General features: G+C 45.6%; 1 protein-coding gene across 1 annotated transcript; it reads left to right on the forward strand.

Moving 5' to 3' along the window:
• Positions 1-34,606: 34,606 nt before the first annotated feature.
• On the forward strand, positions 34,607-40,052 carry LOC121153752 (cytochrome b-c1 complex subunit Rieske, mitochondrial). Its single transcript, XM_040976499.1, has 2 exons — positions 34,607-34,863; positions 39,185-40,052. The coding sequence occupies exons 1-2, from the start codon at positions 34,650-34,652 to the stop codon at positions 39,793-39,795; spliced, it is 825 nt and encodes a 274-aa protein (XP_040832433.1). The 5' UTR covers positions 34,607-34,649; the 3' UTR covers positions 39,796-40,052.
• Positions 40,053-71,922: the final 31,870 nt, after the last annotated feature.

Raw genomic sequence — 71,922 nt, forward strand, 5'->3', positions numbered from 1 at the left:
CTCTGTCTGTGTGTCTCTGCGTCACTCAAATAAATGAATATTTTAAAATATTGTTTAAAAACATTAGGATTCACAAGTTGGGCCTTTTGGACCTGACCTCTGCCATGAAGCCGTCGGGTTCCTCCCTATAGCTGTTCTCTTTCTTGCCTCCCTCCCTTTCTCCTGCCTGTAAAACCAGATTTTAATGGAGAATTTCTGCGGTAGTGGAAAGTAGAACTCAACACTGAGCTGTCTTCATCTCAATGCAGCCTGGACAAGTGGAGGATTACTACCAAGTAGCAGGGCTGGGGTCAGCAGTGGAACATCACCAAGAGGAAATGTATGGACAGAGGGATTCTGATAAAACGAACCGAATGGGATTTCTGCTGGAAGCAGACCAAGGTAATCAGATGCCTAGGGCAGGGTGGGGAGCTCAGTGGGATCTCCAGGGTGATGATACCTTCAGAGGGGACAGGCAGGGTTAAGGGAGATTCTCTCTGAGTCTTGGCAAAATTCTTGCTATCATTGGGCAGAGTAGCCCAGGAGTGGAGAGGGCTCAGGCTGAGGCTTGCAGAGCTTACAGGAGCCTGGCTAAGGTTTAAGTAAGAGGAGAGTCTTCACCAATAGCCTGGGGAAGCCAGTTAAATTGTGGCATCATTTTGAGACCAATCAGAGTTTAAATAAAAAGGAATTAAGTGTAGCTGTTATGAGCTCTTTAAAACCCGAAGATGATTACAAAGTTTTTACAAACCAGAAATGCAAAGGCTACTAAAGCAGCGTATGTGCTCCTTTTTTATTAACTCTGCTTCACCTGCCTATAGTGGGTATCTGTCCCGGTGATTCAGGAGCTGGTCTGGAGTTCACCAGACCTCATGCCAGCTTTTCAAGAGCAGGCCTTGCTGCCAGGCAGAACTGGAAAGGGCCTGGATGGCTCGGGGGAGTCATACTCCCTGGCTGGCAGCTGTTTCTCGCTAATTTGCCTTTTTCATCCCTGACCAAGGCCACTGGACCCTGAGCTTCTGCAGAGAGGAACTGATTGAGAAGCTAATGAAGCTTTGAGTCTTCTTCTATTGGTGGCTCTGGGGCCTGGGCAGGGTCCTCGGTGGGAAGAGGGCCCAGGTGCTGTCAGAAAACGTGTCTGCAGAAGCATGTCCGGCAAAGGTCCCCAAGGAATCTGAAAAGGGACCTAAATTCTTCTGCTGTATTTGTTGTGATTTCTGTTCCCCAAGCAGACACTCATTTCATGTCAAATTTTGCTTTTCTAGTAGGATAACCTTTTACCTAGAGTGGAACCACAAACGTGCTTCACAAATCTGGTTCCTGGTGCCCCAAATCCATTAGATCATCCCAGGAACGGCAGAGCCCACCCCTCCTCCTGTCTCCAACAGCTTCCATCAGAACCTGCCCTTGAGTCCTGCTCTTGGCATCATTTTGCATGAGGGTTGGGGGGCACCATGTGCTCTGTTAAGTGAAATACATCTAACATGACCTTCTTCTTACACTGGGGAAAGAATCGAGGGTATATAGAACTTGCCTACCCTGAGATGCTGAGCCTCTGATACAGCAGTGACATGGAAGGCTGTCTGTGGGGGACACTTTCTTCAGAGCGGGGTGCAGAAGGTGTGGAGCGGTCAGGGAAGCCTGCCTGGAAGAGGCTGACTTGGAGCTGAGGCTCAAAGGGAGAAGGTAAAAGGCATTCAGGTGGAGTGGGAAAGGCCCTGGTTCAGGGGATCTCCATGTGGTGGGTACGTCCAGGACTAGTACCAGGTGGAGGTGTTAGCTGGGCTTCCCCAACCTTCTTTTTTGGCTTAACACTGATTTTAAATCCATACACACGTGCTGATAAATTCATACACACACACACACACACACACACACAAGCATGGACAGCAAAATGTGAATTCCTTCCTTCTCTATCTCCAGTCCCCAGCTCCCCGCCAGAGTCAACTGCTTGTCCACACCTCTCCTCCACATGTATGCACTCTCTGGACCTGTTCTAGTCAGCACCCATGCCTGAACTCCTGACTTTGTGACTGGCTTGACCCCTGGTCTGCAGGAGAGTGAGCTATCAGGTGGCTGCCGTGACTCCCTTCTTCATATCCCTGGGGCTGCCTGGATATGATATTCAGGGGCAAGCTTCCCTTTGGAATCTACAGAGCTGGACTCCAGTTGTCTCCACAAGGCGCTGTGGGATCTGAGCAGATGGCTTGGCCTCAGAGCCCCAGTTTCCTCATCTGTGAAAATGAGAGACCAGCAGCCTTTCCCTCTTCAGTGACTGCAGTGGGCATAGGCTGAGAGGACACACCTGAGCCTGGGATTCGCAGCCAGCTGGACACAGAGACCATGCCCCATGCGTGACAGGGTCGGGGGCTGTAGCTCTGCCCTGAGAATACCTATGCAAATCTTGCCGTGGCCCTGTATCCCTGGAGTGGGGGAAGTAGTGCCCTTGCAGAGGCTTCCAGGCCAAAGAGCTGCTTCCCTGTGCATCCAGACTCACAGACTGGCCTGTGTTCAAGTGAGAGGCCAGTTGGGGAGCTGGCAAAGCACTTGGGGCTCTACCCAAGCAGGTTCCCCTCCCAGCATTTAGCTGGCTGCTTGGCCAGTGGCTCTGTGCTCGGTGTGCGTGCAGAGATAAAAATTACGGGATAAACATACAGGTTTAATAGTCTTCTGTCACTTTGACAATCTCTGTTGCTTGCCTGTGATATTTTAATCCACTTTGCAAGCTTTCAACATTAAGAACTTCTGACAAAGTTTCACGGGGAAGATAATATCTTCCTGTGATGGCCTTGTGCTATGTCTGTGATTCTAAACACAAATTTATTTGCTTTTATCACTTTGGACTAAAGAGAAAGAAAATGAACCATTAGGAAGAAGCCTTCTATTATCCCTGTTCCCCCCACCCACCCCCTCTAATTCTGCTGTGGAAGCAGCGGCCGCTTTCCCTTTCATCTTTGCACACTGCACTTGCAGGCACGGCTCCATTATCTGTGCCGGTGCTGCCTTTGAGGTTAATGTTTCAATTCCGTTCTTCCACTAGCCATGGAGATGAATTAAATTAGTGCCAGCAGGAGGAGTGAATTAAATAAACTGTAAAAGAATGCCAACTTTCCCTGTTTCCCTGTGCCATACTTGCACCCCAGTTAAAATTTTAAATGAAGCCCATAGGGATTCACAAATAGTTGCCTTTAACTCTGATAAACACAAGTTCACACTGCTCATATTGTTTTCAAACCATGTTCATGCTTTCATTCATTTGGTATCTGCTATTTGGCAGGCATAGTTCTAGGCAGTAGGGGCGGATTGTGGCAGTCCCTGGCTGTGAGGGAGTGGGGCACACACTCCCAGCCCATGCCATGGGGATGGAGACCACCGGAGAGGAAGTAACAGCACTACTGGCAGCCTTCTAGAAATCAGAAGTACTAGCTGGAATACCTGATGAGTAGAGGACACTACCTAACCTATAGCTGGAAGAAGGTGGATCCCCAGGGGTCCACAGGGCAATGAGCTCAGAAGCCAGGCAGCAGGGTCACTGTGCCACTGGGATCCTGGCACACAAGAGCTGGCCAGAGCACCAGGAATAGCCTCCTGCCTCCTGTCTCTGAGCTATGGTGCCCATGTTGTTAAGTCACACTAGAGTGCTTACCACGTGACAGGTACTCTGCTATTTTCTTACTAGTATTAGTAAGTTCTGCTGTTGTGCTTGCCTCCCCAGAGATCCCATAATGAAGGGGCAGGCTGGCATGAACTCAGAAGCCTGCAGCCCTGAAGGCTTTGGTGCTTGGGACAGGAGTCCAGGCCAACCTCAGAGGGTCAGTGAAAACAGGTGACAGTGCTGGCTTGAGTCGGGGGATCTGATGTCAGCTCTGAAACATAGAATCATTTGCTAAAATCTCTTCCCGACAGTGATCACTCATGGGATTTATGGATTCTTTTGTGGGAGAGGTTTCTGGAACAGTAACTGAATTGAGAAGTAAAAAGCATGGCAGGAGGAGGGAATCACATCATTAAATAGTAATATATTTTCTTTGTTTTAATTAGGTTCTTTTCCCTATAGGCAGGTGGAAGGACAGAGCCTTCAGAAGCCTCTTTGTTGTATTAAAAGAAGGAAAAAAACACTCATGCAATCAGTACAATAATTAAGAAGCACTATTTTTTTCCTAGCAAAGGGAACTAATTATCCCAGGCTTGTGTTGATTGATTCATTTTTATGAGCAGTTTGAACATCTTAAAATTACAGGCAAAGTCAGGGTGAACCTGTGCTTACCAGTTGCAGCAGTGCCAGCCATGGCCACGGGATGCCAGATTTGCAGGGCTGTTCTCCAGATGGGGACTCCAGAGTCAGTGCCAGCTCCACCTTTCACCCAGCAGCCAAGGGGAGCTCCCGGGAAGCACACGGAGGAGGTTCAGGGAATTTAATAGCCTTCAGGCGCACGCCTGGCTCTGCCACTCCTTGGAGGTATGCGTGAAACGTTCACACTGGGGACCTTGGTCAGCATCTCATTTCTACCATGACTCATTGGAGACAAAATGACTCAGGAAAGAAGGAGAGGTTTTGAAGAGTGCAATTTCAAATTGCATGGTACAGGCCTTGGCCTGTGACAATCAGTGGGGCCGGTCATGTTGGAGACCCAGGAAGCAGACACGGGAAGTGGGTCTGAATTCAGGCTTTGACAACCTTCTCACCTAAACTGCGGGCTGAAGGCATGCCCCCCACCCCTATGATCTTGGGCCCTCTTCTAGACCCCAAGCTAGCATCCACACAAGTCCACTGGGGAAGGGAGCCTCCCCACCCCGGCTCCAACACACATCCACTGTAGAATCTATCAGCCCTTCATCTACTAACTGGGTGACACCTCTGCCAGAAGTGTTGTTCCATGATGCCCCCATGGCAGGCTGCTTCTAGCCTGAGAGCTCTTTGAGCCTCATGAGCCTGCTCACTCTCCACTGCTTGTCGGTCTATTGACTGCACATCTCCCTTGTTAGCTGGCCTGAACAAAGCTTGTGTTCCACAGGGGAACTGGCCCAGGCCAACTCCTCCCTGGTGCTTGGTGAGCGTCATATTAGAAGAAAGGTTGGGCAAAGCATGGGAGAAAGGGAAGGAGGAAGAAGGAATGCAATTCAGTACCATTGAATATTTTATAAATAAGAATTCATCAAGAGAGCTATCCAGTTCAGGTGATTCCTCCTTTCCAGGAACTGTGGGTTGAAGCAGGGTGGAACTGTTGCATGTTGTATAGGGAGATGACGGGCCAGTTCACACAAGACAAAAGAGCTCCAAATTTCCCACCCCAAGAAACGGGAGTGAAGTGGTACATAGTGAGCAGGACATGAGAGACTCCTTAGTGGAAAGCAGAAAGGCAGGGCCACTAAACTGCCAGTCTAAGAGGAATTTGAAAGTGAGTTTACCGACTTTAAAACATAATGGTTTATGGAAGTGTTTCTGTTGTGGGTAAGATGAATCCTCGCTCCTTTATTGCCATGACACTTTCAGTGGGCTGCCCCTAGCCTGTTGGCAGGTGCAAGGCTCGGAAGGTCCTAGAATGGTGGTGTTAGACATTGAGGCCGACTCAGAAAAGACATTCAACTTTGTGTTCAATCTTGCCTCAGCTTCCTGCAAACACTCTGGCAATTGAATTGCCTCACTTAAGCTGTGGTTCTCTTGAGCCCTGGTTGTGTAGTTTGGGGACATATTTCTCAAACTTCTCAGCTCCAGATTTGCATCTGTAAAGCTAGGCAAAAACCAATTGCATGGATTAGAGGGTGATAGGAGGCTCATATATACTAATATGTAAATTGTAGACAATGTACATGGACTAAAACAAGATACTAGATATTATTGGTCTCTCAGTTCCCCTCTCCTCTAACCAGAGGGCATTGGAAATACGTGTGGAAAGCTTGCATCCTATAAGGGATGCCATATAAAATAGAATTCCCGTTCAACTTTGAATTTCAGCAACCAACAAGCAATTTGAAATTAAAATTTAGATGAATATCTTGTATTTATAGCTACGAAAACTGGCATTTGCACACCCTACCCTTTGACCCTAGATTTCATTCCTGGATCTATTCTAATTATGTAACATTCCATGCAAAAAAAAAAGTGTTATGCTTGTCTGTGTTATGACTTAAGTAAAAGAAGGAGGAGGCTGGTGCCAAGTCCCCTGGAATCTCACGCTGATGTACACTGGTGCCAAAAGCTTTCCATCATAAGAGTTGGACACTGGTTAGGGCCCCTGCTTGCTCAGGGAGTCTTCTGTTTGTCTTGCCTCATTATTTTGCCTCTTCTCTCCTTTCTTTCACCCCTTTACTCCTTTTCCTATCCTTTCTCTTTATCCTTTATTCTTTCCACTCTGCAGCCTGACTTAGTAGTTTATTAATCTTTAAAATTATTCAATGGAGACAGAGAGAGAAACACTTCCATTTATTAGTTTATTCCCCAATGTTAAGGTTTGGCATAGGTCCAACACCCTGGGAGCTGAAATTCAATCCAGATTTCCCTCGTGGATGGCAGGAAGCCAGTGATTGGCACCATCACCATTGCCTTTTGGGGTCTGTAGGAGCAAGAAGCTGGATTCAGGAACTAGAGCTGGGGATCATAGCCAGGTTCTCAGATGTGAAATGTAGATATCTTAACAATTAGCCAAAGTCTCACTCCCTAACTACAGTTCTTAACTCATTTTCTCACTATGCAGAAATCAAACAATTACAAATTTCCAAACAACCCATGGGACAAAAATGAGACATATGGAGGACAGGACTTTGTAAAGGATCTCTATTTCCCTTAGTTCTCACTCTGGGCCCTTCTCTTGTGTGCTGGTTTTGTCCCCCTGCGAACTCTTTTGCAGCCACGTGTGGTTCCAGCTTTCCTGCTTGTACTTCACGCCATTCAGATGATTCCCTCAACACAGCAGAAGACTTCTAGGGCTGATGCTGATTGGATAAGCCTAGTTCACCAGCAACCTCTGAACCAAGGATCAGGACTGGGGAGTGGAAAGCTTGGATCTATGTAGGCCATCCAAGTCCCGATCTGGAGTTGTGGATGGAACCATGAACGGAAGCAGATACCTGAAGACAGGACTTGGTAATTGTTGGGAAGTGAACAGAACAAGGATCTAAACTGGTGTCCACCAAATGCTTACTGCATCCACTAGCAGGCATTTGGGGATGCCAGCTGATCTCGCTGTACTGTACAAGGGAGAGAACAGGTGTCCTTCCTCTCCAGTGGTAGCTCTGCTTACCTGCCCAGAACAGATGCCAAGGCCTAGGGTAAGAATGGGTACTGGTTAGGCCACTTCAGGATTTGGATCAAACTGGAACCGATGTATGTCATTTCTCTGGAAAGGCAGAGCCTGTCATTGTGTGACTGGCTTGGTCTGGTTCTAGCTTGAAGGACCAACTGGAATAGAAGCACAACACTGAATACTTCACTGTCCCTCCTCAGGTAATAGCTGTTCTGCTCAATTCTTAAAGCTATTCACTTGGGCCAATGCAGCAACCTAGTGGCTAAATCCTCACCTTGCACTCACCAGGATCCCATATCCCAGCTGCTCCACTTCCCATCCAACTCCTTGCTTGTTGCCTGGGAAAGCAGTAGAGGATGGCCCAAAGCCTTGGGACCCTATACCCATGTGGGAAGTCTGAAAGAAGCTCCTGGATCCTGGCTTTGGATCAGCTCAGCTCTGGCTGTTGCAGCCACTTGGGGAGTGAACCAGCAGACAGAAGATCTTCCTCTCTGTTTCTCCTCTCTGCACATCTACCTTTCCAATAAAAAAATTAAATAACTCTTTAAAAGCTATATATACAATCACTCTCATGTGTTTCTAGTTTGGAAAGTTTCCTTTAAATCTATGTTTCCTTGCTCAGATTTTATGCTCCTCTCTTCTTTCAGAAGAATGAAAGTGAATGTTTATTAAATTAATTTTCACTTTAATGTATTCCCCATTATTTCATGCTGTGGAAACAACAGTTTCTGCAAATGACTTTTTCCAAGATGCCTGATTTATTTTTGATTGCTTCTGGCCCTTGCTTTGGTTCCTAGATGTACTTGGTGCTTCTGTTTTTTAGTAGTTACAGCTGGAGATACCCCAGGTAAAGGCATCTTCCCATTGTGTAGCCAGGGTGTGGCCCAGGCAGGTGGGATGACTTCACTTCCATCCGGAAGAACATGTACACAGCACAGGCTATTTTCCTGTGGCTTTCAGAAGTGAAATACAGACAATATTTTCTCCTGTTTGCAATGCACGCTATGGAACAAAGAACCTATCTGTGAGCACTTGCACTTTCCCAAACAATCTGTGTTTGTGTGAGATATACTTAAACCACTATGAGCTCATTAAATTAGGGGCTATTTCTCTGTTACAGCTAGCAGATGTTTCACAGCTGGCACTGACCCCTGTAGAATACACATTTCTGTCCATTCTACTACTGCATGTACATAAAAATGCTAAATGTCCAACCCTTAATACATGTTTCAGATATTGATCATTTAAATTTATTTATAGGGCCTGGTGGCATGGCCTAGCGGCTAAAAGTCCTTGCCTTGAAGGCGCCAGGATCCCATATGAGCGCCAGTTCTAATCCTGGCAGCTCCACTTCCCATCCAGCTCCCTGCTTGTGGCCTAGGAAAGCAGTTGAGGACGGCTTTGGGACACCGCACCAGTGTGGGATGCCCGGAAGAAGTTCCTGGATCCTGGCTTCGGATCGGCATAGCATCGGCCGTTGCACTCACTTGGGGAGTGAATCATAGGACGGAAGATCTTCCTGTCTGTCTCTCCTCCTCTCTGTATATCTGACTTTCCAATAAATAAATAAATCTTAAAAAAGAAAGAAAGAAAAAAAAATAAAAAAATAAATTTATTTATATATGCATGTATATAGGTTTTTATGACTTAGATTTGTACAGAAGTGATATATAATTCTTGTGAGAAAAGGAAAGCACACTGTGTGTGATCATATTCTCTATTAGAGTTCCCACCTGGAGGTGACCACTGTGTGCAAGCACAGCGGCTCAAGCTGTGTTGTCCTGCCCTGCCAGGGTTTCATCTGCCCATCAGAACCTTTCGCCCTTCTCCTTGCCTCCTGCTCCACCATCTTTAAACTCAGTAGATTCATGAAGTGCTATCATTGACTGTCCAACATTCATTCCCTCTTTTCAACCTCCGTCTTCCTTTGGAAACTCACAACTCCATGAAACTCTGCTCCAAGTGGCATGATTGAATCCTGTGGTTGAGTTGGGTGGTCTTGTGATCTTGCCTTAGCCAATCAGAGACAACGATACTGACAAGACCCTTGGTCAGTCTTGGGCAGTAGGAGCTCTTTTTCTGCCAGACAGAAACCTGGAGGTGCCTGCCTTGCCCCTGGAGGGAAGCGGGGCTAGGGGCTGACAGACACATCAATTCTTCACGTATGTTGCAGTTTTCTGCTATGTGAGCTCATCTGGTTTCTGCTGACTACAGCCTGGAGTTGTGCTTTCTGCCGTTAGCTCAAAGTGGGCCTTGAGTGACCAAAACTGACTTTTGAGAGTGCCCAGGTTCAGTGCTTCCTGGAAAGCTGCAGAGGCCAAAGAAGTTTCTCTATATCCCAGATGGTGATTTCTGCTGCTGACAGAATTCCGCCAGAACTTCTAACTGACTTGTTCTGTGGTCAAAGAACATAGTTTATACCATTACAATCTTTTGAAATGTGCGGAAATCTGTTTTATGACACAGTTGATGCTCTATTGGTGAACATCCATTTATATTTGAAAGAAAGCTAATCTGCAGTTTTGGGGTGTAATGTTACATAAATGTCAAATAGGTTAAGATGGTTGATAATGTTGTGTAGATACTCTTTATTTTTACTGGTGTCTTATATTATAGTTCTGTTAATCCCCGAGGCATGTGTATTGAAGTTCCAACTAGGGGTGTGGCTTTGTTTCTCTCACTTTGTCAATTTTTTATTCATATTATGTTAAGATATATTATCATTTACAAATGCCATGTCTTCCTGATTGTATTGATCTTTTTATAGTCGATGCAATTTTTTGCCTTTAGTAATACTCTGTGTGGAAGTCTATTTTGGCTGACATTATAATTACAGTAGCATTTTTGTACTTGTATTTTTTCATGTTTGTGTCTATTTTCCCATTTTTTTAAAAGATTAAGTATTTTTTTTCTTAATTTGAAAAAGCAGAGTTAGGTGTTTGTGTGCGTTCACACAGAAATCTCCCATCTGCTTGTTCACTTCCCAAGAGGACCAACAGCCGGGGCTGGATCAGACTGAAGCCAGAAGCTAGAAGCTTCGTCCAGCTTTCCTACGTGGGTGCAGAGGCCCAAGGACATGGGCCATCTTTGGCTGCTTTCCCAGGTGTGTATTAGGAAGCTGGATCCAAGAGGCGCAACCTGGACACAAATCAGTGCCTATAAGGGATATCAGCACTGCAGGAAGTGGCTTACCACATTATACCACAACATCAATGCCTATTTTTTATTTTCAATTAATTTTTGTGGTTGTCATTAAAGTGGTATTGTAGATAGCATATGTTGGGTTCTTTAGTCTAAAATCTCTTATCTTTTGATTGGAAAGCATAATCTTTTTATATCGAATATATTTTTGTAGATTTATTTTTTTGTTTTATTGGAACAGCAGATATACAGAAAGAAGGAGTTACAGAGATAAAGATCTCCCCAAGGGGCTGCAACAACTGGAGCTGAGCCCATCCAAAGCCAGGAGCCAGGAGCTTCTTCTGAGTCTCCCACATTGGTGCAGGGTGGAACCCTGCTTTGGGCCATCCTCTATTGCTTTTCCAGGCCACAATCAGGGAGCTGGATGGGAAACAGAATAGCTGGGACACTAACTGGTGTCAATATGGGCTCACCACTCCTTCCCAAGGTTTGTGTTAATAGGAAGCTAGAGTCTGGAACCAGAGCAGGGTTGAATGGGAAACTCTGATAATGGGCCATGGGTGTCTCTCAATTAGCATCTCCACCAATAAGCAATGATCATTGCCATATTTTAAAAATTTCTTGAAAGGCAGAGTTAGAGACAGGGGGAAAGGAGGGAGGGAGGGAGGGAGGAAGGGAGGGGGAGACAGAGAGAAGGAGAAAGAGAAAAAGTGAGTCTTTCATCTGCTGAATCTTAAATGGTGGCAGCAGCCAGGGCAGGGATGGTCTGAAGCCAGGAGCCCAGAGCTTCCTTCAGGTGTCCCATGTGGGTGCAGGAGTGCAAGCACTTGACCATCCTCTGGTGCTTTCCTAAGGTACATTAGCAGGGAGCTGAATCACTTCTGAGTGGAGCATCCAGGACTCTAATTGGCACCCATATAGGCAAGCGATAGCTTTACCTGCTATGCTATAGTATTGGCCCTGCCATGTATATACATTTTGAAATTACCTATGCATCTAGTGTTTTCAGCACTCTTTTTTCCTTTGGCCTGAAGAACTTTTATTTTACAATTTCTACAATACAGATCTACTGCCAGCAGCAAATGATCACAGTTTCTGTTTGCCAAAAGTGTCTTTATTTCCCTTCCTTCTTGAAGGCTGTTTTCTTTGAGTAGGATATTCTTGGTTGACAGTTCTTTTCAGGCCTGAAGCACATTAGTTATATTATAGAAGTGACGGTCCTTTTGGTGTCCATAGCATGTAAGAAACCAGGCATTGTCTACTGCACCCCCTGGATGTTGCCTGCCATTTATCCTGACTCCTCTCAGGGATAATTCTGAGTGTGCCACATCTACAACGATTTTCTCGTTTTATTGGACTTGGGGTCCATCGAGTTCTCAGGGCTGTAAAATTGTAATTTTTGGTGCTAGTGTTTCTCTAAGTACTTTCTCTTTTCCTTTCATTTACTGTTCTCATTCTGGGATCCTAAATGCATGGTGGAAGACACACTGTTGCTTAATACATCTTTTTGCTTCATTTATCTTCTTTAATACCTTTTTCTTAATATTTTTCTTCATATACCTAAATTAGATTTATTGATCAAGTTTATTGGTTTTTCTTTCACTTAAACTATGCCAGTGAGTCTACCCAGTGAGTTTTTGGTTATGGGTATTGCTTTTTTAGCTCTGTTCCCCGTTTTAATTGTTTCAATTTCTCTGTTAGGATTCATTCATTTAGGGCACCGAAGCAGCATCAGAGGCCTGGGGACTCACGTTGGGGGCCAATGGAGCAGGCCTGTGAACTCACATGCTTGGATCCCAGGCAGGCAGGAGTGCAGGGAAGGGGGAGGTGGATAAGGCCCCAGGCTGGCATGCTGGTATGGCATGCTAGTGGACCCTGGGGACTCATTAACATGCCTGAGTCCCAAAAGGTCAAAGGAGTAGGGTCCCAGGCTGGCATACATACCAGAGGACTGGATCTGGGGTATTGAGTGGGTTCTGGGTGAGCAGGCAGGGTTTCAGGTCAGCATGCCACCTTCCTGGAAGTCTGGATTACGGAGCCCATGTGCTCAGACATGGGGCATGTGGATTGCTTAGGGAAGAGGATATAAGAAGTGTGGGAGGGGGCACCACTAAGGGAATATGCTGCAGATGAGGAATGACTTTTAGGAGACTTCCATTGACCAGACCAACGTATTTACAGGTAAACAAGGGTGTTGACACCAAGAGGTTTCAAGGAGGGAAACTGGAGGACCTTTTCCGTGTTAGACCAATGCACCCACCCATTGGGAGACATGAGCTGTGCTAGTATTGACTACTGGTTACCCCACCCACTAGTGCACACTAAAGCGAGGGCTGGGAGCCTACCAGGCAGAACTGGATCACAGTACCTGCCAATGGGCATTATAATGGGGGATGGGTCATGCTAGCTTGTGCCATGACACTAACCAGCATGTGAGAGAACTAGGTCTGAGGGCAGATACTGTAAGGGATATGTGGGCTCATTCCTGTAGGATTTCAATATCTACTGATTTGCTCAAGAGCTGAGGGTGGTGACAGGCCAACCTAGGCATCACCATGGAACTCACCAACACATGGGTACCACCAGGGTTGGGACTAAGCTGGGCTGATCCCAGCTGTAGCACCTGTAGGTGCTCCCAAGAATTGGGTCCATAAGAAACACAAAGGACCTAGTCAGGGATGGGTGTTGGTTAGGCTGGAAAAGGCTGTTCCACTTGTTAGCAAGTGTGTGGGTTGGCTCTGAGAGGTGTGGACAAGATAGGGCCAGGCCAAATTGTAGCACACTGGCATGTGCAGGAGCCAGGATGGGATTCAGGTCATGGCTGACTAGGTTCTCCCACCTACTGATTTGCATGAAAGCCAGGGATGGAGGCAGGTTAGACAGGGCTAGGCTGCAGGACCCACCCAAAAAGTTGGGATTGGGGGTGGACTGGGTTAGGACAGGCTGCAGCATCTAATTACAAAGGCCAAGCTAGGGAATGGGTTATGCCAAGGTGGGTCAGAGTAATCATCGGCTTGCACAAAATCTGTGGCTGGGTACAGGCCTGATTGGGTAGCTATGGGAATCACTGGTTGAACTGCAGCTTCCATTGGTGAATGTGAAAGCTGGAATGAAGTGGTAAACTGGGCTGGACATGGCTGAGTGTCCCTGGACATAGGTGTGGACTGGGTCTGGGATGTGCCAGACTGGGCTGGGCTCCAGCACCTACTGGTGCTGGCAGGAGCCAGGGTGGGTGTGGGAAGGGGTGGGCTAGTCTTAGCACCTGCTGAATGACATGAGAACCGAGTCTGGTGGTGAATCAGGGATGTCTGGGTTATAGCACTCAAATAGTAACAGCCTAAATGGGTGTGAGCCAGTTGGGCAAGGTAGCTGTTCCTGCCAGGAGATGAGGGGCCCCAAGTTAGATATACGTGAGATATGTCACTGGGAGGTAACCTGATAGAAGAGCTTGGGGGCAAGCCAGTTGGGGGTTATTGGGTGTCACCCCAACTGGGTTGTAGCTCTCATTGTGGTGCATGAGGGCCAAATGTGTTATGGTCAGGGTTAGGTTGGGCTACAGTATTTGTTGGTTTGTATAGGACTGCAATCACCAGTATGTATGTGTGTGTGTGTGTGTGTGTGTGTGTGTGTGTGTGTGTGTGCGTAGGCTGATGGATTGAGCTGGATGCTGCACTGGCTAGCAGACACAGAAGTCAGGTATGGGGTCACCTCTGGTAAGGTTTCTTTGCGGACCCTTTCAACTACTGTACATACTGGCAAGCATGGAAACTGGGGCAGGAGGCAGACCTGGTGGAGTTATTGCGGGTCACTCTAACTAGGCTTCAGCTCCCACTAGTTTGCATGGGGGGGGCGAGTGTCCAGTGGGAAGAATCAGGCTGGACTGTAACACTCATTAGTTTGCATAGGAGACAGGACTGGAGACAACTGACCCTGCAGTTGCAACTAACAGTTTACATGTAGGCTAATTTCATCAGTACACTGTACCAGACCCTGTATTGACATGCACACACAAGAATCAGATCTGGATCACCTCAGATGAAGCTTTTTTGGGAATCCTCCTAACTAAAACTGAACCATTGTACTCAGAACTCCAACCATGGAACGCATGTGTCCAGTAGCTTAGACGGAGCAGTGGACAGCATAGCCAAATGCACATGAAGGATATGACAGTACACTGGAGCCTGCAGAGAACATCTTGTACCATAACAGAGGACGGAAGACAGAACAAATCAATCAACTGCAAGTTGGACTATGTCAACCGTTGACCTTGGAAGGATTTCCTCAACCTTGGAGCGATAAGACCAACAGCACCTCAAAAACTATTGAAACCACTTAAGCAGTACCCTTGGAGCATGCTCCACACTGGGGACTCTGGGATGACATCAAGTAGCTATCCCCCATCCTTGGATACTGAGGTAGTTAGGCTCCTAGGAGCAGCCCTCTCCTCTTCTCTTTTCCCTACCCCAAGATATAGGAAGAAAAAAAGTTAGGAACAATTGTCTCATCTATTTTCCCCTGTTCCTTTACCCTCCCTACCCTAATCAGTGGTCCATATGGGCATATATCCTTTTCAACTATGTAAACATCATCAAAAAAATCAAATAAATATATATTTTAAAAAATGATTTAAAGATTCTATCATGTATATATCATAGTTTTCAATGTACTTTTCTCCTCTTTAAATAAATACTTCTGTATTGTTCTGAGAGTCAGAAAGGCAGGGAGAAACACAAATCTATTAGCCACAAAAACCAGGTCTGGGCCAGGCTGAAGCCAGAAGTCAGGAACCTCACCTAGATCTCTGTGGTATGGTTGACAGGCACTCATGTATTTGGGCTATCTTCTGCTACCTTCCCAGGCATGTTAGGAGGAAGCTAGGTCAGAAAAGGAGCAGCCAGGATTCAAAGGGATGCTCTGATAAGGATGCTGGCATTATAAATAAAGCAGGCAGGCACTTTATTCACTATGCCATAACACTGACTCCCCAAACTTCGTTGTTTGTATGTGTGTACAATAGCTGCTTTAATGTACTTGCTGAATCCGGCATTTAAGTCCACATGGAATCAATTTGTATTGACTGCCCCCCGCCCCCTTTTTAGTAGTATTATCTGATAATTTTGACTAGAAGACTGGCAATAAATTTGAGTAATCTGGATTCTGTTCTGTTTGTCAAGGACCTGATGAGTTGTTTTGCTTTTCCTAGGCTTAGGCTGCAAATTTGAACTCTCTGTAGCATGGAGCACCTGGTATTTCTACTTTGTTCACTTTGTCTCATTTGCTTCTTAATGCTGGCATTTTGTCTGGTACCCTGGAGGACTCCTTATGTCTGTGCAGGTTGGTGGCCAGCCAATGATGATTTTAGCAGAGGTGAGACTAGCTTTGTGATTTTAATCCTTCTAGGGATTTTCCTCCCTTGAATTTCCAAGACTGAGCCTTGGACTTTGACCTGTGACACAGCTGACCTGCAATGTCTTGTCATTTTTTCTGCTTCCTGCCTGAGCTGTCCATGGCTGGGGTGTGCACATGGTGGAAAGAAGTTGAATTCACTGTTTTTTCCCTGTTGGTTCTTCCATGAACACATCACTCTCTGATCTTTGCCTTCCTGTTTTGCTTTTTTGTTTTTTTGCTAGGATGCAGAATCTCCCCCATGTATATATAATTTAACTGTCAATCAGGATTTACTTCCAAGATTTCTCCTTTCTAAAGTTTCCAAGCTTGAGCTCTCATCTCTAGCACCTCTGGCATGCTTTCAGTTTTTCATTGTCATCTTGTAACAGCCATGGACGTGTATTTGGAGAACACCCTCAGATGCCAAACCACACAAACTCCCAGCACTTTTAGATGAAACTTAGTAAGATAGTCTTCACATTATGTCTTTTTTTGAATACTTTTGTATGTTTTAAAGTCATTGGCTTATTTAAATTATCCCTTTCCAGTTTGCATCATTTCTGGCTGTAGCACGGTTTGCATGACCACTATAATACTGCATCATGACTCACAGTAGTTCTTGGATTTCTTGCCAAACCTCTGTGATCACTCTAATGTAATCTCAGTCTGAGAACAACCAACAAATGTGCCTCTTTGCCTTGGTGAAAGAGTGACCTTATTCTCACTCCAGTCTTACTCCTAATACTGTATGTGTAATTAAACTAATGAACTGCAGAGTTTGGGACTCAGGAATGGGCTGAACATGAGTGTAGGAATTTTAAACCATGAGCCTTTGAGTAGAATATCATTGGTAATGGGCCTGGCATTGTGGTACAATGGGTTATGTGATACAGTGCTCGTGTTGCTGACCTCTCAATTGGGAGTATTGGTTTCACTCCTGGTTACTTCTCTCATGATCTAGCTTTTTGTTGATGCTGTTGGGAAGTCAGAAGAGAGCAGAACAAGAACTAGGGCCCCTGACATTCCTGGAGGAGACAGGATGGAGTTCAAAATTCCTGGCTTTGTCCTAACCCAGCCTTAACTGTTACAGTCATCTGGGGAGTGAACCAGCAGATGAAAATTATCTTTTATTCTCTCCCTCTCCTTCCTCCTGATTCTCTGGCTTCCAAATAAACAAATAGATCTTTATCAAAAAAATAATATTGGTGCCTGCTACTGTTTGGATATCTCTTCTATAAAATTCATACTGAAACTCAATCCTCAATGCAACAGTATTAGGAGGTGTAGCCTTTAAGAGCTGATTGGAGATGTCTGCGCACAAGGGTGAGCTAAAGAGCTCTGACTAAAGGGCTTCTTGTGGAAGCTCATCAGTTCCTTTCCTGCCAGTCCACTTTCTGCTATGTGAGGTCGTGGCACCTCTTGCCACACACCTCCTGCCCAAGGACACCACTGAGATGGACAGAGCGGCCCTCATAGAGCCAGTGAGCCTGTTAACACCTTGCTCTTGGACTCCTGGCCTCCAGAATTTGAGGATTCCTATTATTTACAAATTACCCAGACTCAGATGTTCTTGGGAAAAGGATTTGCAGAGTTTCTCGATTTTGAGAGATAGATGGCTTTGTCTGAACTCCAACGAGAATCTGAGCCCAGAACTTGAAGAACCCTTAGGCCTGAAGACACAGAGGACCTGGGGACACTGACCACCTTGTTCCCAATCAAATACAGTGGATTATTCTGGCCTTAGTGATAAGCCCTGGGAACTTGACCTCTGCTATCCTCGCAAACTGATGAACTGTTTTAGGCCCCATTGCTTTACTAGGCTGACCTTTAGGTGAAGTTGTGTGCCACTCTGGGAGCGTAAAGGTCTGTCCTCACTCAGAAAAGATGTTTGAGCAACGCCCTTGGGGTGGGGCTGGGAGTCACCCATTTCTCTCTTTATTCAGCTAACCCTTCTGCGTCAAGTTTTGCCCCACAACAGAACCTAGGCCAGTCCGAGGTGAGGAACGAATCACAGTTGTTGTCTTATAGGTGCTCAGAACTCAGGCAGTGGCAGACCAGAGAAACACTGCATGTTGTGATAATGTGGCTATTTTAATACAGAAACACATTCTTCTTTGGTTTGAAAGGCAGGTGTGTGGAGAATATAACAGAGAGGTTCTAGAATTGCAGTATCTGGGTTTGCCTTCTAGCCTAGACACCGTCTGTGATACTGGGAAAGTCGTTTATCCTCTCTCTGTCCTGTTTCCCGCAGAGTAATTATACCTCCCACTGCAAGGGCTGTGACGCAGGTTCAATGAGTTAAAATATCTGTCGCTCTTAGATCAGTGCTGTGCAAATAGCGAGTGCTACACCAAATGTCGGGTTTTTTCCCCCCTCTCTTGGTTGATCTAAGTGATTATACTGTGAAACTGTTCTCGCTTCTGGGAGGAAACTAAGTAAGCCACCCTCACCTGCTAGGCCAGGGGTGCTGCTTTTCTTGTGGCTAATAACTTGGGCTCCAATATAAGGAAACATCAAGGTTCACCAAGAGAGGAAAGAAAGGAGCAAAGGGTTGAAGAAAGGGTTAGATTAGCTCCCTGGAAAGCAGTTGGAAGAAAAATTCCAAGAGTAGAAGGGTACTAGATAATGAGAAAACAGGGAAGATAGGGTGTAGTATTCAGTCTTTTGGGAAAACTGTTGTAGAAAAGTACTTTCTGGAAAAGCCAGGATTTTGGACCTACCACAGGTGACACCACAGATGACTGTACAAGAAAAGCAAGAAAGTGAATTCCTGAATACCTAGCTCAGGAGCTCCCATGCCCTCTGCTCTGGGATCTCACAAGTTTTTGCTCTCTTGCCTTTGAAAGTCAGGTTTGTAGACAGCCAGGTGCTTCATCCAGTCAGCACTCAGGACCCAGCAGGGGTGACACACCTGTCCTAGGGTACTGCCCATTCCCAGACATGATCTCAAGTGGTACAGGACCCTCTCGCCCCACCAAAGATCCAGGACTTAATAAACCCCCCAAAAGGATGTTTTCTGCTCCCACAGTGTGAATATTTCATCTCTCAGACTCATACAGATATCCCAGAGGTACTTAGAGGGTTAAAATTTAATCCACTTATGGAGATTAGAGTTGTGCCCTTTGGGAATTGGTTAGATTGAATCAGATTTCAATATGGGACCCCATGATTGGCCTTGGTGACTTTATAAGGACACATAGCTATCCTTGTCCTTGCCATGGACTGCCCTATGCCAGCAAGAACACCATTACCAGAGGCTGAACCCCTAATGTCCACCCAAGCCACAACCATGAGCCTTCATCATTTGCCCTTATCATTTCACTGTAGTAATGAAAAGCTGGCAATGACACTTGCTTATCTCTAGCAAGGTGGCACTGAACCCTAGAGTCAACGTTTACTGACACTATGGAATGGCAAGTGCTGCTCCCAGTTACATCACAGAGTCCCAGTGATGTCATTCCTTCAAGAAGATTCTTTGAACTCCATAACAGCCTTGAGAGACACGTACTGTCCTCAAGATGGAGATGAACCCAGGAAGTCTAACTACATTTAGCTTGTACATTCAGCTGTGATGCTTTCTGCCTACATGGAAGGGCTCAGAACAGGTTTGCCAAGTTTGGTTCTGTGTGTGTGTGTGTGTGTGTGTGTGTGTGTGTGTGTGTGTGAGAGAGAGAGAGAGAGAAAGTGTGTATGCGTGAAAGTGTGTGTGTGTGAGAGAGAGAGAGAAAGACAGAAAGAAATTCATTGCAGCTGGTGCCAAGGTGGGATCATTCATATTTATTACAATTTACATGACTTTCTGGAAATGGCTATTTGGGTTGCCCAAGACCATAACTGGGCAGATTGGGCATTCATTGTGTGCTTCACAGAGCTGGAAGTGAGAATGGACAGGGAGAAGAAGCCAGCCTAGCAGGATTGTCCTGGAGGCCTCTGATAGCACCTAGGGATACTGTGGATGAGAGAAGTCGGTTCCCAAGGTGCAAAAGCTAACACAGGCCCCTGGGCTGCAGGCACTGTGGGCAGCAACTCCAAGGAATCAGTTTGGCTGCCTTGTACTTGAGAGCCTTTGTTGGTCTGGCTGTGGTGACCTTGATCCTGAACTCTTCCTTGTCCGACTCTGAAGGGATCACAACGCTTCAGCTTTTCCTCCTTTTCTTTCTCTTAGGTGGGCAGCTAAGAGACTCAGCAGAATAAATGAGTCCATAGACTAACACTTGAGCCACTGGCCAGGTCTTTCCAAAAGCACTTGATCTCAAAATGCTTTCTACATTGTAGCCCAGTAGGTGTGTAGTGTGCATTCAGAGATCTCAAATGGAGGATCACAAAGCAATCTGACCCTCACCCAGGAGATGCAACCTTTGCTATTCTGCTTGTTTGAATGCTGACTGAGATCCATTGAATTAATCTTACGGTCTAATAATCAGTACTTACTCCAAGTGCCACCTTTTCCTCTTCCCCATTTCTGCTTTCTTCCCTCTAGACTTGATCTTTGTCTCACTCCACTCCAGTGAGAGCATGAGTGAGTGAGAAATGACACAGCTAATTGGCAGGCAGCATCTGGGGGTTTTAGAAGATCAGCTGTTGGCATCTGACATGGAGCAGAGCTGAAACCCAGTCCTGGCACACAGCAAAGTTGGGCCCAGGACTCATGAGGGGCAGCAGCCGGCTATGAGAATGGAGGGCAGGGAGCCTGGGGGACTAGAGTTTAAAGAAGCAGCTTGGGCTTGCTGGAGTCACAGCCACTGTATCAGGCCATCTCTCCTTCAAATTCAGGCTACTCAGCCCTGGAGGGTGCTCACTGCTGTGGACCCAGAGTCCCGGATATAGCTTGGAATAAACAGTGGCTCAGGGATGTCCTTAAATATTTTAAGGATAGTTGCCCAGTTGTCTCTCCATATCTGATGATCCCACATCTGCTGATTCAAGCAACTTTTGAACACAGGGGAGAAAACTCTCACCTGTGTTGAACATGAATAGAGCCATTCTCTTTCTAAAATGTTTATTTTGAAAGGCAGAATTGCAGAGAAAAAGAGGGCAAAATACAGATCTTTCATATTCTGGTTCACACCCCACATGGCTACAATGGCCTGAGTTGCACCAGGCCAAAGTCAGGAATCTGGAGCTTCACTTGAGTCGCCCACATAGGTTCAGGAGCCCAAACACTTGGCTCATCTTCTGCTTCTTTCTCAGGCCATTATCTGGGTGCTGAATCATAAGTGGGACCTCTGGGACACAAACTGGTACTGAATGAAATGATGGCCTTGCAAGCAATGTTTATATCACTGCACCGTAACACCTACTCCCTGGATCCATTTCCTTCTCAACATCTCCTAACCAATGTACTGTAACAGTTATTTACCTAGCACTTATGTTGTGTTAGGCAATACAAGTGATTTAGGCATAATTTAGTATATATAGGAGAAAGCACATAGGTTACACAATAGCTACTTCAAAAAGCTCTTGGAAAATGGAATTCAGAGGTAAGTAGAGAGCAAGGAGAATGTGGTGGCAACAGCTATTATCACCCTAATCACAAGGGTTGACTCGGCTGTTCTGGCTGGCTGGTGGTGCTCCTTGCTCCTTGACTGTTCTGCGTGTACCCCTCCTGAAGTTGTGCGTTGGAAGAAGAGGGTGTCTTTCCTGACAATTGTGAATGGATTTAAAGGGAGAAATAGACTCCAATGCAATAATAGTGGGGGACCTTAAGACCCCTTTAACATCAATGAACAGATTGACGAGACTGAAAGCAATGAAACAACAGAACCCACCCAGACACTAGAGCAAATGGACTTAGCTGATATCTACTGAAACTTTCATCCTACAGAGAGTACAATTTTTTCATCAGTGCATGAAACTTTCTCCAGAATTGACTATGTTATGGGCCACAAAAGAAGCCTCAGCAGCTTTTAAAAAATCAAAATTATATCATGCATCTTCTTAGACCATCATGGAGTGAAACTAGAGACCAAGAAGTCAAAACACTCAGGAAGACCTGCAAATACCTGGAGACAGATATCAAATCCAGGCTTTCTGATGCAGATGAAGGTGTTATTGTCATAATTGTCACTGCTAAGCCAGATGCCTCCCCTGGGGCATTTTATAGAACAGTGTTGGGCATCATGGATTTTGTCACCTGCAGATCCTGAGGGAAGACCACGGCGCTAAGTCAGAATCTCCATTCGTGAAACCTTGACCCAGCAATCATTCATTCATTCATCTTCTAACTTCAGGCCGGGACCAGCATTGGGGTTTAGGAATCAGGGCAGGGGAAGACTGTCACTGTTCACGTCTGAGATATGTGGTGGCAGCAGACAAGTAAGTTCAGCATATGCAGTGCACAGACAGCTGTGGCATACCCAGAGCCTCCTGGAGAGGCCCTTCTCCCATATCTTATTCTCATACTCACTTGTCTGCTGATAAACATCTTTGAAGCACCTGCCAATGTCAGGGTGAGGGTATAGTAGAGACAGGATAAGGTGAGCCTTGTCCCTGGCAGAGCTCATTTCCCAGCTGATGGGCACATAAGGGCCTAGGAACTGTACAAAATGGGTGTGTGCCTGGCAGAATACCCCAAGCCCTGCTCATTGTGCTGCCTGCTCTCCATGTGCTCTCATCTCCCACATCATCTCTGGGTGGGGATCCAGGATAACATTTTGTCCAACTTCCTCATCTTTCCTTTTACGTGGTCTCCATTCCATTGTCAGTGGATGCCATTTGCCTCTGAGGCCCAGTCAATTCCCTCCACGCTAGGTGGAGTCTGTGCCGATTCTGGCTGCCCAGTCTAGGCTAGGAAGACAGTTGGAGGAATTAAAGTGCAGTATTGCCTGTAGCTCTCCCAATTCTAAAGACACAAATTTCCCATTTATATTAAACACAGAGCTATTCAATGCAGAAGGAAGGAGCTTCAACATAAATTACAACTGACACGGTTATTGATGCCATGGTTATTGCTTCTGACAGGCTGTGTCCCATCACCAGAGTTGCTGCCCATGGGCATGCAGAGCTAAGCTCATTCATGAAGGCATGAGTGGCAGCCAGAAAGCTGTGTAATATGGGTGGCTCTGTCTGCTTAGGATCATTCTTGTTCCTTCTTCAGGGGACTTGATGGGGGCCTTGACCAAAGCCCTGTTAGGAAGGAAGCACAGGGAAAAAGCATGCCTATATCAACTTTCATAGAAGTATTCCCCAGAGAGGAACAGAGAAATTGAGGATACTGATGGAGAGTCCCAAGCTTTGTAGTTTGGTCACAGGTGGAGTGAGAAAGTCATGATGTCAGAGAGAGGAAATGAAGGAGAAGGGGACCTGTGACAAGCCCAGAGATTCATCAGCTCTGTTGGCCAATAGGTGAGAAGGCAGGTAGGTGAACCTGGATAAAACAAGGCTGTGGACTTGGAGGTAGGATAATGGAGTTTCATCATACTGTTACTGCACTCTTTCTGCCCTGTTCTATGTCCTCTGAGTCCACATCTTACTCTAGCAACTGCTATAGAACACAGTTCTATGCCAGCTCTGACCAGCATTCCCTGGATGCCCTCCAACAGTGCCTCATGCCCAGTATGTCTCTACCCTGTGATGTTGGCCACCAGACCCTAGCATCTAAGAAGCTGATGACTACAGGGCCATTTTGGTCCTACAGGGGATGTGTACCACAAGTCAGCACTTTCTGCTCTGTCCTTCACAATACTGATTCTGTACTCCCAGAAGCACTGAGCACAATGGTGACCCCATTGCCCAGTACTCGCTGTGCTTCCCTTCTTAGGGTACTTCCCTCTCCCCAGTCTAACTCCATGGGGTCATATTCAAGGGTCACACACAGGCCTCTGTCTAGGCTGTACCCTAAGTCATTTAGGCATGACATGCCCTGCCTGATGAGAGCCTTGCTCACTTCATTCTCATCTTGCACCAGGCCAATTAAAGCTCACAGCTGTAGCCTTTTTGAAGTCTATTCCTATTGCAAGGGTCTCAGATCTGTCTCAAATATGGTCCCTAACTCTTCCTGTGCCATCTCATTCTGGTCATTGCCTCTATCAAAGAGAGGCCCTTGTTGGCCATCCAATAGGAGTAGCCCTCCCTCCTAACCCTGTGCACTCTATTTCCTACTTACTTATTGTGCTCAAAATTTCTCTTCTTTCCTATTATTTATCCTATGCATTGTTTATGAGCAGTGGGATAAAGTGCTGGAAACCCACCTTCCCCACACTTTCCAGAGCTGGGATTCACCCCCTGGACCCGTGGAAGTGCAGGTGTAGCCGTAGTTACACGGGCCAGACAGGTAACACAGATGCTCTAAATGGGTCAAATATCAGATGATGGAGGGCAGCCAACACTTTGCCTCAGGTTCTAGAGGGTAAGAGGAACTAAGAGGAACCAAAGGGAAGTTATGGAGCTCAGGCCCTATCTGAGGGCCCCTGAATAGCTCCTTGCTTCTACCTGGGAATGTGGCAGATATTGCTCCACTTTCTGGTTTCTTAGGATAAGCTAGAAATCTGGTTGTGTGTGTGTGTGTGTGTGTGTGTGTGTGTGTGAAATGTCCACATTTTAAAATGTTAGTTGGCAATTCCGTTTTCCAACAATCTATGGGTTAAATAAATGATGGCTTTGAGCCAGCTTTGGCCAAATCTGGCGTTCTGCTGGCAAACCTGCTCCAGATCTTGCAGGGTTTAGGCAGCTTCTGGCCTGCAGTGCTCACACATCCTTAAAGTAATGAAATTTAGGTGTTCCCAGTTGTAGTTGCTGCTATTCCAGGGTCAGAAAGAGACACCTGCTAACAAAGACTCTTGGTACTGAGAGAACCCTAGAGGAAAAGCTGGAATCAAATGATGGAGTCACCTCCCACTGTTTGTAAATGCATAAATTCAACATGCCAAGAAAGTGGGAAATGTGGCCTTCAGATAAGGCACCATAAACCTGTCTGGGATAATTAACCTTTTTAAGAAGCAAGCATGTTGAGTACTTAATATCTGAAAAGGTATAACTTAGCAAGAATGAGCTATAAATAATAGAGATGGAAAGCCCAGTTGCCTTTTTCCAATTCATTATGGTGGGCTGTAGCTAATTAATTCATAATGCCATGGAATTGATAGTGTGTTATTTGTGTGCATGCAAATTACTTCCTAACTCACTTTAAAAGACAAACATGTAGAGCAGATTGAACTTTCAAAAATGTTCAAAGAAGACAAAATAATAACAGTGATGGCTGGCTATTCATGCTGCTGTGGATACAATTATTTATGTCAGCATCCTGTTGGAAACTCTAATTTTCAATAATTTGTAACTCAGTCAAAAAAAAATTCTGCTGCACTGTTAGTATTATGGTGTTACCTGGCAATGGGTTCTTTCCCCCTTTCTTATTAAAAATAGCAAGATTTTTATGCATTGGATTTATGCATTTACAAACAGTGGGAGGTGACTCCATCATTTGATTCCAGCTTTTCCTCTAGGGTTCTCTCAGTACCAAGAGTCTTTGTCAGCAGATTAACAAGTTAAGATTTCCTCAGAGTTGACAAACCCTCCATGGCTGTTGCTGTTGCCATTACTGGGACAGTTGCTCCGGACTTGGCTGTAGCAGGCACCCACCTGGAGTTAGGATTTCTTCTCACTGTCACTCAGCTGCCACTGTTCTGACTTGCCCATTCTGCCGATGGGAGCTCTGTTCTTGCTTTGCTTTCCTTCTCCAAGATACGTAAGGATTTTATCCATTTATCTGTGCCCTTAGGAAATACTTCTTCATTGACCTTGGTCCAGGTGTGCCACCATGGAGGCAGTGATGAATAGAGAAGATACAGAAAAATAAGAGCTCAGATGGAATCCTCAGTATTCATTGTGCTGTTTTTACTTGAGATTTTGATACGATTCCAGGCAACTAGTCAGGAGTTTGCAAGCTACACCTCCCCTGCCTATGTAATTCTTTGTGCTCTGGGTTAAAATGATGTTCACCTATCACTACCTGAACCCTAGCAGGGAAGGGAATGGGGAGGGAGAAGTGTGGGAAGTGGTGTTCTGTTGTTGGGTAACCACACCCCTGCCAAGCCCCTTAGAGCCCCTATTGGGGCGGGTTCTGGCTCTGAAGCCTCATTGCATGCTTCATTGCACCGGCTCTTGGCCTCTTATGCACCTACTTGTTCTCTTGCTTCCTGTGATGGACTCCAAGGACAGAGGCAGGCATCTCTCTCCCTTACCCTTTTGCGTTCCGGTTCACTCTCCCTGAATATGGTCCACATATATCTGTATTCCTCACCCTCTAAATAAACTTGACACTTGCTTAAGCTGTGTCTGTGCTTAAAATGCTTTTAAGTAAGAGGTAAGAATCTGAGAAATAGACACTCGCTCTAAACCTAGACCACAGCTGTTCATGGCAAGTGAACTGTTAGGAGCTCATGTTTCTAATTTTTTAAAGATGAATTTATTTATTTGTATTGAAAAGTCAGATTTACAGAGAGAAGGAGAGACAGAAAGATCTTCCATCCGCTGGTTCACTCCCTAAGTGGCCACAATGGGCAGAGCTGAGCCGATCTGAAACTGGGAGACAGGAGTTTCCTCTGGGTCTCCCACACAGGTGCAGCGTCCCAAGACCTTGGGCCATCCTTGACTGCTTTCCCAGGCCACAAGCAAGGAGCTGGATGGGAAGCACGGCCACCAGGACACAAACCGACGCCCATATGGGATCCAGTCGCATGCAAGACAAGGACTTTAGCAGTGGGGCTAACGCACTAGGCCCAATGATGCTTGTTTAAGCTAAACTTTACTCTGTGCGGCTTTCTGGTTCTGAATATGAACTGGAGCCTTACAAGTTATATATATATATATATATATATATACATGTATATACATATACATATGTATATACATATATATATATACACACAAAAATATTCGACAATTTCATCATATGATCCTGATAAGCTTCTTTTATCATTGTTCACACTGTCATTTACCCTATCATTAAAGGTATATGATTCAACTGGAAGTGATGGCAACGCCAATTGATGGATATACTCTGATCCTGCCTGGTGGATGGTCAGTCTGGGGGTAATTTTCTACTACTATAAACAATGTTTCATTGAACATCTCTGCACACTTATTTACATGTGCTTGTCTCTACAACCTGGGTGGCTGGGGCAAGGGCTTTGGGTTGTGAATGCAAATTTCAGAACACTTTCCACACAGGCTTTGAGGGTCCCAGGGAAGACCCCTAGTGAGCAAGAGAGTGTCATTCCAGGCCAGATCTATAGGCTGCAGGCCCCAGTTTCCCATGACTGAAACCCAGGGTTCCTGTGGCCTTTGCTTTCTCTCTTTCTCTTTTAAAGATTTGTTTTTATTGGAAAGGCAGACTTACAGAGAGAAGGAAAACAGAAAAATCTTCTACCCACTGGTTTACGCTCTAAAAGGCTACAGCAGCTGGAGCTCAGCTGATCTACTCAGGATCCAGGAGCTTTCTCCAGGTCGCCCACATGCATCCTAGGACCCAAGGTTTTGGGCTGTCCTCTACTGCTTTCCCAGGCCACAAGTAGGGTGCTGGATGGGAAGTGGAGCAGCTGAGACGTGAACCAGCACCCATACTGGATCCTAGCATGTGCAAGGCTGGATTTAGCCACTGAGCCATCACGCTGGGCCTGGCCTCTGCTTTCTTGTGTCTTCAGCAAGTCAGACCATGTTCTCTTGGGATCTGAGTCGCCTTTCTGCAGAAGTAGCTGGAAGGGACAGATATCTGGTGGGGACATTCATCCTCAACAGGAGGCAATGCTACAGGGGAAGGAGGCTGGGGAGATGGAGCGCCATCTGGAGCCTAGCTGAGAAACGGGAGAAGACCTCAGCAATGTTCAAGTGCTGACATCCAATTTCCAAAGAGAGACCAGCTGTTGTTGGATGTAAGTCCAGTGACCAATGGGTGGCAGGACAGAGGTGTGCAAAGCCCTGGAGTAGGAATTAAAATAGTTAGGCCCTGTGTGCAGAGCCTTTAGATCTGCGGATCTAGCCTTTCATACTTCATCATCCCCAACCCTTCCAGCACTAACATTAATAGGATAAATCATTAGTTACTCAGACTCAAATTTGACAAATTAAATTGCAAAGAATTAAATAAGTTGTAGATCAATACTATCTGAATGATCAATTAATCTTTTCCTGTAATTAAAACTAGCAATTCCTAATACCTTTCAGTTTTGTTTTATTGCACCATCCCGAATTTAGAGCTTTTAGGCAATTGTATTGATTACAGATATACTTGCCATATTTGGTAATCCATTAATTTACTAATCAGCACACCTCATTAGACAATATCTACTTTAATTACCATCACCTCGACTCAGAAGGTGAATTTAATTCAGCTTCAACGAAGAAGACCCTGAGCATTTGTTGTTACATTCTATGCACAGATCTATATGCTGCAGAAAAGTTTCTTCTTTGAAAAATCAGCATAAGAAGAGGCAAGTGTGCTTATGAAGCAGGTGATGAACTCAAGTGGTTCCTCAAATTTATGCCTTCATTTTAGTCATTTTCATGGAGACTTTGCAACTTAATTCACTCAAAACAGAGCTCACAAGATTCTGGGATGGAAGAGTTCTGAGATGTTCAAATGAGAACTACCTTCATTCTTAGCTTGATATACAAGCTGAACACCAAATACACCACCCTCTGATTCCCTGCACCCATCCATTTTGAAATAAACATCAAAACAATTTTATCGGTAACCCATGAATTCACTGGACAGCACCAATGCTGGACAACTTTCTGTTGTGTTTTCTGAGGATCACTAATGATAGGAAAATCCTAATCAGTGTGCAAATCCTTCTCGGGTTCCATGTGGGCCTGCTCCTCCCCCAAGATTTCCAGAGAAGGCTGACGGCAGCCTGGTTTTCCCCATGGAGAAGGAGCCTCTGCTGGGTTAACCACCAAAGAGAAGAGTCTCTGGCTCCCAGCTTCTCTTGAGTGGTGGACACAGCTACCAGAGGGCTCAAGCTGAGTCCTCAGAACCAGATAATTGAATCCAGATAACTTAAAATGTGGAGCTGAGAAATCAGGGGGTCTTAAAGAGGAGGGAGACTCTCTTATATTAGTGCCATCTTTGTCCAAGGTTTTTCAAAGTCCAACATCTCTCAACCCCCACATACTTTCTTCCTTCCAATCTACCTTTCTATTACAACAGCTCCTGCTCCCTCGGGGTACCTCTGACTGCAGGCAGTAGGGAGGACAGTGCTTAGCCTAAGGAAGTGTTTTGGAGCACATGGCAAGTGCTCCCCACCGTGGGCTCACCTTCTGCCTCTCATCCCCACCAGTCACCATGGAGCTCAATGTGATCAAGTGGGCCTCAGAAGGGCATGCTCAGTGCTGTGCCACTGCCTCCCAGCATCCATGGCTGTCATTCCATGAGAAAGAGAGACCAAGGTTGGTAGTATCCTGTGTCCACTAAGAGCCCTCCAGGTCAGGACCTAAGGTCCCAGTCTCTAGCCAGGAGCTGGCACCCAGGAGGGTATCAATATTCCTTCAATGAATGGATCCATAAAGCATGCTTTTCCTTGGGTTCAAACTTCACTTGAAAAATGGGAACATACTTAAGTTAGTAGATTTCTGAATTCCCACTGAATGATATCCCACACTTACCAGCCGGATGTGCTCCTCTCCTGTAGTACAGTGGGTCAAGCTCCCACTTGTGATTTCAGCATCCCATATAGGAGTGTTAGATCCAGTCCTGGCCACAGCTTCCTTCTAATGTGCCTGAGAAAGCAGCAGAAGAGAGCCCAACTGTTTGTGGCCCTGACACCCCGAAGGGAGACCTGGCTCCTGGCTTTGGTCTTGCTTAGCCCCAGCTGTTGTACCTATTTGTAGAGTAAACCAGCAGACAAAAGAGCTGTGTATCTCCCCCCACTCCCCACCTCTCCTTATTTTCCAAAGACATATTTTAAAATAATATCAAAGACTTGTTTGCTATACATCTTTCTCTACTAAAAGGTAGGGTCTTCAAGACCAGACACACTTGTCTGCTGTGTTCACTGTAGTAACGCATGTAGTACTAGCTGTACACTAATTTTTCAGAGGTGGGTGCTGCTTTGGCAGTTAAGATATTTGTGTTCCCTTTGGAATCACTGGAGTCAAGTCCTGGCTCTGATTCTAACGTTAGCTTCCCATTCATGCTCAGAAAGCTAACAGTGACGGCTGAAGTCACTGAGTTGTGTTGTCCATGTGGGAGACCCGCATTAAGTCCTCAGTTTCCAGTTCTGGCCTGGCCCAGGCCTGGCTGGTTTGAGTATTTGGGGAAATGAAACAGCAAATAGGAGTTCTCTCCATCTCTGAACTTCCTAACTACATAAACAGAGAAAATCTTTTGAATGAGTGATACACCAGGGATTCACAGCTACCATGATAATGAACTTACTGAGCAATGTCAAAGCCTTGTTTCATCCTGACAGGTCTCTGATTTAGGTGCTGTGTCCCCTGTCCTCACATGAAGCCACCTGAGTGCCAAGAGCTTCAGGACTGTGTCCAAGTGACTCTGGCAAATGAGAGTTGAGCTCAAACGGAGCAAGCTGTCTCAGGATTCTAGGCTGTTAGCAAGTGTTCTCTGCAAATGACTTCAATTAACTTGACACGTTTTTTCAGGGGGCATTTACTACAATCCAGGTGTAAAAAGTAGGGGAGTCTTTGGTGCCATTGCAGCAGCTTGCTCAGCAAGAGAAGGATATGTGGCTGATAGGGAAGCTGATAGGGTTTTCAACAAAGGCTGCAAATTAATCATACTTAATGAATGTGACTAATGTGTTAAAGGAATGAGCGATTAAAATATTAGCACGTCTGAACTTCTCCTCCCTGGCTAATTTCTTCTCCTCCTGAGGACTGCCATCTTTCAAAGAGGTAGGGGCACAAAATTGCGGAAATGGATTTTATGGAACAGAAACGCATTTTAAATGGCTTAAATTGGGGACAGCCTGTGCAGCTCTCAAGTGACTGTCAGTCTTCACGTCTCGCTGCTCAAGCGAAGGACGTGGGCTGAGAGAGAGGCCGAAGCTGTCACAACGATGGCCACTGGCAGCAGCAAGCCAGGCTAATGGTGCAGAAACAGGAGCAGGCGTGGGCCCTGGCAACAGGTGAGAGGGGAGCGCTCGAGGGGGTCCCCAAGGTGGGACCACAGCTGACCCCCTGGCCTTGCTGGCTGTATGGGATCACAGAGTGAAGCTGTGAGGCAAATCACCGGAGGATATCAGCTGCATTCTTACAACATGCTTCTCTTCCCTACCCAATACATACAGCCACTGCTCAGGTAGATGCATCAAGGCTGTTGAGAACGGAGGCATTTCAGGAAACAGCTCACATACGTGGAGAAGAGAAGCAAGCAGAGAGGGGATCCTGGTTTGGCATCAGATCAAGCTTGTAGGTAGAACTGTGTGAACCTGAGGTCTCAGATGTCTCAGTGCACAGGCAGGTAATGTGAGTGAATGACGTAGGTCCCATGCTGAGGAGTGAGTGCTGACCTTGGCCAACAGCTTGTCACCGCTTCTCTTCATGCGGGAACACAGGTCTAAAATGGGCAGACCTTTCAGAAGAAAAGGTGTGTGTGTGTGTGTGTGTGTGTGTGTGTTACAGTTCTGGGGGCCAGAAGACTGGAGGTTTGAGGGCAGATGCTACTCCGTTTCCCTACTGCGCTGGAGCTAGCCCCTCCGTCCTCCCTGGCCCTTGGATTACCTAGGCCCACATGGACGAGTCAGGATAATCCCCAGCACAGGATCCTTTATTTTCTCCATAAAGCCCTCTGCCACATAAGGGAACACAATCTCGGGTCTCAGGGATTAAGACACAGATATCTTTGGGAGATGTGCTGAAGGGGGAGGGGCATATCAGTCTTTCTGTTGAAGCATGCTTGTGAGAATGCTCGTTACCGCTTGTAAATGTTCACGAACAGTTCTGAGCCTACAGCATTGTTTATGCCATGGGTCTCTACGTGAACCTGAGCTAGAGGAGACTGACTTGGGTGTCCTGTCTACGACTTGTCACCCCTGATTTAAAATACTCAGCTTTGTCGAGAGGAAGGCTTTGTGTCAGTCCTGCTGCACTTCGCTCTTCAGGCTTCTTGGGAATTGAGAGGCTTCCCACACATGGAGGTTCCCGGGGGCCTTTGCTAGTTCCCCATGATTATAAAAGAAACAAGCATATATGAAGCCCTTGCTGTGTACCAAGCACAGCACCGAGTATTTCACAGGCATTGTTTCTTTTCATCCACACGGCATTTGTGTTTTTCCTCTGTTTTGTACAGATGAGGAAGCTGAGAGCTGAAGTTGCTCCCAATCCCACAGCTAGGAAGGTGGCAGAGCCCATGTCCTGACCAGGCTGTCATTCTCCAGAGCCCTGGGCAGCACTCCAGAAAAGAACAAGCTGCTGCGGGAAAGCTGGCAGCCCTCCAGGTAAAGCCAGACTGCCAAGCGGAATCCATGTCATCCGGTCTGGGTTCCCATATGCCTGAGCTCCCAGGTGCTAGCTGCCTTCCGTGAAAGGATGGGTATTGAACCATGCAGTTACCTTTCTCCCGCGATAGCACTGGACTAGAGCCAGAACAAATGGGTTCTCACGTCCATCGATGATCATTTTGAGGAGGATATTTGTCTTCTCTGGGCCTTAGTGTCTTTTCTGAAAATGTTGCTACTGTCATTACTATGATAAACATTTAGGTAGCATCACTGTGTGCCAGGCACAGTTCTGTGCACCTCACAACATATCCCTCCATTTAATCCTTAAAATCTCTTCCGGTTAGATACTGTTATCCACATTTTATAGAAGAAAGAGGCAGACGGAGAGGTTATATAACTTGCATAGGACATAGCTAGGGGCGTGGCTGGACTGGACCTGAATTCCATGTGCGGGTAGCAGTTTCTATTCTGTGCAGCCCAGGTGTGAGGGCCCATGAAGGATCGCTCCCTCTTCTGCCTCACAGAGCCGCTATGAATACAGTGAGCCGTCTTACAGTGTGTGGGAGCTGTCTGAAGTGCTTGCTTTCGTCCTCAGTGCTGCTGCAGTGGGGGTGGGAATAAGCTCAGCGCCCACAGGACTCCTGGGAAGCAGCTTCCACTGCAGGGCCTTGAGGATGGTCAGGGGAAGTGCAGGACAAGAGGCCAGGGTGGACCTAGAGAGAGATCAGAAGTCAGCCAGCTAGGATGCAAGTTGTTCAAAGCAGGCAGCCTTTCAACTGAAAATACTACCAGGAAGCCCAGTGGACACATAGGTCAGCAGAAGGTGCCTCCAACACAGAGCCCGCGCCCAGCACAGTGCTCAGAAACCTGTATCCGCAGAGCTGTCAAGTGTGTGCATGGCTTCTGTTGATTCGGCTGGGCAGCAGCAGGACCCAGCCAAGCTCTTCCCAATCTCACACGTGTCCATCTACAGCCCCAAACCAGTCAGGATTATGGAGCCACTCACACCCTAACATATCATCTTGTTAGGGGTTTCCCTAGCCTGCATACAAGCTCAAGTAACCCACAGGGCACCTGCTCAGTGGTGATAGCAACACCACCCTAAGAGCTTATGTGCACAAGCCAATGCTGAACTGGCAGTGAAGTGAGGTGCTAGGTGCAAACAGAAGTGACCTGTGCAGAGGGGCACGCGCCCAACCCCGGAGGAGACTGTGTGCTCCCCTCAAGGGTCCTAGTGCTCTCTGTCCTGTTCCCCAAGGTAAGGCCTGGGTGGGTAACAACCCTTTCTTAATATGTTAACCCTTTTTAATTCAAATAAATGAAAAATCAACTTAGTCTCACTAAACCAATAGAAAACCAGGAGGGAGAGAAAACAGATACTGTGACAAAATATTACTGAATTCCCTCGAGATTTAGTTGTCAGTAAAAGCTCAGAACTGAGGCACTATTCCATGTAAAGGGCGGGTAGCAAGTGTAGACAGTATCAGTGCGAAACCGCGTGTCTCACCGGTGTTTGGGGATGCAGAAGTAAACAGATGACAGAAAGTGATTCAGAGACCAAGCCTTCACTCCCCCGAAATCTCATTGGGGAAACTGGCCTTGGTGAAGGGCAGACCAGGGAGGCCTCCCTGCTCAATTCCTAACTGGCCTTGAGCAAAGAATCCAAGGTCTCCTAATCGCAAAATGTCAACGACAACCTTTGTTGGTTCACAGGGTGATTACAAACCAAAGACCCCCCCATGAAGTAGACGCCCTAAACGATTGTCATCCTCACTATTGTTAAGCTTTGCTCACAGGTCCCTGGCCCTTTTAAGATTTTGCTTTTCGTTAGCTAACGACAAATCATCAGAGCAGAGACGGGGAGGGAACTATTACCCGTATTTCAGCTATTTATAACTGGTTGTTTTTCTGCAATTGTCCTATACGACACTTCGACCTTAAAGACCTCAAAATTGCCCCCAAGGGTCACTCTCCGAGGTCTCTACGGACCGCCTGGCCCCAAGTCTGGCGAACAATCAACCACTCCAGCACAAACCAGACAACACAGAAGGACAGAAAGGGCGGCAAGCTCCGCCCCCTCCCTCTGCCCCGCCCCCAGGACAGACTGACGTCAGAACGGACACAAAGGACGGCAAGCTCCGCCCCCTCCTCTGTGCCCCGCCCCCAGAAAGACCGACGTCAGAACGGACACAAAGGGCGGCAAGCTCCGCCCCTCCCCCAGCCCAGAACAGGACACAAAGACGGACAGAAAGGACAGGAAGCTCCGCCCCTCCCTCTGCCCCGCCCCCAGGATAGACCGACGTCTGGAAACGAACGGGCGGCAAGCTCCGCCCCCTCCCCTTTGCCCCGCCTCCGGAGCTACGCTCCTCTACGGGTTCCCCGCCCGGAAGGAATCCTGTCGGGCCGGCGCGCTGGCGTCACGGTCCCTACGCCTGGCTCGCGCCTGCGCGGCGGGCGGAAGGTCGTCTCTGTGACCGGCTTGGCGGTTGAAGCTACTGTCGCCATGTTGTCTGTCGCTGCCCGCTCCGGTCCCTTCGCGCCGGTCCTGTCGGCCACGTCCCGCGGGGTGGCGGGCGCGCTGCGGCCCCTGGTGCAGGCCGCGGTGCCCGCCACCCCGGAACCGCCCGTGCTGGACGTGAAGCGACCCTTCCTGTGCCGGGAGTCGCTGAGTGGCCAGGCCGCGGCCCGGCCTTTGGTCGTCTCCGTGGGTCTTAATGGTGAGCCGGGCGGAGGAACTCTCTTTAGTCCTGGGCCAGAACGCGGTCGAGCGGAGTGCGGGTGGTTGCGGGACCTCTCGGGAAGGATCGGGCGCTCTTGGGCCGGCCCCTGCGCCCTCGGCCAGCCCTCCCTCCTCTGTGCCAGGTCCGGTGCGCCCTCAGCCACCCCTCCTCTGTGCCAGGTCCGGTGCGCCCTCAGCCAGCCCTCTGTGCCTGGTGCCTCTGCGCCCTCGGCCAGCCCTCCCTCCTCTGTGCCAGGTCCGGTGCGCCCTCAGCCACCCCTCCTCTGTGCCAGGTCCGGTGCGCCCTCAGCCAGCCCTCTGTGCCGGGTGCCCCTGCGCCCTCGGCCAACCCTTCCCCCTCCCCCGTGCTCCTGCACCCTCGGCAGGCCCTCGCCTGTGCCGAGTGCCACTGAGTCCTCGGCCAGCTCTCCCTCCTCTGTGCCGGGTGCCAGTGTGGCGCTCAGCTCCAGGATGCTCCCGCCCTGGGGTCCCTGGCCCCTGGCCCCTGGCGGGCAGTCTGGGTTCTCCCTTTACAGGCCAGGTGTGTGCCTCGATGGTTGATTTGGGCTTCCTGAAATCCGATTGCCGCCCCAGGGGCTGGCAGCGATGTTGATTACAAGTCCTTTGACTCCCGGCAAGCTTTCTGTGAACTTTTTTTTCCTACCCTGAGAAGTGGATTGGTGGTTATATAAAATTCGTAGGTTTGCAGTGCGGCTTAGATGGCAATGTTCTGTGTAAAGCCGTTGGCATCCTCCAGGCACTAAATAAATCAAAGGCGTGGCCTGTCGTTTGTACTTGCAAAGTTGTCCACCTCAACTCTGTAGATTGCCCTTCCCATCACCTCCCTGTACTAAAGCAGTGACAGCCTCAAGCTCAGCAGCCCAACAGAGTGTTAGCAGTGTTTTCAGGCACCTGAGCAAGGGTTCGCAAAACCTAAACCTCAGGAAGGGGAAGGAGTTGGTGATGTTCCCATTTTACGGATCAGAGCAAACCGCAAGGGATGAAGTGACTGGCCAAGGGTATGCAGTGTGGGCATGATGGAACAGGATGCTTCAAGACCAGTTGTCTTGCTCCGGGCTCTTGCCAAGAGTGCATTTCACACCCTGTTGGCAGATTCCAGATTCTGTGCCTTGGCTTCCATTTCCCTCCGTATTGGAGACGGTGAACAGAGGGCCTGCATGCTCATGTGTAATTTTGAACAAACTGAGAGAAAGGTGTCTTCAGATGTGGCTGGCATTACTGGGCTCGTTTGCTGCGGGGGTAGAATTGGTCCTGGACTCTGTTTTGACTGTCCCTGTTGCTTAGAGTCCTCTCCGGACCCACGTGTCTCAGTGTTGCCATACCCGGCTCCTTGAGTTTGTGACCCCTTCCCAACGTGCCCACCGAATTTCCTTGCTCTTTGCCCCTGCTCTTATTTATTTACCCTATACTTTGCACACTCAGTGCTCTTCTGATTTTCACGTGTCCACAAGTCTCACTTGTCCTTTCAGAGTCATGTCAATCACCTTTTATGTTTGCTGATTTCTTTATGTCTTAGTAATGTATATAACACAACGTGTAACACTTCTCTTGTTTTATGAGTGATTCTTCTGACCTTGACTTTAAGGGCATTGCCAATGTCTTTGTCTCCACAACCTTGCATTTTACAGTTAATATAAAATATATGTGACGATATTAGGGAGTACCAGTGGCATTTGGGTGGGCAAGCTGTCCAGGGCAGAGAGGGCCTACCCCAGCCTGTTCCAAGTCCTAGAGGTGAGAAGGAAGAGTGGAGATGTTCCTCTGAAGGTGGTCAACGTCTTTGGAGTTTATCAGCTGCCCGGAGGGCTTCTAATAAAGGAGATTTCTCTGCCCTATGAAACTGTTCTTCCTAAAATAGGCAGATGGAGTAGAGCCAGAGGCAAAATTGTTTCTGTTTTTTTTTCTGTGTGATCATGCCTTCAGCTCGTACCTTCAGTTCATATAAAGTCTGTGTTGGTGGTTTATGGAAGATAAGCAGTGATGGCACGTGAGGAGTTGGATCAGGAGAAGGTATTTGGCTTGTGGAGGGTGATTAAACTGTGTGATGTAGATTTGCCAGGTACATTAGCTTACCTCAAAGCTGAAAGGAGGACGGGGCAGTGCGGGTTAAGCTACTGCTACACCCATGAGAGTGCCAGTTCAAGTCTTTGCTATGAAAAAGAACTAATGTGGATGCTATAAATAATTTAGAGAACAGTTTTTGCACATAGTGACTTAATTTCCGAAAGGATTTTTGGTGGTGTGGCACCTGCAAGAGAAGAGTAAGACAGCTGTGTTTTGTTGGCCAGCAGAGCTGAGTGAGGATGGCAAGACCCTTGGGGGTCAGTGGTTATGGATATGTTTTTTATGTAGAAGAATGCATTTTGGTGCTGTCATCTTTTTTGTGTACTCCAAAGCAAAACTGGGGGACACACTCTTGCTTGTGAGTAGCACATGGTGCAGTGTTACTTGGATTCCACAGTTAGTGTGAATGCTGTGTTGCCACTTATGTCCTGGCCTCCTCCAAAATAGGATTGAGTTAGTCTGAAAAGAATATCCAGTGATTTAAAAAATTTTTTTTTAATATTTTATTGTTGTTGGAAAGTCAGAAAGATTTTCCATTCGTTGATTCACTCCCTAAGTGGCCACAATGGCAAAAGCTGAGCCAATGTGAAGCTAGGAGCCCAGAACCTCTTCCAGGTCTCCCCCCACAGGTTCAGGGTCCCAAGGCTTTGAACCATTCTTGACTACTTTCCCAAGCCACCAACCAGCGGGGAGCTGGATGGGAAGTGGGGCTGTCAGGATTAGAACCAGTGCCCATATGGAATCCTGGCACATGTGAAGCAAGGACTTTAGCCACTAGGCTACAACGCTGGACCCCATCAAATGATTTTCAATGTAGTCTTCATAATTGCATGTGAATACTTGTGGCTTGCATAAAGTTGGTGGCCTAGGCAACGCTGTGCAGAGCAATTGCATTGTTCTATGATGTCATGTTTGACTACTTGAGGGAGTATGTTAGGATGAGACGTAGCAGTATCCATGTATGAATACATAATTTGCAAAAAAAAATTTAGAAGTGTGCCAATAAGTTGTTTTGGCTAGAATTTTTAACGATTTATTTATTTATTGGAAAGTCAGATATACAGAGAGGAGGAGAGACAGACAGGAAGATCTTCCATCCGATGATTTACTCCCCAAGTGAGCGCAACGGCCGATGATGCTATGCTGATCCGAAGCCAGGATCCAGAAACTTCTTCCGGGCATCCCACACGGGTACAGAGTCCTAAAGCTTTGGGCCGTCCTCGACTGCTTTCCCAGGCCACAAGCAAGGAGCTGGATGGGAAGTGGAGCTGCCGGGATTAGAACAGGTGCCCATATGGGATCCTGGGCGTTCAAGGCGAGGACTTTAGCTGCTAGGCCATGCCGCCGGGCCCGCTAAGTAAAATTTTAGAAAAGATGATGTTCCTACTCTTAGAGAAGCCATCACCTCACCTTCACTGAGGGAAGGGCTGTGTGAGCATTTTATACCAGCTCCTGCCCTACCTTACTAAATTGGAATAATTGATTCTCTTTTTTTTAAGATTTGTTTTTGTTAGAAAGTCAGATATACAGAGGAGAGACAGAGAGGAAGATCTTCCATCCACTGATACACTTCCCAAGTGGTCACAACGGCCAGAGCTGAGCCAATCCCAAGCCAGGAGCCCGGAGCCTCTTCCACGTCTCCCACATTTGGACTGTCCTTCCTGCTTTCCCAGGCCACAAGCAGGGAGCTGGATGGGAAGCTGGGCAGCCAGGATTAGAACCAGCACCCATATGGGAGCCCAGTGCACTCAAGGCAAGAACTTCACCGCTAGGCTACGGCACTGGGCCCAAATAATTGGTTCTTTTGCAGAGTCCATTTTAGACAGTGCCTATTCTGTAAGCATGTTCTTATCTGCCTATTAATAGTTTCACTTGAAACTAAAGTAAGACTAGTTATATGCTTAAGTTTTCTGCTACTAAAGTTATACCAAATCATTACAGAATATCCATGCTAAATTTTTAGCAGTTCTTTCAAAATGTGTTTAGGTAGCAGTTTTAGACATGTTAAGCTCAATATTGGTTAAAATGCCATATTGGTTACCCTGGATAAGTTGGGGAGGGTTGGTCTGTTGTAATCCGGAAAGCATGGGAGGTGTTTGCCATGGTTGTTTATGTTGTGATTTCAAATCAATATGAATAGTGATTGACTTCAATCTATACAGGCCTATTTTTCTGATTTATCCTTTTCAGGACTTTTGTCTAATTTTTTTTCCCACCTTCTGTTTGTCTTGCAGTCCCCGCCTCTGTCCGTTACTCCCATACTGACGTCAGAGTGCCTGACTTCTCCGACTATCGCCGCAGTGAAGTTCTAGATAGCACCAAGTCTTCAAAAGACAGCAGCGAAGCTAGAAAAGGCTTCTCATATTTGGTAACAGCCACAGCTACTGTGGGCGTTGCATACGCTGCCAAGAATGCCGTCTCGCAGTTTGTTTCCAGCATGAGTGCTTCAGCGGATGTGTTGGCCATGTCAAAAATTGAAATCAAGTTATCTGATATTCCAGAAGGCAAAAACATGGCTTTCAAATGGAGAGGCAAACCCCTGTTTGTGCGCCACAGAACCCAGAAGGAAATTGAACAGGAAGCAGCGGTCGAAGTGTCCCAGTTGAGGGACCCACAGCATGATTTAGACCGAGTGAAGAAACCTGAATGGGTTATCCTAATAGGTGTCTGCACTCATCTTGGTTGTGTACCCATTGCAAATGCAGGAGATTATGGTGGTTATTACTGCCCTTGCCATGGGTCGCACTATGATGCTTCTGGCAGGATCCGGAAGGGGCCCGCACCCCTCAACCTTGAAGTTCCTGCCTACGAGTTCACTAGCGATGACTTAGTCGTTGTGGGATAGAGACCTGGCCTGGGCCTGTTTCAGTCTTCGCATCCTTTTGAAAGAGATGAGAGCGAGTCTTACGTATCACCAGTTGGTTGATTCGGAATGTTAAGGATGTTAATAATATATTTGCGAACGTTAATGTGAATTAACCTCAATGTGGAAATCTTTAAAGCATTCAATTAAAGCCATTGTCAGACATTGTTAAGCTCAGTTATAGACTTGGAAGGTGCAATGTCTTTGATAGCTAATTCTAATTAAAAATTAAAATCTGATATACATGATATTTGTGAAGCCTCTAATTTGAGTTTAATTTCTTGCACATGTAATTTTCTGTGTTGTGTGTGGGACACAGATTCTGCAAATGTAATTATTAGGATGAGGTAAAATTCGGTAGATCCCTGCAAGTACTAGAAGGTGTCAGTGGCAATGAGGAGTATGATAGTATCTAGTTTCCCCTTTTTTCATGGGGCTTCTGATCATTTTCTCTGCCTCTGTGAACTCTATGATAATGTTGAAAGTGATCTGTGGAACAAGGTGTTGGCTCCGCTGGTGAGGCCCCAGATCTGGCTGATTCCTTGCTGTGTGACAGGTCAGGACATCTTACCTGTCCGTTATGGGAGTAAATTAGTGCTTACTAGAATTCTATAGTTTTGAGTGGTGAATTTCCAAAATGGGAGTTACTCCCTGCCTCTGATGTTTTTGCATATTCACATCCCCAAAGCTGCTGCATCAACAGCACCAAGATTTAGAAGTGGAGCACCTGAGACAACATTGTCCTATGAAAATCACCCCGTCATTTGTTTCTGTGGTGATTACCTTTTGAGGTGGTTTTCCCAGTTAGATTTGCTATCATCTGGCACTTTGCGGTGTGAAGAGGCAGGAGTCAGTGCTGGTGTTCTAATCTACCTCCTCCCTCCAATTACACTGAGACAGACCAGGGTCTGCTGTTTCCCCTGGCAACTGGGAGGGGCCTTGACCTTTGTTGCGATTTGCAGCTGCTTTCTGGTTTGGAGGTAGGTACTCTCTTGGGGCTTCCTTGTACTCAGTGTGCACTTGTGAAGTAGCAAGCTTGATTAAGGAGGTCAGTTTGTCCAGCAGGAACCGACCATCCAGGCTTCCAGTGTAATGTCATCAGCTAGATATTTGTGTCAAAGGAGGAAATGTCAAAGTTCGTGCTTATGGACACCTTGCTCCTTGATTTATCATTCTAAGAATAAAAATGAGTAGATGTAATATTTGGTAGGGCACATAAAAGAATATTATGGCCTTTAAGTGTCCAGGTGATGAAGGGTGCTTCTGGCATTTGAGGGTGATGGTGGTGGGTTAGAAATGCATGGGGTCGGTCGTAAGGGAGGCAGAGGTTAACAAAATTAGGCTGCCAAAAAATGTCAACAGCAATCTTTCTCTACAAAGACATACTGAAACCCCATGGCACAGTCTCACACTGAGAGGCCCCTTGAAATGTTCTCCTTTCATGTTTGAAATGTTGAAGTATTACAGCAGAAGCCTCTGCCTGGCAGTGAAGACACAAAGGGAAATTCGTGGGTCCTTAGATGTCACATCACAGGTAGTCTAACTGGAATGGCTGTAATTGTGGGCCACTTACATCTTTGGTCATTTTTCGAGTTAAGTCCCAGTAACCCATTTAATTTTTAAAAGATGGCTTTGTGATGGCACACATAAAACTACTAGACACTGGCTGAATGACCAGAGCAGACCTACTTTAGATTTTTTAGTAGTTGGCAGAAAACAAAAATTTTAGTTATTAAGGGGAAATGAGTTAGAATATGACTGGTTGACATTCTGACATCAGTTCATTAACCTGTACTGCTTTTTACTGGGAATAATTCTAAAGGTGAGTTTAAGCCCTTGGCCTTTTCATTATGCTTTAAGAGAGTATTCCTATAAAATGGGCTCCTCGAGAATCTTACATTATTAGAGACCATATCAAGTTCTCTGGCCTTTCTTCACGTACCTATGTGGGATCTTTGACTCCATGTGAGTGAACAGAGGGCATTTGTCCTTGCTTGGTATTTATGACTTGAGATCGGAATGTGCTTTTTGTACTGTTATTTTTCTAAATAGTGGGACGTAACTATTTGAATGTCAGAAACCATTATTCATTCTTGTACTAAATCTCATTTTTTGTATTTTCCTATAATTTGAATTTTATTGCATTTTATGGATGAACCCAAAAATAATGTCCATATTTTTCAGAGTGGTATATTTTGCCACAACTTATACATACTTTCCATCCTGGAATTTGAGACATATTTTGATTTGAGGGGAAGAGATTATCAAGCAGGTGAATTGATCAGTTCTACTTTGAGGAAGAAAATTTTTAGGTTTTTTTTTTGGTTTGTTTTTGACACTCAGCACTATTTTTTAGAACACAAGAATGCTCCAAATGAGCAGACGGGAATATTAGGTTAAGGTGGTTTCTAGTGTAGGTATTTAAAGGAGACCCAGATACACCTCATCAGGGAGCCTGTTCAAGTGCTTGCCTCTGAGTGCTCATAACAGAAGGTCATAGATTCGAAATCTCCGGTGTTAGCACAGATCAGTTTTGGGCTTCAGCAGTGTGTGTAGTGTCTCCTGCGTATTGATCAGTGTAAGACTGGTTTATCAGCTGGCTGTAATTTATATTTTTGTAGTTATTACCTAAATGCATGCAAAAGTTTAGTCTTGGCTTTTGAATTCTTTATCTGGTTAGAGTATTTGCAAAGGTACAAAATGGAAGTATAAGTCATGGATTTTTTTCATACATTTTAGAAAACGGGTTCTTTAATCAAATGGGAAAAAAGGCTAATACAATTTACATCATTGTCTTAAAGTTTGCCATTTGAACATCCACACATGGTTAAAATTTCAACTTGTGCTTTTTCCGTTGTGTGAGGGAATGCTTGCTTTCTTAGTTTTCCCCTTTAAGCATGGTCTCCTGTGCTGTTTTTGTGGGCCCCTGGGGACAATATTCTGAGGGCCCCAGCTGATTTCAGTACATGAAAATCAAATCATAATCCTTAGTAAACTATATTCTCCTTAGTAAAGGATTATCTATTAGACTGTTTTAGATAGAATTTTTTTTAAAGATTTATTTATTTTTATTGGAAAGTAAGATATACAGAGGGGAGGAGAGACAGGAAGATCTTCCGTCCAATGACTCATTCCCAGGTGACCGCCAATCTGAAGCAGGAGCCAGGAACTTGTTCCAGTTCTTCCACACAGGTGCAGGGTCCCAAGGCTTTGGGCTGTCCTCTACTGCTTTTCCAGGCCATAGGTAGGGAGCTGGATGGGAAATGCAGCTGCCAGGATTAGAACCAGCACGCTTATGGGATCCTGGTGCGTTCAAGGCGAGGACTTTAACTGCTAGGCCACCACACTGGGTCCTTAGATAGAAACTTAAATAATCAAATGACTAGGTAGAAAAGCATGTGAAGTTGTAGAAAAAGATAGAAATACTGGTAGCATTATTTAGTGAGGTATAGCAATAAGGCAACGGATGGGTTGCCTATTAGGTATTCAAAAAGGTAGCTTAGCTGGAGATAGGCCCCTATTCGGACTGTGATTCAAAGATTGATACTAACCTGAGATGCACAGTGGTCCCTGGACGTTGTGATTGGCACAGGTATGTATAATTTTGATGTTGATGGAGAACAAAGCTGAATTCATCCATGGTAATAGTTTCCATCGTAAGGTTTTCCCTTCCATTTAGGTTTGGGAAGTTAGCAAATTTATGTCAAAAGCTAGTTCTTTGAAAAGATCAGGGAAATAGGTAACACTTTTCTAAGCTTGGCAAGGAGAAAATTGAAGTAAAATAAAAGGTAAGATGAAGAGTTAGCTATCACTCAATTAAAGTACTAAGGAAAGAATTCAAGTGAATGAGAGTGACACTGTAAAGATTAGGAAGTATAGATGACCTTTTAGAAAACTCAAAAGCCAAAATTGGCCCAAGTGGAAACCTTAAATACAGCAAAGTTGCCAAGGCTAGATGATGTCATACATTGGATTCTATACAGAAAGATAATTCCAATGCTGTTTAAATTTTAAGTTGCTCAGATCAGATGCAGCCTTATGTGAAGGCTGGAGATCTGGGTTGGGACTCAAGATTGTTCATTTCTCACAAGCTCTCAGTGATGCCGGCTGCTTGCCCACAAACCATACGTTTGTGTTGGCAGAATTCTGAATCCTAGGAATGCAGGTGGAAAATGAAAGTTCTACAAATTATTTCATACAAATAATAGAAATAATTTAGTAATTATTATAAAAATAAGCTATTTGAGTACATAAACATTTCTAAATGAAACAGCAGTAAAGAAACCTAATAAATAGCAAAAGAATAGTACTTTGACCAAGTAATATTATTCCAGAATGGTAGAGTTTTGGTGTCAATGCTATTTGTTCAACTAATGAAGAAATAGTTTTCATATAATAAATATCAGAAAGTCCCTGATATAATCTAAATAAAGTAGGGGAGGAGTATGTTTAATTATGAAGACTGTTTACCAAAACCTAAATTGTGGAAAACACAACTGGGGAGATCAGTGTAGCTCATTGTCACTAGCGTTGCTTAATACTGTCTTAGATCCTGGAAAATGAAGTAATGGGCCAAGAGAACTCTGGCAGAGAAGATAACAAACCAAGCCTAGCACCACGGCTCAATGGCTGAATCCTCAGCCTGCAGACACCAGGATCCCATATGGGCACTGGTTCCTGTCCCTCCACTTCCCATCCAGCTCCCTACCTGTGGCCTGGGAAAGCAGTCGAGGACAGCCCAAAGCCTTGGGACCCTGCACCCACATGGGAGACCCAGAAGAGGCTCCTGACTTTGCAGCGCCTGGGCTTGCTCCTGTTGTTGTGGTTGCTTGAAGAGTGACATGGCAGACGAATATTTGTCTCTTTGATTTGTTTTTCCAATGAAAACAAATCTTTGAAAAGGGGAAAAAAAAAAGATATAAACCCATAAACTGATCAACATAATGCTAGGGAGAAGAATTTGGCAAGACGCTGAAAATTTTAAGAAAATAGGTAAAACCTTTCATTAGATCAGAAGTAAACTGCTAAAAATGAAGAGGGAAATGTTACCTAAAGCAGCAGGGATTCTTGTCAGATCTCTAGGGTCATCTTGGACTCCTGAACTGTGCAGCCTGCGTGGAGCTTACCCAGTCTATACAATTTATCATGGCAGCAGGTAACAGGCCAAGACAATATGCAAGTTACTCTTGGATGAAAACTGTTTTAAAGGCACTTTTCCTACATGTAGGACAATGTCTGGAACATGTAAATGAGTTATTGAAGCTAAAAAAAAAATAAAGATGAGTGCACTTAACAAATAAGGTGCAAGATTCATACGGAAAACATTAAGTCAAGAGCTGAACAAATGGAGACAACATGCTCTTGAATTTCACTAAAAATTCTCCCCAAGTCAACATGAACATTTAATGAACTTCCAGTTAGAATCTCTGCACAGTTTGTTTGCTTTATTATATGAACAAGATCACAAAATCTACATAGAGGAATACATATCCAGAGCTAGTCAAGTGAAAAAGAATGAAGGTTTGCTTCAGATGCAAGAACCTATATAAATTCATTGTGGTCAAATTAAAATGACAGATTAATGTGAAAATTATGAATGGAAGCAAAATAGATGATCAAGGATTAGGTCCATCTCTGTTTCTCATTCTCTCTGTAAATCTGGCTTTTAAATAAGGGGGTGGCACAGTGATTTAATAGGCTGTTTGATAGTTCCCTATTTAACGGGCTGTTTAATAGTTATCTAGTTTCCTGCTGATGGCCTTGGAAAACAGAGGATGGCCCAAGTCCTTGAGCCTCTGCACCCACACGGGAGTTCAGGAAGAAGCTTCTGGCTCCTGTCTTTGGTTTGGCTCAGCTCTGGCCATTGTTGCCATTTGGGGAGTGAATCAGTGGATGAAAGATCTGTCTCCTTCTCTGGAAATATGCCTTTCCAATAAAACTAGTTATTTTTTTCAAAATAGATTATTGAATAGATGGATGATAGGTAAACATGTGTAGAGCAAACCCTACCAAGTGCCAGGTACCATGTTGCACATGATTACAATTGTAGAGAATGGAAACAATGGTTTGTTTCATAAATGGTGCTGGCAAAAGCTACTATTCATTTGGGAGAAAAGGAAATTAGAACCTAGGACTCACCATACTTAAAAAAAATTTTCAGGAGCATGAATGAACATATGAGAAGATTAATAAGCAGCATATGGGCTGGGGCCAGCACTGTGGCACAGCACACCAATCCTCTTCCTGCAAACTGGCATTCCGTTATTCCATTATAGGTGTCAGTTGGAATACCAGATACTGCACCACCACCACCACTACTACTACCTCTGCTGCTGCTGCTTTTTAAACGGACTTATTTACTTGCCCTTCAAAGGCAGATCTACAGAAAGAAGGAGACACAAAGGAGAGACAGAGAGAAAGATCTGTTCTCTGGTTCACTCCCCAACAAGGAGCTGCAATGGCCAGAGCTGAGCTGGTCCGAAGCCAGGAACCAGGAGATTCTTCTGGGTCTCCCACACAAGTGCAGGGTCCCAAGGCTTTGAGCCATCCTCTGCTGCTTTCCCAGGCCACCAGCAGGGAACTAGATGGCAAGTGGAGCAGTTGGAATTAGAACCAGCACCCCTATGGGATCCCAGCTCATGGCAAGGAGAGGGTTAAGCCACTAGGCTATTGCACCACACCCCCAGCTTCTCCATTGCCCTTATCCAGCTCCCTGCCTATGGCCTGGGAAGGCAGTGGAGGATGGTTTAAGCCTTTGGGGCCCTGCACTCTCATTGGAGACCCGGAAGAAGCTCCCGGCTCCTGGCTTTGGGTAAGCTTAGTTCTGCTCATTCAGGCCATTTGGAGAGTTAACGAATAGAAGTAAGGTCTCTCACCATAATACAACCTTTCAAATAAAATAAATCTCCCCCGCCCCCCCAAAAATAAATAAAATAAAAAATAAACAATCCACCTGGTTGGCCTTGCGACCATCTGCAGTGGTCGCCTCCCATATCAGAGTGCCGGAGTACCAGCTGATTGGCTGATCCAACTCCCTACTATTTTGCCAGAAAGCAGCAGAAGATAGCCAAAGTAATTGGGGCTCCCATCACCCATGTAAGACCGGATGAATTCCCAGGCTTTGGCTTGGCCCAGGCCTGGTGGTTACAGCTATCTAGGCGTGAACCAAGCAATGGAAGGTTCTGTCTGTCTCTCTTTTTCTCTGTCACTCTGTTGTTTAATAGTAATTTTTTTTTTTTTTTTTTTTTTTAGGAGGAGGGCCCGGTGTAATAGTGTAGCGGCTAAAGTCCTTGCCTTAAACGCATCAGGATACCATATGAGCATTGGTTCTAATCCTGGCACCCCACTTCCCATCCAGCTCCCTGCTGGTGGCCTGGGAAAGCAGTTAAGGATGGCCCAAGACTTTGGGACACTGCACCCATATGGGAGACTTGGAAGAAGCTCCAGGCTCCTGGCTTCGGATTGGCTCAGTTCCAGTCATTGCGGCCATTTGGGAAGTGAATCATTGGACGAAAGATCATCCTCTCTGTATATCTGACCTTCCAATAAAAATAAACAAATCTTTTTAAAAAAAGAAGAAAAGGTTTCGTAAGAGAACTTCCATGTAAAAAGAAATCTTATGAACAATATGTAGAGTTAGGGAAGTCCTTAATTGTTAACAGACAGGTCCATTTTTTAAAAAGATGTTAACCAAGCCAAATGAAAATATATTTGTAAAAGAGAATACTACCGCAAATAAAACAGCATTTTATATCTGTTTTGTAGAGAGAGGTCGTGAAAATGGACAAGAAAAGCACAAAACTCAAAAATTGGGAAAACAAATGCATTTCACTTGATCTTGGCCAAAAAGGCTAAAAACAGTGAATGTTTAAGCAAATACTTATGAAAAGTATAACTGAGTGTCCAGAAGCTGAAAATGTATGCAGCCTTCTAATTGTTGGAGTGAGCCAGTGGCAGCTGCGTCATATAAGCCTTTACTGTTGAATAAATGTGAGCAAGGAGTTTGAATCTATTTTACCAGACTTCTTTCCACAAAATAAAAATTGATATACTCACCTGCAGAGCAGTTCCTTTTCTGATATACTTATCACAGAAATAAAAACACAGACTTGGGAAAACGAATACATAAGGATGTTCGTGTTGGTGAATTCTGATCTGGTCCCAAAAAAGAAAATGACAGTGAGAAAAAACCACCATAAATATGTGTAGAAAACCAGAATACATGAAAGTGTGGGAAAAACATGTGGGAGAAAACCAGGTTTTATTAACATGGCTTTTCTCTGATAAGAAGGCTCAGGGAGTGATGGGTGCAAAGAGACAGAACAAGGAAAGGGAGACATCTGGTACTGGGGGCTCCCTGCCCCTGCTCAGCACAAGTGACGGCCCGTTTTGTTAAATTGCATGTGCATCAGTGTGCGTGTGCGCACGAATACACAGTTTATGTGTGTGCCGATGCCCACGCAGGGACGGGCACAGAGTTGTAGCTTCCTTTGTAACTACACAGGCTTCTCTCCTATAATGTCGCTAAGTGGAAAAGGGCAAATGGCAAAGTAAAGTGTGAAACATGGTTCTTTTCAGTAAAGACAAACAAAAACGCCCTTTATATGTTTATTGTTGAATTGTGATCTTAGACCAGGTCCCAAGTGTAAGGTTGAAGGGAGGTGGTGATTGGATTGCTCTTCCCTCAGATTTTAGCATTACTTTGCCTGTTGCAATAGTTCTGTTTTTCTGTTGTTTAACTTGAATTATATTGTCCTAGTCAGGATAGATGTTTTTCCTTATTTGTTGCCTCACTTTCAATATTCTTGTTTCCTCCTCTTAATTAACATTATCCTTCACTAATATTTACCAGTGCTAAATTTGTGTATGTTTAGCCATTAGATATCTACCGATATGTAAGAACGGCATGAATGCACAGCTCTTGATATCTGGGTTCACTAACTTGACTTTAGTAATTATTTTCCAGAAAGAGTGAAAAAACAATAGAAACGCCACTTGATTGTGTCAATCATAACCCGAAAGACTTGGATTGCTTTAGTTCATGCAGATAGCAAAGGACCAAGGATTAAAAAACGTTATTTGCATATTGTCACCTCATTATGTGCAATTTTCTAGACCAGAGCTGTCCAACAGAACCGTTTGTAGTGAAGGAAAAGTTCTGTGAATGTAGTCTCATGTGGCTCCTGAGCATTTGGCATGTGGTTAGTGCATCTGAAGAATTGATTTTTAAATTTTGTTTAATTTTAGTTCTTATTGAAACAGCCACATGAGGTCCATGACTTCTGACTGCATTGTTCAGTGTACAGCTAGAACCGCTCTCCTTCCTAAAAATGGACAACCCAACCCTTATCAAACCTGAAACGGCAGATTGGCTTCTGTCTAGTAAGTGGTGCATAGGATTGTAGCCTCAATATAGTAACAATAGCTTTAAAATTTTTTTTTTCTTTTTAAAAATTGATTGTGTTTTTGTTGATGTTTCCATAGTTGAGAAGGACCCATGCCTATGTAGACCACAGATTAGAGTAGGGAGGGTCGAGGAATAGGGGAAAGTGGATGAGAACATTTTTCGATCTCTTTTTTTTTTCTGTATGTAGAGAAACTGTGGCAAGAAGGGGAGAGGGCAGCTCCCAGCAGCCTGGCCCTATCAGTTCCTGGGGACAAGGGGTCCCCAATGTGCAGCATGTTCTGAGGGCACTTCGGTAGTTCTGACAGTTTCGAGATGCTGTTGATTTCCTTGCTGCAAGGTTGAAGAAATCCTTCCAAGGTCCATTGGCTGATACAGTCCACCTTAGAGTCTCCACTCACCTAGATACTTGCAAACTCACTGTCAAAGCTTGCTCAAAAGCTTTCTGGTTTGTTTTGCCCGCCATGGTACTAGATGTGCTCTGCGGGCCTTAATGAACTGGTTGTCACGTCCCCCATGTTCATCTGGGAATATGGTCTGCTGTACAACCGAAACGACTCAGTTCTGACGCAAGCGCTCCACATGTCAGACCACAGATCCTGTGATTTTTCCCTGTGGTTGGAGTTCAGAGTCCAGTGATCCAGTTGGGGAGTCCCCAAAGTAACTTCATGAGAGATGACCCCAGACCCGATTCCCATGTGTGCCGGCCAGAGTAGTATCTGATTCAGTCCATCACCCACATCACGGGTTGCAGTTACCCGGTTAGTTCTGTCCACAGCCTCATCTCATTTGCAAACAAATGGATGCTGCAACCCAGGTTAACCCTGCCCATCACACACTCAGCCCTCACATATGCCACTGGGAACTACAGCCCTTTCAGAGTGACTTTCAATAACCCATACCAACCCTAGCCCCAGCCCCAGTTCCTTCAGTGGACTGGTCCAGTCAGTCCAGCATCCCGTTTGGTTCTCATGCATATCACTGGATGCTGCAGTCTAGTTTAGCTGAACTGACACAACTATCCAGCCCATACTTACGCTGGTGAGTGCTACTGCCTGTCTAACTAGGCCATCCCCCAACCCTGGTTCTCATGCTTACCAGTGGGCATTGCAGCCCAGCACAGGGGTGCCCACAGATTCCTGACCAGGTCTACTCCCAGCCCCAGATCTTGCTCCTTCCAGGTGGTACAGTGGTCTAGCCTTATAGAATAAGCACTTTTTCCCAACACTTGCCAGCTGATGCTGAGGCCCAACCAGCCTACACTTACTCTGACTCATGCATGCACCAGTGGATACAGTTGCTTAGCTGAGCCTGGCTCTCCCCCTAACCCAGCTCCCATGCATGCTAACGACTTTTGTAGCCATACTCAGCCTGGTCCGCCCTGGTTCCAGCTGTCATGCTCACCAGCAGAAGCAGTGACACACCATTGGATCTTTCATGGAGTCCTAGCAGACTTACCCCCGCCCCCTCATACATGTGCCGGTGGGTGCTGAGGCCCAGACTGGCATGGCCTGCACCACATCAGCATTCAGCAGTGGCTCCTGCAGACTCTGTCAGACCAGTCTGCCCCCAATCCCAGTTCATGCTTATGGGTTCTGCAGTCTAGCCCAACCTGGACTGCTCCCAGTCCTGGCCCTAATGAGAGCTGGCTAGTGCTGCAGGCCAATTTGGCCTGCCTTGCACCCCTTTCTAGTTCTCACATCTGCTAATGGCTGCTATGAACTGGCCCAGGATGCCCGTTCCCAGAATTGACCCATATGTATGCCAGTGAGTACTGTAACCTGGCTTGGTTTGAGCTGTTCCTGGGTTTGGTTCTTGTGCTTACCTGCAGGGACTTCATTGTGACAGAGGAGTTCCCCAAGCTCCTCTGTCAGGTCACCTCCCAGTGGCAGATATTACACACATCAGTGGGTCCTTGGCCCAGCCTGACTTGGGGCACCTCCTCTCCTGGCAGGAGAAGTGACCCTTGTCCACACCTGTTCAGGTTCTTACTGTTGGATACTACAACACAGCCATTCCTGGTTCGCTGCCAGCCCAGCTCTTGTGTTGTTCAGCAGGTGCTGAGACCTAGCCCAGCCCATCCTACACCCACCCTGACACCTGCCCCACCAGTAGGTACTGGAGCCTAGCGCAGTCTGGCATACCCAGATCCAGTCCACACCCATGCTGAAGGACACTGTAGCCATGGCCTGCCTCACCCAATTCTTGGGTGTGTCTGTGGGTGCTACAGAGTGAACCAGCTTGGCCTGTTTCCATCCCCAGTATTCCTTAATTTCAGTGAGTTCTGTGGTCATGCCTAGCTCAGTCCCTCACCACTCCCAATGATCGAGCAAACCAGCTGGTATGGCAGTCCTACAGGGGTGAACCCACAAATCCCCCACAGAATCTGCCCCCAGACCTGATTCTCTCACTTGCTGATTAGTGTCATTGCCCATCTCTATATGGTTCACCACCCCACATATCCCCAGTCCCCCCTCCCTGAGCTATCCACAGGCCCTCATGCCCGTGAGAATGCAGATCTTCAAGCCCAGATCTCCAGCAATGTGGCTTGCCAGCCTGTGGCTCTACCCATTTGCCTGGGGCTAAGACCGTATCTGTTGGTATGCCAGCATCTGCCCCCAACATTAAAAAAAAAAAAAACAAAGAAAACCCAAATAGGCAACTATGTTGGCATACTGTATAACTAACACAACTTTGACATTAATCAGGCCCAGCATCCCTAAGCTGCTTTTCTCCCAGTAGTGTAATACTTGCCCTGTTATAATAATGGAACCTAGGCAGTTGCTTACAGCTGGGGTGCTATTTTTTTTTAAAGATTCTTTTTTTTTTTTTTTTTTTTTTTTTAGAAAGGCAGACTAACAGAGAAGGAGACAGAGAAAGATTTTCCATCTGCTGATTTATTTTCCAAGCAGTTGCAAGGTTGGAGCTGAGCTGATCCAAACACAATTGCCATGAGTTTCCTCTGGGGCTCCCCTGTAAGTGCAGGCTCCCAAAGCCTTGAGCTATCCTCTACTGCTTTCCTAGGCCCCCAGCATGCAGCCTGACGGGAAGTGGAGCAGTCAGGACACAAACTGGTTCTCATTTGGGATCCTAGTGCTTGCAAGGTAAGGCTTTAGCCTCTGACTCATAGCTTTCTAAGACATTATTATGACAATTCTTGTATTTTCTGTGACATTTTTCAAATATACAAAAAATGTGAAACCACAGTTCAGATTTAACTATGCTCACATTTCATTATGTTTTGTTTTAGATCTTGGCTTAATTTAAGCGACTTACCTAAACGCACATAATCCCTTTCATTTTACAGAAATAGAAATGTCCATGAGTGCTGAAATTGACCAGGAGCAATCTGAAAGCTAGTCTGCATTTTCTGTTATTTGTTATTTTTTATTTGTTGACCCATTGTGATAGGTCAAATGGACTTGGCTGTATCTTATCTCTCCTTTAAAGAAGATCCTGGTAATTTGAACTTGATAAAGTTGCCACACTTCAGTTTTTGGTGACCTATGCTCCTGAACAAAAATAAAGGCAACTAATTATTCCTTCTCTCTAATGCCTGGAAAATGAATCAAATGCAAGCCTCCTTTGTTGTGTGTTGATGGTTTTAACCTTTAAAATAACATCAATTTTCTCCATTATAGGTATGTTTTCAGTGAGAAAAATTTGAAAAGCTGGCTCAAATTATCTCTTTGCAAAGTTAAAAATGAGCATGATGGATTGTAACAGCCATAATAATTGCATACAAATTCTTCCTGAGGAGTAAGAGTGAGAACACTGTGCTAGGTGACATCTATTCCAATATGTGGAAGCTATGGATGATTAAAAATACTGTTACAATGGCATTTTAACCCACAGCTAGTTTATCTACTATATTCATAGCATTATCCACCTCAAGGCCTTTGATAGTAGGATATTCAAATAAAGATAATCTCCATCAGAGCTTTGGATTATTCCCAGAACAAAGTGAGCTATTATTTATTTATATAGCTTAGAAAAATACTGACATTTCTATAATTTAAAGAACAATTCATATTATTTATTTAATCCCAAGTATTAAAAATTGCTACCATGCTAATTCCTCAAATGCTGGCTCCTGTTCTTTGAAGCAACATATATTTTCTAGAACAGTACCTGTCAACCAGGCTTTAGATGAGAGCCATACCTAGAACATATTTTCAAGGAGCTTGTCTCCACACTTTCATCGCTGAACCAATGGAGAGTGTGATGGCAAAAGCAAAACAAAAAAAAGTGATGTGTGGGGTTTAGGGTCCTGTGGAAGGTCCTACTATTGTGCTATCCTGTGAATGGAGTGAGCAGAGAGAACAGCCTTCATGTAACAGCGACAGATGCAGAAGCCTTTGGGAGCCTTCACTGAGCCTCCTTATGTCAGAATCCGCTCTCTGTGTAAGAATTGCCGACCACCTGGGAAGGAATACAGTAGCCAAATTTGGAAAAACAATTTAGATGGCTTTTATTCCAGGGAATTGAGGGTCACGGGCTTCCCTTCTCCATGTAGCAGGCAGACAGATGTGAAGCAGGGAGCTGATGGGGGTACGAGCGAGATCACACCAGACATGTCTAAGGTTTATTAAGGAGTCTTTATTAACCAGGCTTGGTGATAACAGGGCCCACTAGAAATAGCAAATCACAAGTCCATGGCAATCCAATCAATCATAATCCAATCAAACATAACCCAAGAGGAACAAATGGTCATTACGCTCAAGTCCATCCATTAAGCTGAAGACCAAAGTCCCAGCTTCCCCAACAATATAAGTTATCCTAAGAGACATGCAATGAATAACCTGGGCACACTTACAAAGCTGCAGACTTTCACCTTTCCCTGCCTTCTCTGCCCACATTCCACTGCTGCTAGGCCTCACCTCTCCTGGATCTCCAGGTAGCACACAAACCAGAAATACAAAGCATCTTAACATTGCTATCTTCGTTGTCCCACCAGTAAACAGGGTGAGGAATACAGACACAAAGGGGTCATGCTCAGGTAATACTTGTCCTGGGGCGGCCAAGAGTAGGGATGCCAGAGCAACCTGACCAAGAGCCCAAGCTGAGGCTTCTTATCCTGAGCCTTATAGGGGGCTTGTGAGGGGAGTGGTTACACAACAATGCAACACCGCCCCCTCTCAGATGATAACTCAAGAGTCGCAGGTGGGCAGGAGCAACACCTAGGTGGTGGAGGTGAGTGGCTGAGGGCTTCCCCTTAAGGATGGAATTAGCATTCCATTGCTGTTAGGAGCCACCTTCAGGACAGAGGGTGGGGGACACAGCCACATTCCATTTGCCCAGTGTCAATGGGTGCTAGCTGTCACTGGCTGCACCCCATAACAGAGCTACAGAGAAAGAAGAGCCAGGAAGAGACGTGCAAGGGAGTTTTAAATCCATCTTGACTCGGAAGCTGAAGCAGGGGTCACTTTGGGCTTTATTTGATGGGGGATAGTGGCTTGTATCCGTCATCAGTGCAGCAGCGATTTCAGTGCCTAAGTACCTCCCCCCGCCCCGAATTCTGTGGTCCCTTCTGGGTAGTAGCCCAAGACAGAACTCTAAGCTAGCTTCGCCCTCCTCTGGTCACCATGGCAACCATCACTCCACAGCCTAGGGGGACACCCGGCACCTGACTTTGCCAGTAACAGGGCTGTGGGGCTCAGCCCTAGTTTGAAGAAGCTGGAGATATTTTCCTCTAGTTCCACTTTTCCGGCATCTCTAACTGTGCTAGGGCTGTTCATGACTTCTGAGTTTCCTTCTTTCATGATATAGTCTAGGGTCATGGTTCTGCATCTGCACATATTGTTTATTGTTATCGAGGGAAAAGCCCAGTGGGTTCTTTCCTCAGCTTAGTGTAGAAATAAAAAAAGCTGGGAATCTGTTGCAGGCTGAGAAGTTTATTTGCAAAGGGACCGCGTGAGCAGGAGAGGGACAGGGAAAGCACCTTCAGAGAGAGAGCCAGGAGGTGGGGTGCCTCTGAGGGAGACAGACCGCAAAGGGGTCTTTGGAAGGCTCTTAGGATTTTATGCACTCCTTGACCCCTCCTTGCTGGGCGAGAACCTACAGGTAAGATGTTACACATTGGTGGTCTCTTCATCAGTTTGGAAATGGATGGGCAATGCTGGTGCTGTCCACCTGAAGGTGGGGCCAAGACCTCAGCAGGCCTGGATGGTCTCAATTTCCTGCTGAGAATGCTTTGTTTCTCGAAGGGCTTTTCATCTTTCTTTCCAGTTAAATAGTTGGGAAATGGCCACCAGCTATGACCTTCCCCATGTTTGACTCCAACATGTGGTGGTGTTACTAGAATTCTATGCCAGAGACACAGCGGCCTCATTTCTTGTCTCACACGAAAGAATTTTCATGCAATCTCAGTGTGCCATAGTGACAGGAGGGGGTTCCCAGGGAGGAAACACATGAGCAAATGTTGGAAGTGGTGTTTTTTATGCACCATCTCAGGGGAGAGAGACCACAATGAGTCACATTCCCCCTGGGCAACCATTCATTGTCACTTTGCTCAGAACAAAAAGGACATCATAGGCCCAGTGCTATAGCTAGTGGTTAAATCCTTGTTTTGCATCTGCTGGGATCCAGATGGGCCCAGATTTGTATCCCGGTGCCCCACTTCACATTGGGCACCCTGCTTGTAGCCTGGGAAAGCAGATGAGGATGGCCCAAAGTCTTGGGACCCTACACCGGAGACCTGCAGGGAGCTCCTGGCTTCTGGCTTCAGATCGGCTCAGCTCTGGCCATTGCTGCCACTTGGGGAATGAATTCTGTAAGTCTGCCTTTCCATTAAAAAAAATAATAAATCTTTGAAAAAACAGAAAAGGACATCATAATTGGTGGCTTCCTTCTCCCAACCTGGTTCCGGTGATCTGGACATCTCTGGCATCATCTCCCTCGCAGTAACTCAGAGTTGCTTTAGGTTTTGTCTCCAAAGGCAACCACTGCAAAAGATGGGGAATTGATATGTTGATTCTGTCTCTTTGTTCTCCCTGGGGGGTGGGGTGGGAGGGGTGGGCTAGCAACAACCTGCTCCTGGAATTAAGAAATGGGGAGAAGCAAGACTTTATATATTTAAAAGGTAACTTCACCAGGAACCAGAGGTTCGAAGTGCCACTTAGCCTGTCTGACTCCTCACGGTGGCAGGCTCTGGGGCTTGTGCTGGGGCTTGTCTATGCCATCTACAGTGCCCTGGGTGAGCTGCTGCTTCCTGAATACATGGCACGCTGCATTTCTCTGGTGATAATGCAAAAAGCAGCTCAATGATGAGTTCAGGATGCTACAGGGTACAAGCAAGACCACACCAGACATGTCTAAGGTTTATTAAGGAGTCTTTATTAACCAAGCTTGGTGATAATAGAGCGCAATAGCAAATCACAAATCCACATGGCAATCCAACCAATCATAATCCCAAAAGGAACAAATGGTCATTATCCTTAAATCCATTTGTTAAGCTGAACACTTATATCCCAGCTTCCCCAACAATATAAGTTATCTTAAGAGACATGCAATGAATAACAGTTTGGACACACTTATAAAGCTGCAGACTTTCACCTTTCCCTGGCTTCTCTGCCCACATTTCACTACTGCTAGGCCTCACCTCTCCTGGAACTCCTGACAGCACACAAACCAAAAATAATATTGCTATATCCATTGTCCCATCTAAGAGGTACACAGGGACCATGCTCAGGAGATTACCTGTCCTGGGTCAGCCAAGAGTTGAGGTGCCAGAGAAATGGAAGCACCTGACCAGAAAGAGTGAGAGCCCCTGCTTCCTGGGCCTTTTAAAGGGGCTTGAGGGGAGTGGTTGCACAATACAATACTGTCCCCTCTCAGTTGATAGGTGAGTCACAGGTGTGCAGGAGCGAAGACCTAAGTGGTGGGGAGAGTGGTTGAGGATGGAATTAACATTCCATTGCTGTTAGGAGCCACCTTCAGGACAGAGGGTAGGGGACACAGCCACTTTTCATTTGCCCAGTGTCAATGCGTGCTAGCTGTCACTGGCTGCACCCCATAACATTGAGGGCCACTCCAAGTGCACTCAGCTCTACTTGCATAGCAGTAAAAGTTGCCCAAAGAAGATCCTGCTGGGAGGGTCCCTGTGTGACCCAAAAGAAGTCCCTGTAGATGGCAGTTTATAGATCACAATGGCTCACAGGAGAATGAGGTCCTTTGCTGTTACTTGCTTTCTCCCTATTCCCGCAACATTGAAACAGCCCTTAGGTCTTTGAAGACTAGACTAGGTCGCGCTGCAAGGTAAGGCTTGGGCAGTGGTGCAGCTCCAAGCTTCCAAGGTCCAACTTGGGATCGCCTAAGTGAACTCCTGCACACAGTCTTCATGTCTGAATTCCTGTAAGAATATATCCTGCTTTTAAAATAAAATATTTCATATCCAACAGAAGCTGCCTTACCTGTGTTCTTTGGGTGTCATATTTGTTACCAAAAAAGCTTGGGGTGGCTTCTTTCCTCAGCTTAATAAAGAAATTAAAAGTCAGGAATCAGTTGAAGACAGAAAACTTTGGTTTGGGAAATGACGAGGTGAAAGGGGAGAAAGAGGGCAGGGAAAGCCAGAAGAGAGCCAGGAGGTGGGGTGCTGCCTCTTGAAAGGCAACAGGGAGACACCCAAGATTTGAGGAAGGGTCTTGGGATTTTAAGCCTTCCCTGACTCCTTCAGGCAGGAACCTGAAGGTAAGACATTGCCCACTGGTGGTCTGTTAACCAGTTAGGAAATGGCTGGGCAATTCTTGTGCCACCCACTTGAAGGTGCAGCCAAGATTTCAGCAGGCTTGGATATTTATTTTATGCTTTCAAAGATGGACAGGTTTCAAGTGTAAGTTTAAAAGTATAACTGGGCCCCGGTGCGATAGCCTAGCAGCTAAAGTTCCTTGCCTTGCATGCTCCAGGATCCCATATGGCTGCCGGTTCTAGTCCCGGAGGCCCAACTTCCTATCCAGCTCCTTGCTTGTGGCCTGGGAAAACAGTCGGGGATGGCACAAAGCCTTGGGAACCTGCCCCTGCGTGGGAGACCCGGAAGAAGTTCCTGGTTCCTGGCTTCAGACTGGCGCAGTTCCGGCCATTGTGGTCACTTGGGGAGTGAATCATTGAGTGACAGAACTTCCTTGCTGTCTCTCCTCTTCTCTCTGTATATCTGACTTTCCAATAGAAATAAATAAATCTTAAAACAATAAATATTACTTTCTTTAGGTTGTATGAGTATTTGTATCTTTGCTACAACAAATTTACTTTCCCAGGAGTTACACACCTGGAGAAAGAGTGTACCATCAGGGAGAAGATGGGTCTGTCTCACACTTCCTTTTAAATAAAGCAGAGCCACGTGGCACAATGGGTTTTGATTGACAGAGGGTGAGACTGAATCAAGTTATAATAAATAAATAACTGTCCTGGAGGCATTAGGTTCAATGGGCTTGATAAGAAGCCAGAGGAAGTTCCAAGAAGAGTTAAGCTTCCTGCTAGCAGGAAGGGGCGCACCAGGAGCTTTCCCTCTGACCTGACATGGGGCTTTTCTAGGAAGTAGTTCCCAAGCTCGTTTGCTCATTAGAATTATCTGGTGCGATTGTTAACTTGGTCAATCCATTTGACATCCAAAAGGACATCCAAAAGATATTCATTTGATTTTTTTAAAAAAGATTTATTTATTTATTTATTGGAAAGATTTTACAGAGAGAAGGAGAGACAGAGAAAGATCTTCCATCCACTGGCTCACTCCTCAAGTGACCAGAGCTGAGCCAGTCCTAAGCTGGGAGCTTCTTCTTCTTCTGGGTCTCCCACATGGGTACAGGGTCCCAAGGCTTTGGGCTGTCCTCTGTTGCCTTTCTTAGGCCACAATCAGGGAGCTGGATGGCAAGTGGAGCAGCTGGGACAGAAGCTGCACCTTGTAGGATTCCAGCCAATGCAAGCTGCAAGGCAAGAACTTTAGCCACTAGGCTATCAAGCCAGACCCTCTCCATGTGATTCTATTGTCTTAATCCTAATGAAGTCTACAGCCTCAAGCCAGCCTTACTAGATAAGAGTAGTACAGTCTCCCACTGGGCTTTAAAAAATATGCCTAGACCCACTACCTCTAGGCATTAATAATTTTTAAGCTGGTTTAAGTGCCATGGAAACACTTGTGAGTTGGGAATTTTTTTTTAAAAGATTTCTTTATTGTTATTTGGAAAGTCAGGTATACAGAGAGGAGGAGAGACAGAGAGGAAGATCTTCGGTCGGATGGTTCACTCCCCAAGCAGCCACAATGGCTGGAGCTGAGCTGATCCGAAGCCAGGAGCCTCTTCCAGGTCTCTCATGTGGGTGCAGGGTCCCAAAGCTTTGAGCCATCCTCGACTGCTTTCCCAGGCCACAGACAGGGAGCTGGATGGAAAGCAGATCGCTGGGATTAGAACCAGCGCCCATACGGGATCCTGGTGCATTCAAGGCAGGGACCTTAATCACTACACTATTGAGCTGGGCCCAAGTTGGGAATTTTTTTAAACCACCATCCCTCTCCATCCCCCTCACGGGCCCCTCGTTTCTATCATGAAACCAAATTTGTGAAATTTCTGGTGTAAAGGAAGCCTATGTTTGCAACAAAGAATTAGACTAATAATCTCAAACAATATAAAATACTATTTCTGGCTTCTATTTCTGGCTCAGTCTAGACACGCTATCTAACTGGGGATGAAGTATCATAGAAATAAAAGCACCATCTGCAAGACCCCTCGTGCCTCAGTTCAGTGCCAGTATAGCTGCTTCAAAGAATTTGGGAACACAGAGTTCTGTCTGGAGCTCAGTGGAGACTCTTGCATTGAGCTTTGGGTCTTTCTTTTGGATGCCTGGGAGTCACTTCGAGATTCCAAGAAAGACAAGGATTGCAGGTGGTTTGATAGACTTGAGATTATAAAGATTATAGTGTAAGAAAGTGAGGAGGAGCAGGCCAAAGAGAAGTCCTATTCTTGCAGTTACCACAATTGCTTCTGCATTCTGGGAGTGAATGATACTCAGCATGGAGGCCTGTATAAATCCTGTTATTTAAGAAAAAAGCTGTATTTGTCATTTGCCCTCACCACTTACTCTACTTGGATGAAATGACTGTTCCTGGGAGAGACAGTTCACTGCTGAGTTGAGTGAGTGGGTAGAATGCAACATCAATGAGAAATAGAGTGTGGCTCTCGCGGCAGCATGAAAGGAGGAAGTTGGGCAGAGTGCAGGAAAAATCGAGCCAGGCTTTGCCAAGCAACAAATGTTTTTGGTGGGGGAGGAAGGGAAGCAGTGAAAGGTTGGACTAATAAGAAGGTGAAAAACATCAGCAGTCAAGGCTGTAGATGCCCATCATGGTTACTAAACCTTCGGGCAATTTCCTCCTGTTTACTGAACTTGAAGGAGCAGGAGAACTGATCTTGATTGACTTGGGGTAGGATGGACCTAGATCATTTATCATCCAATATTCATTATTATTGATAATTCTTCAAGTTGTGGGAAGCATACTAAAGATGATCTATTAAAGAGTCAGGGAAAGTGGCATTTTATGCAGGAATTTTTTTTCTAATATTAAACACAGTCATGAAGAAAACGTTGAAAGTACAGAAAAAGCTGAAGAACTCGCATTTTGTCTTCTTGGCACAAATATTTTCAACATTTATGTATACGTTATTCTAATATTTTTCATATAAATGAGTTGATATGCTTTTATTACAAACATTTATGTCCCTGGTGTGAGAACATTCCTGATATACTAAAAGAGAAAATACTGCCTGCAAAATAGCCTGCAGCACGTGTCGCAGCATCAGCTCCACTGACCGGCCCTCGTGGCACCTGTAAGGTGATTTTGAAGGGAAAAACTTGCAGAGGCCAGCAGACAAGCGACACTAATGTTGTGGATTCCAGCTTGTGTCCTGGTAGATTGTGGTTCTACAAGGTACAAAATTTGGGGTGGACATTGTGGCACAGTGAGTTAAGCCACGAATTGGGACACTCCCAGTCCCATTTTGGAGTCCATGGGATAGAGCACTGCCTGTTTCAAGTACAGCTCCCTGTAGGTGTGCACCCTGGGAGGGAGCAGGTGACCACACAAGTCCTCGGACCCTTGCCACCCACAAGCGAGTCCCAAATGAAATTTCTAGCTCCTGGCTTCAGCCTGGCACGGCCTTGTCTGTTGAAGGTATCTGATCAGTGAGCCATTGGATGATTCCCTCCCCCTCTCTCTGTAGTTTTGACTTTTCAATACATGAATAAATCTTAAAATTTTTCTTGAAGTAGCAGAATTTCGTTTTGTTGATGGCATTTTGTACTTTGTGCCACCCTACTATGTGCACCTCAGACACCATCCTGCCCTATCTTTCATACAAGCAGCCATCAAATTAGCTTTTGGGCAAGACCCTCAGCAGCCAGTAATTCAACTTGATGGAGGCTTGCAAGGAGTTATTGGCATAAATTATCTCAGCGCAATTACCCAGCAGTTCATGTCACAAGTGTGTTCAATTGCTTGCTCTTTTTTTTTTTTACAAACTACTTAGCATAATTGTATTATTTTAATGACCACTTAACATTAATTATGACATTACTCAATAGTCTATCAATTGGTGTTGGAAAGCTTTTTCAGTCCCAGAAGTCTCAGTTTTGGTTACACTTTTAAAAACAAAGCTGCTACTATTATCAATAGTCTTGTGGGAGGTTTCTAGACTATTTTGAATCACTTCAAAGGATGGAAGCCTGCCAGGCAATGTCCTGGTGTTTGCCCGTTCACAGACATGGAGAGGTGTTCATTAGACCAGACAAGACAAACCACAAATTAACGCCCAGTTACCTTTAGAGTTGTGAGTGTCTCTTCCTCAAGTACAGATAGGTGCTGCAGGTAGACCAACTCTTGCCTGGTGATTGCAAAGCTGGACACCAGGAACCTGACCGTTGGAGAATCACATCATTGACATGATTGGTCTGGCCTGGATTCCTCAGTCGGAAGTCTGGAGCCTGGGAGCTGTCTGGTGAACTGTTTGTGGTCTCACAGTTAATTAGCTGTGGGCACGGGACTCTGCTGCTTCTACTGCACTCCCCTTGCCCCTCTCCCCTCGATTTTGCAGCAGCTTCAGGGAAGCCAACAGGCCAGGACGAGAAGTTGTAGTGTCCAGCTGGGGCTGCAAAGGTTGCTAGTATCAGTGTAACCATCATTTCTTTCTAATTCTTGAGTAGAGGATGCACTTGATCTCTGGCTTCATGTTTAGTTATTCCAGATTTTTGTCAAACTGTTCTTTTAGGTAAAATTGACGTTTGCTACTTCTTTCTTTTCTTTTTTTTTTCTCATTTGTTTATTTTCATTTTACTTAAACGACAGACATGTGGAAGGAAGGCTTTCATCCACTGGATTACTCCTCAAATGCCCCTCAAAAAGCCACGATTGGGTCAGGGTGAAGACAGGAGCCTGGGTCTCCTCCATGGGTGGCAGACATCTCATGCTTGAGCCATCACCTGCTGCCTCTGTGTGCACAATAGCACGCGATACCAAGAAACTGGACCCAAAGCAGAACGCTGGGGACTCGAGCCAGCTGCCGTGAGAGGTGGGTGTCTCTATCAGCCACTTAACTGCTCCCAGACGTTCGTGTTCTTTACTCTTCCATCTAGAATTAGCCCAAAGAGTGTGGGAAAGGGGTGGACATCCCTAAAGCCCAACTCTGGGGTTCTGATCAGCAGTTCTCACTTTTTTGACTTACCATGTTTATTGGATCCCCTCACAGGTGTACCCTGCTGTGAGGAAGCCTGGTCTGAGGACCTTCAAGTCGAATAAATGAGAAATGGTTGGGCTGGCTGCTGGGTGCCCGGTTTGGGGAATGGCTTCACCTAGATATTCTTTGTAAAACTAACTTCTTGTGGCTTCTAGCTTAGGGAGCACCTTCACTTAGGGCCTGAGCTTAACGGCTCACCTGTGGAAGGAGGAGAAAGTGCCACTACCAACAGTTCCTAATGACATACTTGGCCATTCTTTTCTGGATGTGCCTCACTTTCTGTTTGCACAAATTGCACGCCAGTGATTGGTCTAAAGATCTATACTTCACAGTGTAGATATCCACACACCTGAGTCAGGTGACAGTTTCTGCTGATGAGGAAGGGGACGCAGAGGGTAACTATGTTGTTCAGGCTCCTACGGTAAATGAAATTTAAACAGATGCTGCTTGACTTGAAAGCTTGTTTTCTTCCTCGGTCAAAATCTTTTGCATTTCTTCTCTACTGGTGAGAGGCACAGAGGAAGAGCCCAAGAGTTTGTATTTTCTGCATGGTCCCTGGAGGCATCTTTAGGTAGGCTTGCAGGAGCTTCTCCGTGGGTCCCTTGGACTGTGGCAGTACAGCTTCTGGCCTCCAACCCAGAGCACAACCTTCCAGAGTCCTTGAACCTGCTGGTCCAGGTTGTTATCACTCCTCCAAGGTGCTTATAGGATACATTAGCACCATAATAAGGTAACATGTGATTTCTCTTCAGACACCCTCATTAAAGGAGGCATCACCCAATCACTGAGTCAGTTTTAAATTAAAAAAAAAAATGGCTGTATGTAAAGTGCATAAATAGCTAGGCATTTAGCCTAGAGAAGAACATGGTGATTCAGAGGGACCTGAGAGCTGACTCTGAGAGGGCGCTGGAAGAAGAGAGCTGCACACCTCTTCCCTGGGTCCCTTGGCTGACTCAATGAAGAGATCCCAGGGAGGTTTCACTGGAGGAGCTGTGTGCAGGAATGGCTGCCCATGCTGCGTGGAGGCATGCCCTAGCTGGACGTCACGCAAAGGGTGCAGGCTAGAGTGAGATGCTGTGTCCAGAGACCCTCCTAACTCAGAGACTCAGAAGTGTCTTAGACCACAGGTGGGTTTCAAAATTTTGAAAAACATATATAATGCTTATATTCAGGTAGTAGTCCAGCTAAGATGTTTTCTCTGGCAAGAGCTAGAAAACCCATAGCCAGCAAATGCTAAGGAAATGTTTTGCTTTATAAAACTGCAAAGTCCCGAGATGGTCACGCATGGCTGGACTCAGGGATTTGGGTAAAGTCTTCTCCCGTTTCTTCTCCCCGGGTTCGTGGCCTTCGTTCCTTGATGCTGGCTCTCTGCTCTGATGCCTGCTTCCCTCAGGGCAGAGAAGTGGTGCAGCTCACCCTTCCAGCTTTGCCTGGAGAGCAGTGAGAATGTTTGCCGTAGCATTTGCAGCAAAAGGGCTGTTGGGAAAATAAGAAGTCCTGCCAACAAAAGACCCCTCCTCCACCCTCACACGCTGTAAAGGAGGGAGACAACATGATTTATTCTCGAGTGTGCCTATCTGATTACGTGCATGCTGGCAGTCTGCAAGAGGCACACAATCAAGGCAGAATTTCATACATTTTACACAATAAAGCAGAAGAAAAATGGAAACTTCTCTCCTTAGGAGAGGAGTGGGTATACCTTGTATGATTGCCCTCTGAGCACCTTTCTGGCACCAGAGGCCATGACCTTGAGCTGTACAGTGGAGATTGGGTTTATCTAACACCTGTAAGGTTTTGGCCTACTGGTTGTGTCTTTAGGGGACAGCTGAAGTGTGGAAATGAGAAGTTGCTGCCCCTACAGTAAGCAGGATTTCATTTTTGTTGGCAACGCCAGCATCGCCACGTACCCCCAGCTGAGCGGAGGGACTAGGGTTATGAGACAGACAAGACAGACAACACACACAACACACTGAGGCTCATTCTTGTGAAGTGAAGCCCCTTTATTCAAAGTTGAACTGCTCTTATATAGTCTACTTGCCCCCTCCCAGGATTTTCCTGATGCTTAAGCAACACCTAAGCTCCCCCAAGGACTTGCAAAAAGGGGAAGCAGGAAGGAGGGAAATTGCAGTCAAGCCAGGGGCTAAATGTATCAGGCCATGATTGCCCTTCCTGTTACACCTTGAGAACCAAGCTAAGCTGTGGAGTTAACCCTTGGGAGACCGGGGCCTACGTTGGGAGACTGGGGCTTACACACTTTATTTACCGGAATAAGAGTGTCACATTGCTTTGGTCTTGATGAGTGGTATACCCACTGCCGTACAAAGCCTGGCTTACAAGCGAAAATTTCCAGAGGAAAAGTGGATCCAACAGGACAAAGATGAATGGGTATTGTAAAGACTTGTGAATGCTTTTGAGGCCAGGATGGAGGGAAGTGGCTTAGTTTGCCGTGAGAAATTGGTATAGCTCTGTGCTGCCAATTCTCAGATCCCTTTTATTGTGGATTGAGTGGAAAGAACAATGAACAGTCAGAAGTATATGAGTAATTGCTTAGAATTCAGAAAAACAAAAAATCTACAGAAAAGCAGGGTTAGGCTTCCACTTACCATACCCCCATTGAATTTTGGAGAGCAGGTTTGAGTCCCAGCTCCTCCACTTCTTACTCAGTTTCCTGTTAACGTGTCCTAGGAAGCATCAGGTAATGGCCCTGTAGGCTGTGTCAGAGATGCAGAGAGATCTTGGCTGCTGTCGCAAGTCCTGGCTGTTTGCGCATTTGGGAAATAAACTGTGAAGTGGAAAGATCTTTCTCTCAGTGTCTTGTCTGTCTCTGTTGCTCTCTTTCAAGTAGCTGAAGACAAAGTACATTTTTAAAAAGAAAGCTTACAGTGAGGGAACATAAAATCCAGGCCAAGACCCAGCTTAGAACTGGGAATAGTCACGCTGAATGTTAAGGCCTTACTATGAAAGCAAATTGTTTTAGGATGAAATCCCTTTGTGGTTTGGAGATTGTGGTCAATCCCAGTTGTGCTGCAAAGAGTCAGGAACACTGTGGAAAGATGGGAACACAGAATCAAGATACCATTAGGGTAAGGACATGTTTAAACAGATGGAGAAATATTAGCTAGGGTGAGGCAGAGAGGGCATCTTCCAGGAAACAGGAGAGGATAGATCAATGGCAGAGGTGTATCTGGATACTGATGGACACAGGAAAGCATTGGAGATAGCGGTGTGGTGTTGCAGTGACAAGATACCACAGTGGAATTCAGCAAGCAGCCATCTGAACTTCACCAGCGGCCAGAACTCTACCAGCAATCAAGTGGGAAGGGTTGTTCATGGGGACTCTGGAGGTAAACCCAAAGAACTGCTCGTCCTGCTGTTGGTTTGATTTGGCCAGGAGGAGAGACAGAGCAGTAGATCCCAAATAGGTGGTTGGGAAACAACATGGGTTTCACAGCTTAGACCCCCCAGTAGAGCTGAATAGAGCTCCATCTTGTGTAGGGAGACAAAGGGAAAGACAGAGGGTAAGTGGGACAGAACTGCACATGCACTAAGCTGGGAGCGAACTCATTTCTGGCTCAGTGAATTGCTCCAACCTGACATCCTACAGGTTTCACCTAAAATAGCTCTAGGTTGGCTCCAGACCGATGGCCAGCTGATCAAGAACTTCATAAGAGCCACGTCATTTTCTACAGTGTGGTGAAGACTGTGAGACTGCAGGACAACAGTGAACTGCACATGTGCTGAGCTGGAACCGAACTCACTAAGCTCAGTGCATTACACGGGTCCCACATAAAAAATAATGCCAACTTTGGGAACTTACAACTCAAAATAGGTTTGTATGGCCCTCAGACTCAACAGCCAGCAGGTTCAAGCAATATCAGCACTGCCAACAACCTAGCTATTTAGGACAGGTGGTGTCTCCCTAATCCCTGGAACGGCTTGAACCAGAAGTGGGAGAAATGTTGTACACACAATGGTGCAGTCACAGTCTGGGATCACAGGGTGTAGAGTGCTGAGACAGGAGCTGAGGCTAGAGATCATGGTGGAAGTTTAACATAAGAGGCCAGATCTGAAACTCACTGGAAGGAGTGGCACAAGTGACTGCACACAAAGAACCGGGTACCACAATAAGTTAAAATCAAATTGTAGACCTGTGGGTGACACAGCTTAGAACCCTGCCATAAAGAGAAGAAGCTGCTAACCAGAAGTGCAATGATCAAGAACAAAAGAAGAGTCTGAAGCATAATGAATATTACTAAAGACTCCCCTGCAAAGCAGCAAAAGCCTTTGCTAACCTCACAGTTACCGGAGGAATATATCTAGAAAATAGGGGATAAAGAATTCAAAACACTTATAAAGCTTCTTATAAACAATGAGAAGCACATGCAGGAAGTTAAGCAACGTATCACACAGAAAATAGAAACACTGAAGAAAAATTAAGCCAAATTATTGGAAGTAAAGGACACAATATAGCAAATTAAAAAAAAAAACAGTGTAAAGTTTCAATAATAGAATGAATGAGGCAGAAGAAAGGATCTCAAAATTGGAAGATATTTCTTGTCACAATGGGGAAACAATCAAAAAGCTGGAAGCAGAGCTGGATCAAGCTAAAAAAAAAAAAAACTTCAAGAATTAAGACACTATTAAAAGGTCAAATATAAGAGCTATGGAAGTTCCAGAAGGTGCAGGAAGAGAAGCTGGGTTTAAATATGCATTTAATGAAATAATAAAGGAAAATTTCCTCTATCTGGAGAAAGATATGGGAAACAACACCAGGAGGGGCACAAAACTTTCAACACGGTTGACCAAAAGCGATCTTCAACAAGACACATGATCATCAAGCTCTCTTCAATCAGACGAAAGGAAAAGATCCTTAAATGTGCACATGAAAAAAAAAATCAATTGACCGATAGAGGAATGGCAATTAAACTCTCATGAGATCTCTCACAGGAAAATCTACAGGCCAGAAGAGAATGGAGCGACATGTTCCAGATTCTTTTTTTTTCTATCTTCCCAAACATCATTCTTTTTTTTAATTTTAATTTTTTTTATTGATTGCATTGTATTATGTGACGGTTTTATAGGCACTGGGATTCCTCCCTCCCCTCCCCAAAACCCGCCCCTCCCATGGTGGATTCTTGTTGCATTACCACAGTTCAAATTCAGTTGAGATTCTTTCTTTGCGAGCGTCTACAAAGCATAATGTCCAGCATCTTATTGTCCAGATAAGTTCAACAGTTTCTTGGGGAGACCATCTCTGGTCTGAAGGTAGAGCCGACAGAGTATCATCCCAATCAATTAAAAGCCCCGACATTACATCAGTAACAATTTATAACGTAATAGAATTGGTTGACATGGCATTGTGTAACCAGCATGTTAATAGAGAGAGAGAAGAAAAAAAAAAAGAGTGCAAGTTCTGAACCACATCCTATGACTTCCACATTGACATTACGATTACTAGTTTATATACAACTGGGTTCTATACAGCTTAAAATGGCTATAGATTACTATTCAGCTGTCTCATGTCTATTTTAATTTTAGTATTTAGCAGTTTATAGCGTTGAAGCATGGTTTTGCAGAATCTGGCTGTTTTCCGGGTAGTCTAACTCTATAACAAGGCATATGTCAACAGTTTAGGTGAACAGTTGTAGGAGGGGTGTGCAGAGAAAGTCTCAATACCCTAGTGAGGAGCAACCAATCTTCGTGTCCCACCCAGTGAGTTATAAGTGCATCCCCACTGCCCATTTCCTGTTTCTAAGCTTTCCTTGCTGTTTTCTATCTATTCTAGGTTTTTTGTTTGTTTGTTTGTTTGTTTATTTGTTAGTTTGTTTTGGGGGGGTTTCTGGAGCGATCCTGATGGTCATTACAAGAGAGGGTGAGCAAAAAGTTGTCAGCCCAGAATAACTTACCCAGCAAAGTTTTCCTTTGTCTTTGAAAATGAAATAAAATTCCTCCACAGTAAAGAAAAGTTAGAAGAATACACCTTTTCTAAACCTGCCCTACAAATGATACTTCAAGATGTTCTCTTGACAGAGATGAGGAATAGCATCCACCAAAACCAAAGATAAATGTGAAAACATCCTAGTAAAATAACAACAGAAGACTAAATCAATGAACAACCCATTGCTAAATGACAGGAACAAATTTCCACCTATTTATATCAACCCTGAATGTAAATGGGTTAAACCCAACCAAATGTCATAGACTAGTAGACTGGATCTAAAAAACCAAAACCCATTTATTTGTTGCCTGTAGGAAATACACCCCACCAACAAAGATCAGCAGAATCTACATCTCATGGATTTTGTTTTTGTTTTTAGCTTCATTTCTTCAAAAACACTTTTTTTTCCCTCATTAAAGTCTTCAATGACTCATAGATCATACAGTAGCATCATTTTCTTCAAGAAGACTCTTGATTTTCTTTTTTATTTCTTCAGTGACACATAAGTCATTCAGTAGCATGTTATTTAACTTCATGGTGTTGTAAATTTCTTTTTTTTTGTTATTTCCTGTTGTTGATTTTGTTTTGTGGTTTTTCATTTAAGGGGATGTACAGTAACTATGCAATGGAGACTATCATATTTGTTTAACTTCATGGCATTGTAAATTTCTGTTTTTCTTCCTGTTGTTGATTTTGCTGTGGCTTTTTACTTGGGGGGGATGTATAGTGACTGTGTAGTGGAGACTGACATGTCCAGATGTGAGGATGCAGTGCAGTGTGCATCTCTACTTCTGGATCGAGGAACGAGTCCCAGTGAAGCTGTTGGATGCATCATGACAATGGGATTCTGGACTCTCTGCCGTTGTCTATGCCTGTAATGACGAACTTATGACTGGTTACGAGGAACTGTGCTGTTGTAATGATATGAGGAACTCAGTTTGGGAGGGAACTTGAGGGGGAGGTTGGGGAAATCCCAGGACTTATGGAACTGTATCATAAAATGATAATACTAAAAGAAAAAAGGATGGGATTACACAGCCCATTTCCACATGCAGTGCCTGAGGCTTAGTCCACGCTTGCAGCACCCACTGGCGACCGGAGGAGGGGCATAACCCAAGGCCATCACAGGGATGCCATGAAGTTTCACCAGACAAGGGCAGCAGGACTATCTCCAGATGCTCTTTGGAATCTTAATGGCAAGGCCAGGTATTAATTAGTCAGTGTCACAAAAATACTAAGTGCAAAGAGCAGCCGGGCACAGGAGGAGACACCAGAGCCCTGTGGACCACAGAGCAGTTGAGCAGGAAGCAGTCAATTCCCACCCCAGCCATGGGATGCAGAATGAAAAGTGATGCTTGGAGATGGATTTGCGCTGGGACATATGGAGATTGTGACCCAAGTACAATTTTTCTTTTTAAAGAATTTATTTATTATTTATTTTTATTGTAGATTCAGAGAGGAAGATCTTCCATCCAACGATTCACACCTCAAGTGATCACAATGGCCAAAGCTGTGTTGATCTAAAGCCAGGAGTCAGGAGGCTTTCCTGGGTCTCCCATGCAGGTGCAGTGTTCCAAGGCTTTGGGCCGTCTTCAACTGTTTTCCCAGGTCACAAGCAGGGAGCTGCATGGCAAGTGGGGACGCCGGGATTAGAATCAGTGCCCATATTGGATCTTGGCACGTGCAAGGCAAGGACCTTAATCACTAGGTTACCGCACCGGCCCCTTTTAAGTACAATTTTCAACCTTGCTGTCTAACCCGCAAAACTGCAATACTTTGCTCATGATGAAGACAGTCTAGGAATTCCTCTAGTTACTGATGAGTCCAAGGTGTGATTGGAGGTCACAGCCCCTCCAGCCCCAGAGCAACCGTGACTCCTTGTGAGGCTGGGGCCTGGTGTCCCACAGCATGTGTACCCAGGGAGGCGGGTGGACGTGCTCCTCACTCCTGCAGTTGCGGTGAAGGCTGCCTGTCAGCATGCCTTGGCATTTCGGTTCCAAGTGGCAGACGAACCTGGTGGAAGCCTCTCTTCTCTCTTGGACTGCACTTACTGTCCTCAGCTTGTCTGACCTCAAGGCTCATTAGGGAGCTAATGGAGATGCCATGGCTGGCAGTCACGTGGAGTCAGTTGGCACTCGCCTGGGCGGACGGCAGAGTTCTTTCGCCTGCCACTGCTCACTCGTTGCCAACATTTGTTTTTTAAAGACAGCATCCTCTCTTGACAGATAATCTGCCCTGGCTTACGACTCGCCTCTCTGCCATCCACCCAGACCCTCTGGTGTGTGCTCCATAAATCACTCGCCTTTTTTCACTGTGAATTTCTGTCATCTCCATGTTGCTGGGCTGAGGTCATTAAAGGTTGTTGCTGCCAGTACTATTTATCTTCTAGCTCTGTTTTCACTCCTGCCTTCCCGGTACTCTTCTCTCTCAGGCAAGTCTCCTTTCAATTATTTCCATAGGTCATCCCCTCAGTGACAATGAGCCATGTCATTAATTTTGCGCTAGCTTTTGGGACACACGTAGGTGCCCTCATCTTTCCATCTCAGGCCTGAGGCTCCCAGGCCTCTTTCTACCCACTCTGGGGCAGAGGAGCAAGGCGGCATGATGATGGGCTTGTGGTGGGTCCCAGGCTGGACTGGATGGGAGCTGTGTCCAGTGACGAAGTGCATGAATTCCAGCCTGTGATCAATTTCTAGTTTCTCTTAAATGCTCCCAGGTTCCTCCCCTCTCTGGACCTGGATACCTCACAGATTATTACTACATGTTGGTTGAATAAATGAACAAAAGAACCCATAAATTAATGTTATTAGCTCTCATGGAAATCAATGCAACAAAGCCACAGTTAAGCTCAAACCTCTCACCTGGTTTGAAAGATCCTGCTCAGTCTGTTCACTGTGGGTTTTTATATTTTTCTGCTTTTCTGGATTTCCTGGCTCTTTATATAACAATATAGGGTGATATATAGTTCTCGGACTCTGTGGCAAAGTTTAAACCTCCAGGCTTTGGGGCTCGTTATTGCAAGCATCTGAGCTGTTGTTGGTTTCTTGGCTCAGCTC

Source organism: Ochotona curzoniae, unplaced genomic scaffold (genome assembly GCF_017591425.1).
Source record: "Ochotona curzoniae isolate NIBS_2020 unplaced genomic scaffold, NIBS_Ocur_1.0 contig_2699, whole genome shotgun sequence".
Taxonomy (NCBI): Eukaryota; Metazoa; Chordata; class Mammalia; order Lagomorpha; family Ochotonidae; genus Ochotona; species Ochotona curzoniae.

Excerpts from the sequence above, each read along its gene's own strand:
- LOC121153752 (XM_040976499.1), top strand. The coding sequence starts at position 34,650 with ATGTTGTCTGTCGCTGCCCGCTCCGGTCCCTTCGCGCCGGTCCTGTCG. Across the intron at positions 34,864-39,184 it reads CGTCTCCGTGGGTCTTAATG|TCCCCGCCTCTGTCCGTTAC; the intron begins GTGAGCCGGGCG and ends TTTGTCTTGCAG.